Consider the following 72,089-nt stretch of genomic DNA (forward strand, 5'->3'; position numbering starts at 1 on the left):
TAGAACAGGGGGGACTAGAACTAGGGGGAGAGGGGAACTAGAACTAGGGGGAAAGGGGAACTAGAACAGGGGGGCAGCAGGGGGAACTAGAACTAGGGGGAGAGGGGAACTAGAACAGGGGGGCAGCAGGGGGGACTAGAACTAGGGGGAGAGGGGAACTAGAACAGGGGGGCAGCAGGGGGGACTAGAACTAGGGGGAGAGGGGAACTAGAACAGGGGGGACTAGAACTAGGGAGAGAGAGGAACTAGAATGGGTCCTGCAGGGGGGGTTCTAAATATGGGGGCAGGGGGGGGAATAGAACTGGGGGCAGAAGGGGAGAATAGAACTCAGGGCATGAGAGGAGGGTGGAATAAAACTGGGGGTAGAAGGGGAAATCTAGGGGCAGGAGGGGGAACTAGAACTGGGGGAAGGAGGGGGGGGGACTAGAATCAAGGATCAAGGTTTTCGGTTAATAGTGTGGCCCCCTGAAGGGTAGCAGTATGACAATGCGGCCCTCGGAACGAAAAAGGTTGTGCACCCCTGGCCTAAAGTGTGAACAGTGGGACCTAGATGGAGGACAGTGTGTCTGCCTGGAGGACAGAAGGGCCTACAGTGACCAGAGTGGGGCCTGGATCTAGGACAGAGTGGCCTGGATGTAAGACAGGGGGGGCTTGTAAGAGGAAAGAGGGGTCTGGATGTAGTCAGAGGAGCCTGGGAGAGGATGGGGGCCTAGAAGGATGACAGAGGGGCCTGGAAGGAGGACAGGGAGGCCTGGAAGAGAACAGGGGGACCTGAATGTAGGAAAGACTAGGCCTGAAAGTAGGAAAGAAGGGGCCTGGAAGGGTGGAAGTGATGATGGAGAGGCCTAAAGAATGACAGAGGAGCCTGGAAAGGAAAAGAGGGGCCTGGAGTGAGGACAGAGGAGTTTGGGGGAGGAGGACAGAGGAGTCTGGAGGAGGAGGACAGAAGAGTATGGGGAAGGAGGACAGAGGAGTTTGGGAGAGGAGGACAGAGGAGTCTGGAGGGAGGAGGAAAGAGGAGTCTGGAGGGAGGAGGAAAGAGGAGTCTGGAGGGAGGAGGACAGAGGAGTCTGGAGGGAGGAGGGCAGAGGAGTCTGGAAGGAGGAGGGCAGAGGAGTCTGGAGGAGGAGGAGGGCAGAGGGGTCTGGAGGGAGGAGGACAGAGGGGTCTGGAGGGAGGAGGACAGAGGAGTCTGGAGGGAGGAGGACAGAGGAGTCTGGAGGAGGAGGAGGACAGAGGAGTCTGGAGGAGGAGGAGGACAGAGGAGTCTGGAGGAGGAGGACAGAGGAGTCTGAGGGAGGAGGACAGAGGAGTCTGAGGGAGGAGGACAGAGGAGTCTGGGTGAAGAACAATGTAGTTTTGTTATTGGGGGTGTGTGCTTGATATATATGGGAGCACAATGTGGTAGGTTGTGTAGGTGGATATTATTTAGGAGCATTTTTTGGTACATTGCAGTGACATCCAGGTGATATTATACTGTAAGTGACTGTGGTTTTCCTTAGTTACACAGACATGTGCAGTTTTGGAGATGAAGACATCAAGACAATTGGTGGAAAATTCTGCAGCCATAGGTCATGATAGGGAGAAGTCATCAGCACTTCTGGACCAAAAGGATAAGACGTGTCACCTGTGAGGTAACAGATCCAATTGGAGCTGACACTTACACCCCTGAACACAGCCCGGCCCCTAGCAGGAAGCCCACAAAATCAGGGGTAACTCTTATAACATACCCAACATTAATTCCATGACATATGGCCACTGCCTCAGTTTATAAACAGAAGCCAAGCGAGAGAGGGAAGGAGAACTTCTGTATCAGCTATTCCATTGCCTCCCAACCAGTACCTAAATATTTCCTGATCTCAGACTCTTACAATGTAGGTAATGTTTCTATGTAGCAAGAGAGGGGGCCCCCACCATCAATTCCTCTGGTGGGCCCCAGACACCCCAGTCCGACCCTGTACCTTAGAAACCGTGAGACTGTCTGTACAAGTAAAAAAAATGTAATCAAAAATAGTGTTATAAGAAACCATGAGTAGTGTTTTATCTTTAGATTTTTTATAAGCATCCATTACCTGCATATAGTGAAAAACAAACCTATTTCCCATAGGATATCTATTTTGTAACTCATGCAAAGAGATCAGTGCTCCATTTACAAATAATTGGTCTATTTTAGTGATACCCAGTGACCCCCATATCTGTGTATCAAGTTAGGTTTAAAATTACTGTAGGACAAAGTGACACTTTGATTGGTTTAGTAACATGGTATCATATGTAATTTACGTTTTATATTACTGGATGACATAAATTGCGGACAGCCTTCATTGTGTGACTGCATTTAGTCATCCAAATTAGGCTAAAAGCACACTTTTTTTTTACACTTGTTCATGGTATACGCCAGGTAATTGTCCATAGACTTTTACTGCTAGTATAGGAAAAAGTGCAGTCTGCTTTTTCATCCAGTATTTACTGATGGATGCGATATTTAACACGAAAAGCTGGATTAAAAAGTCTAGCAGATTGCGTTTTTCATTCTGCTTTCTGCTGGGAAAAGCAGTACAGGCAGTCCCCGGGTTACATACAAGATAGGTTCTTTAGGTTTGTTCTTAAGTTGAATTTGAATGTAAGTCGGAACTGTATATTTTATAATTGTAACTCCAGACAAAATTTTTTGGTCTCTATTACAGCATTTATTATTATTATTTTAAAAATATTGGATCGTCATAAGAACTAGGATAAACGATAAATCTTAATTACAGATACCTTTGATAACTGTTACAGCTTTTTAATGTGGCCTAAGACTAAAGTACAGTATTTTATCAACATCCAGAGGCTCTTTTGTAAACTAGGGGTCGTCTGTAAGTCCGATGTTAAGTAGGGGACCACCTGTATTTTATATCTAAAATATCATTTTTGCAGGCGTATGGAGACATAAGTAGCATGCTTGTTTCACTAAGCATTTTGGGAAAGGAATTTTATAAATAGGTCTCCCTGGGTGGAAAAACTTTACCTTCAATGACAGCACCCTATAAAACAATGCAAAACTTTTAAGAAGCTTTATGACATGATTTACATACAGTCGTCGATTCTAAGTACTTTCTCCTCATCAGTGCAGAGTAGGAGAAAGTTTGGCTAGGTAAGAGGCCACTAACTCAGGGAGGGGATCTGTCTCCCTATGCAGACATAGGACAGTTTCTTTTTTCGCATCTTTGCAAAGATGTTGTAAGGTCTCTTGAAAGTCAGGCACTGATTTATAAGGAACTGTCTTCTAAAATTTGGCCAGGGAGAAAAAGTTTCCTTATTTGCATTGCATATCTCTTTCCCCACAATGCTTGATTATAACAACAGGTGTCAGATGTTGGCTCTGTGCTGTGTGTAGTTGGCTTTGTGCTGTGTGTAGTTGGATCTTTGCTGTGTGTAGTTGGCTCTGTGCTGTGTGTAGTTGGCTCTGTGCTGTGTGTAGTTGGCTCTGTGCTGTGTTTAGTTGGATCTGTGCTGGGTATAGTTGGCTCTTTGCTGTGTATAGTTGGCTCTGTGCTGGGTGTAGTTGGCTCTGTGCTGTGTGTAGTTGGATCTTTGCTGTGTGTAGTTGGCTCTGTGCTGTGTGTAGTTGGCTCTGTGCTGTGTGTAGTTGGCTCTTTGCTGTGTATAGTTGGCTCTGTGCTGGGTGTAGTTGGCTCTTTGCTGTGTATAGTTGGCTCTGTGCTGGGTGTAGTTGGCCCTTTGCTGTGTGTAGTTGGCTCTGTGCTGGGTGTAGTGGCTCTTTGCTGTGTGTAGTTGGCTCTGTGCTGGGTGTAGTTGGCTCTGTGCTGGGTGTAGTTGGCTCTGTGCTGTGTGTAGTTGGCTCTGTGCTGTGTGTAGTTGGCTCTGTGCTGTGTGTAGTTGGCTCTGTGCTGGTTGTAGTTGGATCTTTGCTGTGTGTAGTTGGCTCTGTGCTGTGTGTAGTTGGCTCTGTGCTGTGTGTAGTTGGCTCTTGTCTATGTGTAGTTGGCTCTGTGCCGGGTGTAGTTGGCTCTGTGCGGGGTGTAGTTGGTTCTGTGCTGTTTGTAGTTGGCTCTGTGCTGTGTGTAGTTGGCTCTTTGCTGTGTGTAGTTGGCTCTGTGCTGTGTGTAGATGGCCCTGTGCTGTGTGTAGTTGTTAGTAAACATAACTCCAGCTGCTGCTCCAATTAGTTTCCTGAGCACAAAGCCAACTTCTACTAACATAATATAAAACAATATTTTATTTTTTTTATTTTTCCATGTTAAGAACAACTACAACTTTTCAACTAAACAGTGTTTTAGGTAAAATCTTCTATCTTGAAGTCAGTGATATATCTGGCTGCAAGTCACTTCCTGCATGTGATGTTTGTGCGTTACCCCTTCTTGTCCTATTGCTGTGTACCAAAAGTATCTGTCTATGGCTGATGTGTGTAAAGGTCTGTCAGGAAACCGGCCTGCTGTCTCTGCTATTATTAACTATTCCCCATACTGTTGATGGCCCGAATTGCTGCAGAAGCCCTGACACTGAGGAGTATACTGGCAGTATTCAGGGATCTGGTGGATTATATTCACAACTTCTGCTGTCTGCTTGATGCCTGTGTCGACCATGAGGGTACAGAAGGCTGGCATACTTATTTTGGATCACCCTACAAAACCTGTGGAAACCTGTCATCAACTCTTCAAGCGACCAGATGAAAAGGAGGAGGATTTGTCACTTTTTACAATGTGCTGTGCGGCTAAGGAGGGAGGATGTGGGTATTTTGTAGACTAGTAGTGGGGCAAGGTATGGTTCTGCTGGTTCACTTGTGCCTGTCAAAGATGCTGTTGGTGCACAGGGTGGAAATCTGCCATGTTGTGTTGAGAAGCGTCAAAGAGGTGCTGTAAGTTGGGCTGGGACCATGTGCCCAGGTGCTGGTGCCTATGCCTCAGTTGCAACTACTGTGTGCTCTGGTAAGGGACATGGGGAAGCAGCACACCGGTCCCTGATGATGGATGGCTTGGTCTGGTTCAGCAACCTCTGGGGTTACCTAGCAGCGTCCCTCTGATCTAATATCCTCTCTTCTGGTTTGCAGGTACTCCGAACATTAAGAGTATCCTTGCCAATGAGATAGAGCAACTCGGCTTTGCAGCTTACCTACCCTCTGCCCCTTTTATGTTTGAAGGTGGGAATGTTAAGCCATTAATACCTGTCACCTCTGCTTTTGAACACGGGGACATTAAAGTGGACCATAATTGTTTGACAACAACTGTAATCAGACTATGGTACACAGTCTACCTAAAGTCATTTTGGTTGAGTGTGGGGAGGATTATAAACTTACATCACAGACTTGGACCAATTACATTTCTGTAATATAGCCGAGAGACTCTTTGTTGTTTATAAGACTTATCATGTATTGGCATCAAACTATACATGTATTAGTCCCAAAAGACATCAGGAGATCGTGTCCTGGTTGAATGATGATGTTACTGATTCAGTCATCCCTCTCCCAGGATTTTGTCTAGTGAGATCAGATAGGAAGAAAATGAGTGGTAAGATAAAAAGGGTAGGCATGTAGGTGTATGTTAATCGGGCTCACTTTCCTCGAGGACAACTGTATGACTCGAATGCAGATATTGATGGTGATGAGGCCTCATTACCTCCCTAGAGAGTTTCTAGCCGCTGTTGTGGTAGTGACATATATTCCATCTTCAGCAAGTAATGTGGTGGCTACTGAGATATTACAGAATGTGGTCTGCTCCTTGCAAAACAAATATCCTGAGTAGAGATGAGCGAGTATACTTGTCCGAGCTTGATGCTCGTTCGAGTATTAGAGTACTCGGAACGGCTTGTTGCTCAGACGAGTATTTCCCCTGATCGAGATCGAGCATTTAATTAAGAATACACAATGAAGAACAGTGAAGAATACAATTAAAACAGTGAACACAGTAAACACAGGATCATTTAAGTGAAGAACACAGCGAAAGAACATCTGCTAACTTAGCCGAAGACACGAGCGCCAACACTGGATCAGGCATGCAGGAGCGGAGGCTGAAGTGGAGCATGGAGGAGTGGAGCGGGGCTGGAGTGGGCATGGAGGAGCGGAGCGGGCATCACGGAGCGGGCATCACGGAGCAGAGCTGGTGCAGGCATGGAGGAGTGGAGCGGGCATCACTGAGCGGGCATGGAGGAGAGAAGCGGGGGATGAAGTGGAGGCTGGAGTGGAGCGGGCTGGAGCAGGACCAACAGTCCGACCCAGTGAAGAACACATTGCAGATGTTCCGAACAACTGCTAACTTAACGGAAAACGCGCGCCGAACGGTGTTCTTCACAATAGTGTGTGAAGAACACATTGCAGATGTATGGAAACATCTGCAATGTATTCTTCACACATATTGTTCTTCATATACTATTGTGAAGAACACCGTTCGGCGCGCGTGTCTTCCGATAAGTTAGCAAATCTTCGGAACATCTGCAATGTGTTCTTCACTGTGTTCTTTCAATGTGTTCTTTCAGTGAAGACATCAGCAAACATCTGCAATGTGTTCTTCTTTAGTGTTCTTTCAATGTGTTCTTTCAGTGAAAAATGCTCGAGACTCCCATTGACTTCAATGGGGTACGTTATTCGATACGAACACTCGAGCATCGGGAAAAGTTCGACCCAAGTAACGAGCACTCGACCATTTTAGTGCTCGCTCATCTCTAATCCTGAGGCATTGAGTATTGTAACAGGAGATTCTAATCATACAGAACTCTCTTTACCCAAACACTGTCAATATGTAACGTGTCCCACTATAGGGAATAGTACTCTCGATCTACTATTTGCAAATGTTAACAAATGCATATGATGCGGTGAAGTCGGAAAGTCGGACCACAATTTTGTCTTTCTAAGGCCGAAATATTGCCCAGTAAGGTTAAGGTCCTCAGTGTGTGTGCATTTGGTATGCCAGTGGTCTGCAGAAATGGAAGAGGAATTAAAATCATGCTTCAAGACCACTGATTGGGATGTGCTTCTTGATGTTGCAGGGGTGATGAATATTGACAGGAACATAGAGAATAACTAGCGAGTAGAGAAATCGTAAAGTAATTTGTGAGTAGACTCCGTAGACTCTGACAAGAAAATATTCCCCAACAATAAACCCTGGGTAGCTAGGGATCTTAAAGGCCTAATAAGGAAAAAACATAGGGATTTTAGGAAGAATGATGTAGAAAGGTACCGTGGAAAATTAACAAGAAGGCTAGAGTGTGTAAGGAGAGGTATAAGGCTAAGAAAGAAAAGAAACTTGAGGATCATTGTGCTCAGGAAGCAGTGGCGTAACTACCGCCGTAGCAGCCGTAGCAGCTGCTACGGGGCCCATGAGGTTCAGGGCCCCGGGGATGCACGGACCCTGTGGTCAGTGCTTTGCCAAGTGGTCCGGCAGTGCACTGCCAGGTGCCTGGCACATCGTGTCCCCGGGCCCCTCCCTCTGAGTTCCGGCTACCGCCCACCTCTCTCCTGGCCCACCCTCCACTCCTGGATCGCCCAGTCCCTTCCCCGTCCGCCGGCACAGGTAACCGCGGCCCGCCTACCCCCTGCATAGCGAGGCACAGTTGATGACCACGCCCCCCGCCCCAGCGAACGCACCCCCCTCTCCCTCCCGCTCCAGCCAACGCATCGCCCTCTCCCTCCCGCCCCAGCGAACGCATCCCCCTCTCCCTCCCGCCCCAGCGAACGCATCCCCCTCTCCTTCCCGCCCGGCGAACGCACCCCCTCCCCCGCCCGAGCGCACAACCATAACCCCCCCCCCCTCCTGCCCGAACACCCGCCGGAACAACCGCCTGACGCCACGGCCGGGTGGTCACCTACACATCCTAAAAGGTAAGTAAATACATATGTATTTATCGGTCTGTATATGTATAAATATATATGTATATACTGTGTATATTGTATATATATATATATGTATATACTGTGTATATTGTATATATATATATATATATATGTATATACTGTGTATATTGTATTTATGTATATACTGTGTATATTGTATTTATGTATATACTGTGTATATTGTATTTATGTATATACTGTGTATATTGTATATATGTATATACTGTGTATATATGTATATACTCTGTATATTGTATATATGTATATACTCTGTATATTGTGTATATACTGTGTATATTGTGTGTGTGTATATATATATATATATATATATATATATATATATATATATATATGTGTATACTGTGTATATTGTGTATATTGTATATTTGTGTATACTGTGTATATTGTATATATGTATATACTGTGTATATTGTGTATACTGTGTATATTGTGTATATTGTATATTTGTGTATACTGTGTATATTGTATATATGTACATACTGTGTATATTGTATATATGTACATACTGTGTATATTGTATATATGTGTATACTGTGTATATTGTATATATGTACATACTGTGTATATTGTATATATGTGTATATTGTGTATATATATATGTATATACTGTGTATATTGTATATATGTACATACTGTGTATATTGTATATATGTGTATATTGTATATTTGTGTATACTGTGTATATTGTATATATGTACATACTGTGTATATTGTATATATGTGTATACTGTGTATATTGTATATATGTATATACTGTGTATATTGTATATATGTACATACTGTGTATATTGTATATATGTATATACTGTGTATATTGTATATATGTACATACTGTGTATATTGTATATATGTACATACTGTGTATATTGTATATATGTATATAGCGTGTATATTGTATATATGTATATAGCGTGTATATATGCATAGATGCAAATGCTGTATTTATTGTGTGTATATATATAAATATATGTATATGTATGTGTGTTTTTGTATATGCTGTGCATATAGTATGTATGTATATGCTGTGTATACTGAATGTGTGTGTATTTGTTGTATGTGTGTATATTCTGTATGTATATGCAGTATGTGTGTATTTGGTCTTTTTATACTGCATGTGTATATATGGTCAGTGTATATACTGTGAGTTTGTATACACTCTGTATTAGTGCACAAATGTGTGTGTATACTTGTATGTATATGGGTGCAACTATACACGTGTAGAACTTTATGTGCGTGTATATAAGTATATAAAGGTGTGTATAAATTTGTGTAATTGTAGAAATATGTCTGTGTAGGGGCAATTCACAAGAACGTATGGGGGACGTATATCTGGCTGCAATTTGCTGACGGATATACATCCCTCATAGGCGACTATAGTGCCTCGGCACGGTACAGTGAGCACAACGAGTACTCACTGTTTCGAGCCGTGGCCGCAACAGAGATCTGTGGCCATAAGAATGACCATGCGGCTCTATACTCTATGGAGAGGGGAGGGGTGAGCCGCGATCACCTCCCCAGCGCGTCTGATGTGTGCCTGCCAGGCTTTAGCCTGGCGTGTACACGTTTATGTGAATGCAGCCTACATATGTCTATTTTTTTGGGGGGGAAGGGGGGGCCCCATGCAGAAATCTGCTATGGGGCCCAGCCTCTCCTAGTTACGCCACTGTCAGGAAGTGTGGGAGGGACACAGTGTCACTGGGAAAATTGCTGTCAACAGAAGGACATAAGGAGCAGGGAAACAGGTTAAACGATTGGTGAATGAGCTAGGGGTGGAACTCAGTAGCAATCCCAAGCTAGCTGATAATAATAACTGCTATGGCCGGTTAGGTATCTCAAGGATTCATGTGGACAGGGAGTTTGGCTGGATCAAGATGAGGAAGGCTGCTGGGCTGGGTGGATTGAGTCCGAGGGTACTCCACATGTGCAGGGATGGAGGTTAAGGGAATGCATTGAGAGTACAAAGTTACAAGTACTTAGGGGTCTCGGGTGATTAACTGAGCTAGTTTACAACAGTTGATTTTGTTTATTACAAATCTATGGGCAAGCTGTGCTTTTTATGCTCAACTCTGCATCAACTGTTATGAGTATCTTATTCTATGTGGCTGTGTCATGGGGTAGCTGTGCCAAAGACTCAAACCGCAGTAGGAAGGTGATTAAAAATGCTGGTAATGTAATCTGTGTAGAGCTAGAAGAATGGGAATCTGTCCTTTATTTACCAATTTTGCGAAAACCTCATATGATCTGTGCTAACCACTTTCATGGTACAGCGAGTAAACTCAGGAACAATTTCATCCAGCTACAGTGTGGGACTGGGAGATTCTTGAAGTCTTATGTACCTAATGTATAATAGCTCTGATCTTTCTTTATGCATACCTTGTATTTTATATTATTGTATTTTAATGTTTTTATGTCTTTGTGTCTGTATTTATGTTTTTTTTACTGTCTACTTGTGACAAAATCAGTTTTCCTTAGTTTATTATTCCCTAACTATGGGTGATTCTATTAGAGTTTTGTCTATGGTTTCCTTTCATCTCCCTCCCCATATTGTGGGACCCTCATCTTTCGTTTATATTATAGCCTCCTCTAAAAAAAAAATAATTATAGGGTACTCACCTTTACTCATTCCCCGTAGCAGTCCTCTCCTCTTAACTTCCTCTTATATGCTGTGACACTGGCAGAAATAATGACGTAATCACATTGCGGCTGCACAAAGCAGAAAAGGCACAGTGATGATATGAAGAGATGACAACTCTCCGCATCATTATTTTATTTAAGTCTGTCAGTGTCTGGAGAATGCAGATAGAGTTTAGTTCCTAGGATGAAGAGGAGGTAGTATCTTCAGGTATCAGGCCGCACTGGTGGGTCATCATTACAGGCGGTCCCCTACTTAAGGACACCCGACTTACAGACAACCCATAGTTACAGACGGACCCCTCTGCCCACTGTGACCTCTGGTGAAGCTCTCTGGATGCTTTACTATAGTCTCAGACTGCAATGACCAGCTGTAAGATGTCTGTAATTAAGCTTTATTGATAATTCTTGGTCCAATTAAAGCAAAAATTTTGAAACTCCAAATGTCACTGGGGCAAAAGAAAAAAAATTGTCTAGAACTTCCATTATAAAATATACAGTTTCGACTTACATACAAATTCAACTTAAGAACAAACCTCCAGACCCTATCTTGTATGTAACCCGGGGACTGCCTGTACTGTGGTGGGCCAGTTCGAGTCTGGATGCTATGATAAGACATTGGGGCAGATTTAGCAATTTCACCAGAATTCTGGAGAAATTCGCACCTGAAATTCGTTGTACCACATTTATTATGATTTCCGACTTGTCAAAAAAAGGGGGATAGCCTAGTTGGTGCACAAAAAAATTCAGAGTGTGTGCCACAAAATTTTATTTTTAAACTAGACCAACTAAATGCTTGTCTAAAGTTTTAATCCAGCATGATCTGTCTGGTGCAGACTGGTAAGACTGTGAAGTGTAACTCTCTACTGGTCTATTCCCCAAAATCTCCCTTACTGAATGCTAAACACACTCAAACTAATCACATTAGTGTTATGACTATAAGTCAAATGCTTCTCGTAAAGCATTGTGATCAATATAATAAACCTATGGCCATTACATGTATGCTAAACAACCAAGACCTTTGTTTTTAAAGGAAACCTACCATTTGATTTGATGCTTTATGAAGCAAACCTACCTTGAGAATGCTGTGGCTACACTGATGCAGGAACATATCTTGTTTAATCCCTGTGCTGAGTGGTTTTGCTGATAAAACAGATATAACATTATGATAAGGAAGCGCTGTCGCTTCTATGGCTGCTTCAGCACTTGGTTCAGTGCTTCTCCTAGCACGTGAGTTATTCTCTGCAGGAGAGAATGATGTAATCCTTGGGTTGTGTCTGAAGGCAGAATAATCAATTGCTGCACCATCCCCCAGCTGCTGTATATGAGTGATCCAGCTCAGGTTGATTAGTCATGCTTGACTAACTGCCATTTGTAATTCCAAGCTCAGTGTCTCATGTGTTGATCTAGGCAGCGAGCCTGACCCAGCTTTCCCAATGTCCTGAATGTTATCATTGTTTTTTCAGCAAAACCACTCAGCTCAGGGATTAACCAAGATATGAACCTGCATCATGTAGCTACAGCAGCTTCAAGGTATGTTTGCTTCATAATGCATCAAATCAAATGGTAGGTTTCATTTAGTTCTATAACAATGAAATAGTTTTACAAAAAAGATCTTTGACAGTAAAGACAAAGAGCTTACAAACAACAAAAAATGTATTTGCTGTAATTTTAGGTTGAAACCATGTGATTGTGTTTGGATGGAAGGAACAATTTAATAGTCTCGAGATGTCTCAAATGCACACAGCTTTATTTTGAGATTTTCCATTGTCCCATTTTAAGAAAAAAAATAAAAAAGAACAAAGCTAACCTTAAAAGCATTTGACTGCCAAATAAGTCTAATGAGAACATATATGTCTTATTAAAGCAAACACTAAAACACATGTAGATAACACTTACATAAGGAAAAATATAAGCTAATAAATGTTTACTGTTCCCATCTAGGAAATCCATGGCTAAATCCCTGTTGTCAAGAACCTGTCAAAAGCCAAAAAACAGATTCTGGATCGATATTAGACACAGATTTTCTGATAGCAAAAAAATCTGTGTTGTATACCGCCATGTGAACATAGTAGTTAAACAGATGAATCTCCTTGTTGCTGATCACTTGCCACAGTTTTTTTATCTAAGGAAGAGCAGGAAAACAAATGGGTTCCAAGATTTTTGAAAGCGAATCGAAAATACATTATATGACCCATGGCAACAAATGACACTGAAATAAGAACAAGCAAGCCAAAAGCTTCTGGGTTGGGCCCCAAGATCACCATAATGAAATGCAGAAGATCAAGAAGATAATTCATGGAGTTCTGGACACCATTTATAATGCCTCTTTCAGATTCAATCACATTTTCTTGAAGAAGCTGTGTTACCGTCAGATCAAAAGACCAAAGACCTACAAAAAACATGGATACACATTATTTAGATACTTATCATCAAAAACTAATTAAACCAAACTTGCTTAAAATGTTCTAGATCATGTGTGAAGCAACATATCTTGAAAAATTTAGCTTAGACAATTGTTAATTAATATTATGATAATAGCAATATATGTATTTTATCATTTTGACTTGAAGGCTACTAGAGCTGCGCTCATTCATGCAAAATAAAAACCGAGAAGGTATCATGCAACAAGTGCTATCTCTGAATGTAGCAAAGGCTACAGTGAGAGAATGCAAAAAATCATATTGAAAACCTCTTTACATCTTAGTCGAGCAAAGAAATGGGGTTAGTTTTTTAGGGTATAGGTACCATTTTATAGTGTACATGTCTGTGGTAATAATTCTTGCAGGGTATATCTGAAGACTCCTAGAGAAAGCTGAAAAAGTATACCATTGTACAAATACTTTTTCCAACATGAGGCATTAAACTGTTTATGTCGTAACTAATACTTCATTTGTATAATAAATTGACAGTGTAACATTTAAAATGATATCATTTAAAGTAGGATTTAAAACAAAAAAATAACATACTTTGAAACACAATACATTATACTATGTCATCTTCGAAATCTCGTTATATTGGGGCTAATTTACTAACGGTCACTGATCGCACTTTTGTTGGATTGTGCCACGTTTTCGGGATTTGCACTGGCTTCCATGCGACACAAATTGGGGACGTGCCGTTGAACGATCCGACTGATTCGGACTGAGTGCTGGATGTAACTTTCAAATTGTGTTGCAAGACAAAGCACTTAAACATGCACAAAATCTTATTGAATCGCGGCAGAGTGCATTCTCGCCGGCCGTTGCACTTTCTGTCAACTTTGTTGGACAGGTAAGTAAATGTGCCCCAATGACTGAGTGGGGCAGAGGGCTGAGTGAAAATGATGATATATTGTTTGAAAGCATGAATAGCCAGTTGATTGTACTTACCAATTCTAGCTGCAATAACTCCAGCAAAAAGTAAACTGACCGAGGTCAATGGAATTAAAACGTCTGGTTCACTGGTTGTTAAGCTGGAATTACTTAAAAGATTTTGTATGCTAATTGTGGAGAACTCTTGAGGAACAGCAGCTGGAGATAATGTAGGTAAAGGTTCTCCCTCAAGAAAGCGGGTGGTAATGTCCTGGAAAGGAGAAACTGTAAGATCTAATGGACTACCAGGCATAAAAACCGAGACAACACACAGAACGAGGCTTCCAAGTTGAGTAACTCCTGCAATGAATCCAGTACGGACCAGACCACATTTTTTCCTGAGCCAGGTGAATGCCACAGTTCCCATGATTCCAGAAATAGCAGATGCTCCCATAAGGATACTGAGAACAGAGCCACTTAAACCTTGAGTGTAAGCATATCCAGTGGTGATACAGTCAAAGCCAAGCACAGTCATGTAGAGGAAAGCAAGGCCCATTCCAGCCCAAAACACTGATTGATTGTAGTATGCGACCCACCCATCACGGAAAGTGCGAAATGGCTCTGTAATTCTTTCACCACACGTTTCCTTTTTTGAGGTTTCAGCTGACACCATATTATTTTCTCCCATAAGTTGGACATCTTCCGAAGGTTTTTCATTGTTATTTGAATTTGCATCTATAACTTTAAAAATAAAACAACATTCCTTCTGTAAGTAGATGTACAAGAAAAACTGTAAAACAGATATTTGAAAAAAAGAATTTCCATTACAAAAATGCCTTAGGATATTCAATTAAAGGGTTTATCCGGTTGTTGTGGGCTGGGGTGGGCTATTTAAAAATAATAAACATCTGGTCACCTCGCCCGGTGCTGCTGATGTCCCGCGCCGCAGTCTGTCTCCTCTGTGCTCCGGTTTGATTATAAGGGACACCATCTCCCACAATATCTCACTTACAACGCTGAGAGATCGGGACGGATGGGAGGAGCCGACCACATTGCGGACTGGAAGTTCCCTGTGCGCGGCTTATGTGCCCCTGTAAACAAACGGGCACAGATATAACGGACCGCGGTGGGGGACATCGGCGGCGCCGTAGGAGGTAAGTACATGTTTATTATTTTTAAATAGCCCACCCCAGCCCGGCCCTAAGTAATTTTCAACACCCGGATAACCCTTTTAACAAACTTTGTGTAGCATAAAGTATAGTATACAGCAAACGTGGTGGGCGGTCACAGGAGCTAGTCAAAAATATGCAGGGAGAAGTAGGCATAAAGTATAGTATACAGCAAACGTGGTGGGCGGTCACAGGAGCTAGTAAAAAATATGCAGGGAGAAGTAGGCAACGTAGTGCATGAGCCAGATGCAGGACATCAGTTGTGTTTCTAGCTCATGTGCTGCTGCAGCTGATTACTCCTGCTGTGGTAGAGCTGGGAGTAAACCCCCACCCCCTGCCACTATCGCTCCAGCGCCCAGGGCAGAAGATGTGACCCAAGAGACCAGAGGAAAGGTGAGGTTTTATTTTTGTTTGGCTTTTTTTAAACTTGTACTTCCATATAAAGGGGAGGATGGAATGGGGGATAAAGGAGAGGGGGCAATATACATGGGGGAATAATGGGGGAAGCATTATAAAAGGGGGCAATATAGCTGAGGCACTGAGGAACCCTAATTATGAGACTTGCTTTTAGGCATATACAGCATTGACACTTTTTTGAAATCATGAAATAAATACTGTATGAATTCAATACCTTTTATGTTTAATTGTTTTAATTCTTGGTCATCTTCTTTTTTGCATGATTTAATGGCCAAGGCTGGTGTTTTTTTGTAAACCTTCCAAAGTAGGAAATATTCCGCACACATGGACAATAAATTCCAACCAGCAATAAATCCACAGCTGATAACTGCTGAGCCAAAGGTCATTATTTGCCCAACAGCCAATGGAGCCAATATGTTTGTCAATAGGTCGATTCTTCTCACCGTTGCGTTCATGTCTGTCATTAAAATAGAAGCCTTAAAAATTAGTTCACTGCAATTATTTATGAAATAGGGGGAATTTGGGGGAAATGTAGAAAAATTAGAAATGCTCTGGCTTGCAAACAAATAGTCTTAGTACTCATATTAATTACTAATTACTTATGCAATAGCCATATCTTTGATTTGTGTTGGCACAATTTTTAATGGTTCTTTGTTTTATTATGATGCTAGAAAAATTACAAATCAAATAGCAATCAAATTTTCAAGAACATTTCAGAATCAATTATTTAAAGTGGACCTGTCACCTGAGTGCTATTTTTTTTATCAGGGGACAGGTTGCTATAGACAAAGTACTGTATAAGCCAAATATGTTTTTAAAAAATGTCAGTGTTATATGGTGTTTAAAATAAATTATGTGAAAACATTTCGAATGACAACTTCCATCTGCTCTGTAATATATTCACTGCTCTCCTGGCTCCTTCCCCCTCTTCCCCATGATAACATGTCAGCTCACAGCTCACACTCTCCCATCGGCATCTTGGAACAAAGAGAGGATAAAAAAAGAGTATGTGGGACAAGCAGGAGCCAGGAGTGACCAGGAGAACAGTGAATATATTATAGAGCAGATGGATATTGTCATTTGAAATAAAGTATGTGAAACTTTACCTGTCTCCCTGCCAAATGTTTTAACTTCAGTCCCACAGAGGAAAATTTCAAACATCATATAACACCATTAAGACCATTTTAAAAACATATTTGGCATATACAGTACAGCACAGGTATTGCATTGCAGTGTTTTTCCATTCATTATTAGCTCCCCACCTTTTTCATTTTTTTTGTGTACACAGCTGTGTGAGGGTTTATTTTCTCTGTAACATATTTTACTTCTCAATGACTTTAATTATGATTCCATGCTGTGTACTGTGAAGCTTGGAAAAAATTCCAAATGTGGTGAAATTGGCAAAAAAAAACGCATTTATGTCCCATTCTAGTGGGCTCCAAATGCTTATTTTTTGGTTTGGTCCTATCACGGTAATACCAAATTTATATTCTTTGGTTTGGTAATACAAAATTTATATAGTTTTTATTATGTTTAAATACATTTTAAAAAATTTAAAACAATGCGAACGGATGTGCACCCTTTTAACATTTTCATACTTCAATATGGAGCTGTGTGAGATTTTTTGTGAGATGAGCTGACGTTTTCATTGCAAGCATTCTGAGGACTGTGCAACTTTTTAATCACTTTTTATAACATTTTTTATGCTATGTGAAGTAGTGTAAAAGTTGCGTTTCGGACATTTGGGGGCTATTTTCCGTTATGTGGTTCACTGCCTGCAAAAACTGTTTTCATATTTTGATAGATCGGGCATTTTGGGATGCGGCCATACCTGACATTTGTGATTTTTACAGTTTTTATTGTAGTTTATATCAGTTTTAGGGAAAAGGGGGGTGATTTGAATTAGAATTTTATTTTATTTATTCATTTTTACATAGGATTCATTACAATGTGCCAATGGCACCTTGTGATGAATCTGCAGAAATCATACACCCCATAAGCCCTCTTCATACATCCTTAACAGCTCCCTGACAGATATATCCGTCAGTGAGCATTAAGGAGTTTAGGGACCTATTAATTAATAGAAATCACCACAAATGACATTTGTAAATGTTAACAAGTCAAACAATAGATGTAGAAAGCTTACTAACCCTTTAATTTTTTACAGAAATGAAAGCAAACTTTTATTTTGGAATTTCTAAATTGTGTCATTAATATCTATAAAAGAGAAAATGCATATAAGGATTATATAGCATATTTAACCACCTGATACATGTGAATAATAGTATACCATTCTGTAGGGGCTGCTACACAAATTCAATTTGCACAGATATCAGCCCCAGTATCTGACCATTATAGCTTCTTAAAAACATTATTTCAGTACACTAACTGTAGAAGCTACTGGGGCGTGTACTAGCCTGGCCAAGGACTGGGAGGTTAAGTATAAAAGTTGTTTTTTATAAATTTCAGTATAAGCCGAGTGGGAATTTTTCAGCACAAAATTTGTACTTAAGTATATATGGTACTTCATGGACGAATACCAATTTCTCTTTCGGGAGTGTTTGGTTTTAATGAAAAATAATATTGGGTAGGGGGTGGGGGTTGCAGGAGGTGTGGCTATGATAATTTTATGATGATTATTATTACTATCCCTTTATTATGCAAGTGCCGGAGTATCAACCTTCTTTTCATTTACAAAATCCCTTTATTATGCCTGCTCTCCTTTTTGAGTGTATCTTACAGTTTTCAGCTATGTAAACCATAGGCAGCTATAAAATATATCTTACCTGCTAATTTGCTCCTATCTTCTCCGGCAACAACAACAATCCAGTCCCTCTGAATAGTAATAGATGTAGCTGTGCTGGCCAGATTAGCAATGTTTGCTATGGTAATAACCAGGATGTAACAGAGAGTCTGTATCAGAATCACAACATAAATTATTTTAATACAGCTCACAGAGAAACATCCCAGAAAACAATTTTGTCACCCAAAGGCTGTATCTTCTGAAGGGGGTGGATGGATGCTACTAAGTCCATACCATCCTACCACTTAATATTTGCTGCATGATGGGTATTGCACCTTGAAAATATTTACAGAAATCAACCATTTTTCACAATGGAAGCCTCTGTAACTTTCTAGACTACTGTAATGGTCTTACACCAAACTCTACTACTGTAAAAGTCTTACTCGTGTACTGTAAAAGTCTTACTTAATTTGAGCCTCCCACTAACAACTCCAGGACTTCACCTGAGCTGCACAGATTCTCTAGAATGGCCTGCCACTGACTAATACTCTACCACAAAAGCTTCAAACATGCTCTTTAAACCCATCTCTTTAGGAAAGAAATGTCCAGAAAAATATGTGCTACTTCTGATGTCATTTATAAAAAGAACTACAACAGGTAAAAAACAACAGCATGGTATAAAAGGCAAGATAAATATATGCTGTATATATACACCTTATATATTACAGTACAGACCAAATGTTTGGACACACTTTCTCATTCAAAGAGTTTTCTGTGTTTTCACACTGAAGGCATCAACACTATGAATTAACAAATGTGGTATTATATACTTAAAAAATTGGTTTGAAACAACTGAAAATATGTCTTATATTCTAGGTTCTTCAAAGTAGAATGATGGGGTGCTACTCCAGATAACCGGGCCTCCACAGTCACCAGACCTGAACCCAATCGCGATGGTTTGGGGTGAGCTGGACCGCAGAGTATAGCCAAAAGGGCCAACATGTGCTAAGCATCTCTGGGAACTCCTTCAAGACTGTTGGAAGACCATTTCAGGTGACTACCTCTTGAAGCTCAACAAGAGAATGCCAAGAGTGTGCAAAGCAGTAATCAAGCAAAAGGTGCCTACTTTGAAGAAACTAGAATATAAGACATATTATTAGTTGTTTCACACTTTTTTGTTAAGTATATATTTCCACATGTGTTAATACATAGTTTTGGTGCCCTCGCCATAAATCTACAATTTTTATAGACATGAAAATACAGAAAACTCTTTAAATGAGGAGGTTATTTTAATCTGTACTGTATATACCCTGTTTCCCTGAAAATAAGACAGTGTCTTATATTAATTCTTGCTCCTGAAGTGGCACTAGGTCTTATTTTCAGGGGATGTCTTATTTTTCGATGAACAAGAATTTACATTTATCATTGAACAAAAAATCAACTTCTCTAACCTCCTTATGGCTCTCCAAACTCTGAATGTCATGCTGTATTTCTTGTGATTCCTTTTCTATTAAAATCATTGGCCCCAATCTCGTATGTTTAGTAAAAGCACTTTCCATAAATGACCCTTCTTATCCTGGGAGCTGCTGGGATCACATTTGCAGCACACAACATCCAGTGATTTACTTCCATGAATTCTTCCCCATGTCACAACCTTCTGCAGCATCTAAAAGATTTCCTAATACTAATGTATGGCGTGGGGGGAGCTGCTGCAATGGCTGCCGCTAGGTCTTATTTTTAGGGGAGGCCTTATATCTCTAAGCCTGAACAAAATTGTAATAGGTCTTATTTTTCGGGGGATGTCCTATTTTAAGGGAAACAGGGTAGTAGTTGTTTATATTTTAATAAACACCATCAGAAGTAGGTACTGTTTTCTTGCACTGGCGAAGAACCTAGCTTTTCTCTTCTCTGGACAACCAGGCTGCACTTTCTACCTTCCTATATTCCCTTATTCTTGTCTTTAATCATCTTATGGTCAGTGAAATCTACACTTGAATCCTTTGTTGTGTTTGTTCCTCCCTTATGCTCCCTTCTCCAAGTGGTAAAGGATCCAACAAGAATTTACCACTCCACTCCAGCTATTCCATGTCTTCAGGCAGGCATATCAAATTCCCTTACTGCAAATAACTTCCATTCTTTTTTCAGTAACTTGTGTACTCCTCAAGTATATATTATTCCGCAAGCACTAGTTACCAACCTACAGGCTGCACGCCTATTCACCTTTGACTCTGTTTATTATTTGGCCCCTTATGACTGGTTCATGCAGTAGCATTTTTTATTAATTTATAAATTATTTTATTTATTTATTTATTCTGATCCCTTGTAAAGAATGAACGGACCATTATACAAACACTGTCATCTCCTGTGTCACCATGAGCTCCTCACAGATTGTAAGCTCTTGCAAGCATATTATTATTTATACCCTTTAAGACCCTTAATTCCATGGTGCAAGTGGAAAGAGGACCATGCTAGTGAGGGCTCATAATATATTTACTTATATAACCAGTATTACTATATTTACTTATATATTCAGGTGTTATCAGGTTACAATAGCCTATGCTAAGCTGATTTTAAAAGTGCCTATGTTAACATTCTGAATCATTTCAGCATTTTATATAAGTTTAATTCACATTACATGGCTCCTGTCAGTCCATGTGGCAGCTGCAGCCTGTGTGTGCCTGTGTCTCCTCATGAATTCTTCCTCTCCTCCACACCATTCCCCTCCCTCCTCTGCCTGCTCAATGCACATGACAGGAAGTGGGGAGGAGTGAGGGAGCTGCATGAGTATGGAGGAGAGGAGACTGGCACAGACAAACACATGCTGCAGCTGCCCCTCACATGGAACTCTCCACATGCTGCTGGCTGGGAGCCAGGTAATGTAAATTTAAGGACATCTACCATCACTTTACTGATGGTAGATGTGTCCTACTAAGAAGTTCCTGAGGAATGATGTTCCTCAGGACTTCTTTAATTATAACTCTATACGCTGCGATATAATAATATACAGTCATAAAAACTATTCTAATTAGCCATGGGGGCTCCGGCTACATTACCAGAGAGTCTCAGAGCACCTCCTATTTTAATTTATTCACTCCCCCCATTGCGCTAGCACCCATCACCTACAAGTGTGCTGTATGAAGTTATAATAAAAGAAGCCTCAGGAGCTTCTTAGTAGGACACGTCTACCAACAGTAAAACTGATGGCAGATGTCTTTTAAACTTATTCAAACTACTTAAAAGATTCAGAATGCTGACAAAGACATTTTTTTAAATCAGCATAGCATAGGCTTTTAGAACATGCCACCAGATAAAATTGATATTCCTGGTATTGCAGGTTTGCTTTATATTTGCAGGGCATCCCAATAAACACATTGGCCAGATTTATCAATAGTGATGCAAATGTGCAGAGTGCACCAGATTATTGAATACTGGCGCACAGTCTTCATGAATCTGGCACCCCCTCGGGAAGTGTGCAACAACTTTTTTTTGGTGCACCTTTAACATAGGACGTGTGACACAATCCTGTCTAGGTGCTGTAAGAAATGAGGGGCATGGTCCGAATCGGCTTGGGAAAGCCACAGTAGGTGCAGAATTTTGCGGCGCGCTGGACACAGTGCAGCCGCGCCACAAAACTCGCTAAGACACTTTATAAATACATGTTCAGGCAGTTTGAAAGTTCTTTTCAGTGCAAAGTCAGACAAAAAATAGCTAAAACATTTAGGCTATTGTATATAATGAGGTATGTAATAATGTAACAAACAAGATACGTTATGTTTATTCGTTATAAAATGTTAATGGTGTCAATATAAGAACTGACCAAGAGCCATCCTTGATACATTGACAAAAGTTTTGTCTTGTACAAGAAAACCACCATCAGTATTATGCCGCAGATTATAACAGAAACATTTTGCACAATTAAGGAAGTCTGTGCCACTGTAAAAGAAAAGAGAAAATTTATGTTAGAAGAAGTCTTAGAGTATTAAATGATTTGAGCTCTCCTTGTTATTTTAAACAGGTCATGAAATCATGTCAGAACATGTCAGAATTTACTCTTAAGCAATGACAGATTTACTGCAATAAAATGGCAAGAGACTTTTAATTACAGCCTTTTTTTATTTAAAGGCTAGATACCTACTAATTCCACCCACAATGGGCTTTAACAACAGCATTAAAGGATACATAATAAAATGTAAATGCTGTTTATCTGGCACCGGGTGCTAAATTCCTTAATTATCTGACAAGCCCTATTTAACTGGCAGCCTAACTTTCCACTTTGATCTGACTTTGCAAAAATTGTCAGCCGTTACAAATTGACTGAAACGCTTGACTAGTAGATGACCTTATCAACCATAGAAAGAACAGTTGCATCTTTACAACATAACAAACTCAAGTCCCTCAAAGCTGGTCAAAACAAAATGCAAGAGAGGACAGGATAATGTTGATAACCTCTATGGGTAATTGTTTCAACACTGCAGCTAGAATTGTTCGCCTGTTCAACACTGAACAGGTTCTTTCTTGAATAACACTATAAGAGTATGTGGACTGAAAGCCCACTCTGCAGTGACCAAACCTATCATAAACAGAAAGAATCAAAAGGATAGACTCACCTTTGCTGAGGAGCATGTTGTGTGGACAGAGGAAAAGTAGTCCACAGTTTGTTTTAGTGATGAATGTAAGTTTAATTTATTTGGGTCGATAGGACACATTATGTTTGTTGTCAAAATGGAGAAAGACTGAACCCAAAGTGTATAAGGAATTCAGTGAAAGGTTATAGAGGAAGTGTTATGATTTGGGGAATGTTTTCTGCAGCAGGAGTTGGACATACAACTACATCGCAGAGTGAATGCAAGTATGTATCAGAACCTTCTTCAACAATGCATGTTTTTTCGCATTTTTAAAATCTTCATTGCCATAATATGTACATTTTCTAAAGAGGCTACAGGGGAGTGGAGTAGCTGGAGCTGAGGCTACACGTCGCGGCTACTCCACGCCCCAGGAGCCTCTTTGTTCCTCCTACTCTGACATCTTCAGCCCTCGTCCGAGAACCCAGCGTTCTGCGCATGTGCAGAACGCAGACCCACGGCTGCGCGGCCACTGCTCCGAAGCTGGAGCTACTGCGCATGCGCAGGACTCCGGCTTCTCGGACAAGGGCGCGCAGCTACGAGGAGCTGCACGCCGAAGATGTCGGGGTAGGAGGAACACACAGGCTACTGGGGCGTGGAGTAGCCATGACGTGTAGCCTCATGTCTGGCTACTCCACTCCCCAGTAGCGGAGACGTGAGGATTAGCTCTAAAAAGGGCTATCCTCACGTCCTATAGATCCACCTACCACCCGACGATCTACCTTTATAGGTAGATTCGTGGTGGTAGGTTCCCTTTGATGCCAGATACAGCGTTGATTATAATGGGTGATTTTAGTGCAGTACTGGATGAGAGTATTGGGTCAGTTTTACATGGGTTTCATCTGTAGCAGGTTACAAAGCAAGGTAGCCCCTTGTACCAGCTGCACTTTGTGTGGGCCATAGAGTCTTTGGCTTGTATGGCTGGACAACAATCGAGCTTAAAGGGGTTTAGATACTCTGGAAGGATCGTATAGAACTATATGTTGATGACTTGCTTTTGTTCCTCTCTAAGATTGATCAGTCTATTCTGGTAGTTATCGGCTATGCATAAACTGGATGAATTCAGCAATGCTAACATTAGTGTCTCAAGCTCACAGCATCTACAGGAGTGGCATATTCCAATAGTGGAGGTTTACAATCTATACTGACTATATAGAGCTGAACTTGGCTTCCATGTTGGAAGTAATATGTTAACAAGTGTTGGTGTGGAATAAGTTGTCTTGTCTACCCTGGGTCATCCAAATCTGCTCTGCAGACTCAATTTGGTCCCAAGACCGTGACTTGTTTTTTGCAGGGAGTTATGGGAGAAGTGCAACCTAAAACTATGTAGGGACTACATCTGTGCTGTGCAGTGCAGTTGTAGATAAGGTGCTAGAGATGCGATGGCTGAGGTATCGTATAACCAGCCCCTGCCCCAATATATAGCCTGCCAACCGATGCCCTAGTATGTAGCCAATAGCCCATGCAATATATAGTCATTCAGCTCACAGTATATAGCCTGCCTCTAGTATATAGCCTGCCAGCCCATAATTTATAGCCATCCAGCCCCATAGTACATAGCCTACGTAGATTGTTACCAGACCTGACATTTTTTATGCTCTAAAAGTGACATTTCTCTGCAACATTTCCTGTATGCTTGAAAATAAAAATCTATATGACTAAATGCACCTTTATTTTTAAACCTACAAAAACCCTTGTTTATTCAATATATTACCTTTCAGTCGTGGATTTTTATCAACCCAGTCTCCAATTATAGCTCCAAGGAAAAGGACGGAGCCTGCAACCACAAGCCCGTAAACAGCTGTCAGAAGTAGGCTGTTTCCATACAGTTCGACCAAGAACAGAGACACGGCAAAGTGCCACATGCGATCTCCCTATAAGAAACAGGAAATATTATTACAACTTGCAGCTGTCTTTTTTCATTAAAGGAATATAATAAAAGTATTGATGTAGGAATTCTTATGTACCAAATCATTTTATAGCAACTTAAAAAAAAAAATAACAACAAATTGTAGTATAAAAAAGACAAACCATACCAATAGGTTTTACAATTGCATGACATGTTAAAGGACACCTATCACCAGATCAAGGATAGTAAACCAAGCACACTGACATGCTGATGCGTGCCCCTCTGGCAGGATCTGCTCTTCTTTTAGCTTCTTAAGCCTTTGTTTTTAAGAAAAAAAAGGCTTAAAAAAATATGCAAATGAGCCTGATGGGTTCCAAACTCCTTATTTGCATAATTTTAAAAGCCTTTTTTTCTTTAAAATCAGGGCATAAGAAGCTAAAAGAAGAGCAGATCCTGCCAGAGGGGCACGCATCAGCTTGGTTTACTATCCTTGATCTGGTGATAGATATCCTTTAGGCAATATGATCTCAAAAAGACTGTGTGTGATAGCCCATGATGTGTAGTAACCTTTACTGTAAGTCTATTGACCCGCACAGAGATTTATCAAAAGTGTATGAGAGCAAAACAGTTCTAGTTGCTCAGGGAAACCAATCAGAGCTCAGCTTTCATTTTTCCAAAGCAGTTTCTAAAATGAAAGGTTTCCATGAGAAAGTAGAACAGTTTTGCTCCTAGACACTTTTGATAAATCTCCTTGCTAATCAGAATTAGTAAATGATCAATAATGGGCAGAATGCAATGCTATTTAACCACTTTACAACTATGTCTGTTTACAGTGGTAGGCATTTAACTGTGAGCCTACTATCATGGGGACATTGCCAATGTCAGGTAGGGCTCCCCCTGACACAAGGTTATTTTTGCATCACACTTACTCAATTTGTCCTGTACAGGATTCAAACCCTCCAGTCTGGACCATATTTTTTAAATCTTACAATTAATACATTAAAATGTAATCAATAAGTACAAATCAATAAAGATATCTATAGTAATTAACATAAAATGAACTTGTGAAAAACTTCTTGCAAAACATCACACACATACCTATATATTGCATTCAGAGTTGCCGCGCATAAAATTTGCAGCTTAATACAGTAACATTTTAGTGACAGACATTACATACAGCCATTGCAGAATTGCAAAATTGCAAAAAGTTATTACATAGATTATGCATTTTGGAGGTGACCTATCTCCTTCATCAGATCTTTAAAAACAATATTCATATATCCAATCTACAAAGCTTATAAAATCAATTGAAAGATACAATAATGGTAAAAAGGTGAAAAAAGATTGAATGTACAATGCTAGAGGTATGATAATAATAAAAATAAATCGGATTCACATGATTTTTTCATGATGGTAAGAAGTAATACAGGAACTATAGAAAAGATGGATCCAACATTCAGAATTTTGGAACTCCAATGTTAAAACCATAAAGTTATCTTCTGGAGGGATTTGTGTTGCACGAACATGAATTCCTTGCCGGCAGAGGCAGTTAGATACAGGAACTATAGAACAGATGGATCCAGAACTCAGAATTGACCGACGTATTTCTGACATTGCTTCATGTCCTTACTCTTGGTCTCCCATGGACACAAAGCAATGTCCAAAACATGTGAGTCCTTGATAGGATATAGCAACATGTATTTTTAACTATTATGAATAAAGAATGAAGTTTTAACATTGGAGTTCCAAGATTATGAGTGCTGGATCCATCTGTTCTACGGTTCCTCTATCTAAGTGCCTCTACCGGAAAAGTCTTCTTGTCCGTGCACCCTGACTTACTTTTTTTTCCCCTTTCCCCTGTCTATATTTTTTTAGTAAGAAATGGTAATAATAAAAAAACTAATAAAATAAAAAAAACTTTTATATAAAGTATCCTAGTCAAAGTACAAGAACAATATCACAATTAATATATAGTATATATATCGTAAAAATACATTGGGGCTGTGATACATAGATACGGACCAGTGAGAAAAACTTTAATAATAATATTTTATAAAGCGTCATTATATTTCACAGCACTGTACAAATCATGGGGTACATCTACAAATAAAACAAGACATAACAGAGTAATAACACAATCAGATGAAACAACTGGAATGAGGACCCTGCTCGCAAGAGCTCACAGTCTATGAAAGTACATTGAATAACATTGAAACCTGAGACTGCTGTATGAAATGAGGATGAAGCACATCCATGAAACAAAGTGGTGTGCATGTGGCCTTACTCTCCCATGTATCTGCCTTGGAACTGGTTGCTAAGAGATCATCTGGATACATACTAAAGATTTATTCACAAGAGACTTCCAACCTAAATTAACCCTTCCTTCCCTGAAGACTGAGGCTGAAACTGTCCTGTTGAAGCCAGCCACTATAAAAGACCTCCTCAAGGAGGTTCTTCTTCTCTAAATGGGAGATTGGTGGAATAAACTGCTACACCCCATGTACTCTATGTCAATACAGCGGTCCATACCAGGCAAGAATCAAGAAGATTGAGGGATACATCATCCAATTTCACTTTTAAATGTGGCCATTGAAATCTGGGCTAAGTTCCTGGTGAAAAGGCTGATCTTCTGAAGTGCTGTATTACCGGCTTCATGAAGCTCTATGAAAAGCCTTCCTAACATCAGTGCCAAGAAGGACTAGAGGGAATTTCTTTTCAGTAGCATAATGAATAGTCTGGTGTAGCCGGGTTGAGTTGTGGTTGCCTTCTCTGCCAACCACAAATCTGGTATATTCCTTATCTTTTAAGATAAGGAACAAACAGGATTAGTGACCATGCAAGTTTTCTGTCACCTGGATGATGTCAATAAATCAAACTTTTTATAGTATTTCTCCTGGTGTTACCCAAGTGAGGTATTTGTCAAGAAGAATATATATTACAGGACACTAGGGCACGCTAGCAAGCTAGGGCACCTTTCTGGAAAGAGGTGGGGAAAAACATTTTATTATTCCTCTCAACTCCATGGCAAAGAGTAAGATATAGGGGCACATTTACTAAGGGCCTTGCGCCAATTTTCTGCCGGACTTTGCATGTTCTTTTCAGTACAAACTGCTTGCACAGGTATGTAAGCAGTGTCTGCACCACATTTATGTTGCACGTGACCATTTTGTGTGCCCGCACTATTATTCATGGGACACATATTTCTGCACTAAAAAGGACGTTCCGGTGCTCAGTCGGACCCTTCGCCAGATTTATCATGCAAAGTCCAACAGAATTGTGTTGCATGTCCCATGTCAAAGGTGCACCAAAAAAAGTGTTACCTCTCTACTTTGTGCATCTTTAATAGTGAGACATAAGCCGGTGAGCGCTCCGGATAATGATTTACCTGCTTTACCTGACGTCTGCATTTTTTGAGTGTGGCTTTTGCCCTACTTTACAATAAATTCTTAACATGTTCTCTTAACAAAGTCAATTGAGCTAAACCTGACACTGGCTGAGAGTGTTTATAGGCTGCTTCAGCAATTTAGTAATAAATGTAAAGTTAATTAAAAATAAAGTTAATTCTTTCTTAATTTCTTCCACCACCTCAGTATCATGAAGAAGGCTTTCTCTAATAGCCATAATCTTGGGCTAACACTAGGGGGATAAAATTGTAAAGTAACTGACACAAAAGAGCGATCCAAAAATACAATATTACCAAAGTTTTCCCACAAAGCAAAGTGGGAATAGGGCCTAACTTGCTGAGACCCCCATAGATTGCGAAAACGAGGGGTCTGTCAGATTAATGGAGCAGACTGCCTCGCATGACCGTTCTTCTCCATTAAGCTCTATGGAGCTGCTGGAGATCGGTGAGCGCTGCCCTCGGTAATTTCCGTCAGCTCCATAGAGATTAATGGAGCAGAACGGTCATGCAAGGTCGTCTGCTCCATTAATCTGATGGAGCCACTTTTGTCTTTGTGATCTGCGGGGGTCTCAGCACAGAGACCCCCACTGATCAGCAAGTTAGGCCCTATCCCATGGAATAAACCCTGTGAGGATGAGAATAAAAAGTGTAGTCGTTATCTGTCTGGTGTACAGATCTCCATGTATCTTTTAATTGAAAAGCGTATAATAATAATCTTTATTTATATAGCGCCATCATATTCTGTAGTGCTTTACAAATCATAGGGGACATATACAAATATATTACATTACAAATATATGGTAACCTTACGAAGTGTAGCTTGTGAGATACTAGAAAAACTTGAAGTATCCAGAACAAGGTTTAAAGGCATTTTGAGATCTATTCCTACAAATATATTACCCTCCAAGAAATCCTCCATTTCCTCCATAATTTTAGAGAGGAAAGGTCCCTGACCTAAATTTGGTAAAAATACTGAACCCAGTGTAAATAAGGGGTAGCTAATCTTACCCTTTACAACAAAATCCTCAAGTTCCCAAGAAGTCTCTCAAGCAATCAATATAGCAGCCCCTTTGTATCCGGGGAATGACAATAGTAAACAGGGAAATATCTGCTTGAAAGATTAGGGGTGTAATTTAATCTGAAATGGATCTCTTGTAGCAGGGCCACCGATGCCCTTTTTTTTTTGCTAATTTATTCCTAGCCCTCCCACATTATATCAGCTCCTAACCCTCCCTCTGTGACAAAATCTCAATAACAGCACCAGGCATCAGACACAGCTTTCTCTAAGACACGAGGCACGAAGATCCGGCAAGGGTAACAGGAAGAGGCATGGTTAAATAGTTAACCTAGGAAAGGCCAGCGCCAATTAGTGGCGCGCCGGCCCTTTAAATCTGCTGAAGCCGTCGTGCGTGCCCTAGGAGTCGGGGACGCGAGCGCACAGCCAAGGAGGACGGAGCAGCAGCAGTCGGGGCCGGACGGGACAGATCAGGAGCCGGGACCCGTGAGTTGCGCTTGCGAGGCGCTGGTGGGGGACCAGAGTCATGGGTGAGCCTTAACACACACATAGTCATAACGGCAAAAAAACTTGATAACTAACATTAACTGAATGTCTGCTTTATGTCTCCATGGTTTTTTATGCATTCTCTCATTTTTGTAGGATGTTACGGGGCTTTGAACTTTATGAAGTTCATGAAGTTTGTTAACCTTTTAATTGTTTTACAGGGGATAAAACAAAATTGGTTGCAATTTAAAAATTTTCATTATTTTGGCTAATCGAATGTGTTTTTCAAAAAATGTACACATTCTTAGTTGATAAAATACCAAATCACTCCACAAAGTTTCATACCCAATTTCTCCTGAGTACGCCAATGCCCCATGTGAGGTGGTAACCCGCAGTATGGGCACACGCCAGGAGATTGAAGGGAAGCTGCGCCATTCAGAGGAGATTATGCATTGTCACTTTATATTGGCTATACAATCTTTATTTTTTTTTTGGCAATTTAGACATATAAGGGTTTATTTTCTGCGACCTGAGATGCACTTTACAAATACTTCATTTTAGTTGGTCATTAGCTCATTGATGAGATTTTATTAACGTATTAACGTAAAATGTATGTAGGAAAAGAAAATCGTAAACTTTAGTTTCCTTTCTTCTTGTATTTTTTGGGGGGCGTACACCGTACCATAAAAATACTATATTTTCTTTATTCTATAGATCACTATGATAACAGTGATACTGAAGAAAAACTAATACAGAGAAAAATCTCATTTATTTTCCTATTGCCATATTTCTAGAGACATAAATGTAATATTTTTTGGTTGACAGAGCTTGTTTAGGGCTTATTTTGTAGATGTTTAGTTGTCCTTTTCAGTGGTACCATTTTGGCGCAGATAACTTTTTTTGATCACTTTTTAGAACATTTTTGTGAAGAGATTTTATGAAAAATTTACATATTTGGCAAGTTTTGGGGGGTTTGTTTTTAAGGCGCTCATCAAGCGGGTCCAATAATGTTTCTGGTTTATTGTACAGATTGTTACGGACGCGGCGAAACTAAATATGTGGGGGGGGGGGGGGTTGGTGATTTTGTGTCTTTTTACTTTATTAGATGTATAGGGAATGCTTGTATTTAATTAATTCTTTTTATTAAAAAGTGTTTTTATTAAGTGTTTTTAACTTTTTTCTTTTACAGGTTGGCTTGAACAAGAGATCATATGATCGCTTGTTCAAGCTCTTTTTTAACCTAACACAGTATAATACAGATGTATTACACTGTGTTATGTAACACACTCCGCATTCTGCTCATGCTCAGTGTGTTACAGCCAGGTCCTGCAAGAAATTGTGAAATTGTGCCTTCTGGTGACAGGTTCCCTGTGAAAAGCAAACCAGACCCAAACTGCCTAGTGACATGTGGGTTTTTCACAATGGAGGCTTCAATTTGGTAACATATGTAAACACAATTATTAAAACTGAACATCCAGCATGCAACTTGATAGCCTTGAATTTAACAATGATTACCTCCCCACCAGTTGGGAGGCTGACAACATGTGAGAGTATTGTTGCTCCATTACTGGCATCCAAAAGGTGATGTCCAGAGGTTAAATTTCAAGTAGGTCCCACACTCAATAGGGCACTTGATTGTGCATCTTTTCCCATCTTTAGAGGAAGTCAACCCAAAGGGGAAGAGCCAACGAAACTGAGGGTGGCGGGATCAACGTCTTCGTAGAACGTTAGAGTTGCTCCGTCTAGCTAGCTCCTTTCTCAAGATGCTTTCAAGATGCCTGCAGTGTCACAATATCTTAATAGTCTGCACACAACATCCCTACGCGGCACCTCTGCTTTCGGCAGAGGTTTTAGAGAGCGATGGTTTTATAGAGCGATGGATTCTCTCAATGGTGATCTGTTTCGCCCTATCTCCAGACAGCAGATTAGCAAATAGCTCCATGGCCTACCTGTCCTACCGTGCGTCGCCACACTGTCCTACCACGCGTCGCCACACTCTTAAAGCGACACTGGTACAATTGATCGCCGGCACTGGCCTGCGCCAGGCCGGCGGAAGTCCTTTAATTCTGATATTTTTCCGCCTACTGCGGTTTTCTTGATCTTCTATTAAAAGTAGGGCAGAGTCCTTCAGCCTATGTTCTTGTGGGCCACTGCTGAGCTATGTTCCTCTATTGCCACCTGGTTGTTTTCAAGTGTCTCCAACCACTGCCCAATATCCTCATGGATAGCTGAAAGATGCTGCATTACATAAGCAATTGCTTGAGCTAGTACTGTCCTCAGAAAGGATATCATAAGCGGTGCCACGAAATCCATCACTCCTTGTGTCTCTGAGTCCACTAAACTATCGGCATCTAAGTCCTCTAGAAAATCTGACTTGCAAACGTGCCAGAGGAGTCGGACAGTTTCTTCCTCAGGTTTCTGTCTAAATCCCCTTGGAGTTTCTGGTGGGTCATGAAGCCTATCTTTGCTGGATTTACCAATATTATGCTGATAAAGCAGATAAGGGCTTGCTGAACGGAGCTGCAGCACTATGCGTCCGCCATGTATTGTGGCCAGGCCACGACCCTGCAACATTAACTTTTAAAGAAAGAGAACACTACTATGCTGTTGTTTTTGGATTACGTTGCTGAATTGATAAGGAAGCAAAAAGCCACTGTTCAGAACTCAGAATCATATATTCGACTATTGGTTATACCTACAAGCTGGCAGTTCCCCTCATATTTGAGACAAGATGGACCCTTCTAGGGGGCTAGAATATTGAATTTGAATTTCATAACCGTCCATACCTCATAATCTGCCGGTCTTCTGGGAGGCGGAAAAAACATTAGTGAAAAGAAGCGTAATGGCGTATGTTGCAGTGATGAAAAAAACAAGCTTTAGGATTAGCAATGATATTAGGACATTTAGGATCAGCAGTGAGACAGGCATCTATCAAGTATCTTTTATCTCACAAACCTAGAAGTATGGAAAACTTCATAAGACCCTCCTTGAGTGGCATGTGCACCACAGATGGTCAAGATTTGAAGACAAACTGTTAAACTATCAATAGGGCAACAAATCAGTCCTTTAATTCTGATATTTTTCCGCCTACTACGGTTTTCTTGATCTTCTATTAAAAGTAGGGCAGAGTCCTTCAGCCTATGTTCTTGTGGGCCACTGCTGAGCTATGTTCTTCTATTGCCACCTGGTTGTTTTCAAGTGTCTCCAACCACTGCCCAATATCCTCATGGATAGCTGAAAGATGCTGCATTACATAAGCAATTGCTTGAGCTAGTACTGTCCTCAGAAAGGATATTATAAGCCAAACCATGAAGACAAACTGTTAAACTATCAATAGGGCAACAAATCAGGCCCCATTCTAGCCAATTTGGCTAGATTGAAGAGCTCCACAGGTATTTTATATGAAGACCACAGGGATGCCTACTAATCTGTGCTTCGGTGGCTTGCAATTCTCTCACTCATCTAGATCTAGTAACAGATAGGTAGTGTGTATCCAGGTGATATCTCACGGTGCCAGGTCCTCAAATTAGCGAAACCTCTTAGTGTAATTTTATGGTTTCTTTATTGGTTAGAAGGTGCGTTTCGGGTCCGTACCGGGCCCTTCATCAGTTCAATACATGTACTGTATTCCACTAATCTACATGTATTGAACTGATGAAGGGCCCGGTACGGACCCGAAACGCCCCTTCCAGTACCCCGGGGCCCCGGCACTTGCCCGGGTTAGCCGGGTGCTGGCGCCGGGCCTGATGGGAGACATTAACATTCCTATTAACACCACCATCTCTCGTCCTCTCAACTTTTGTCACTAACTTCCTCTTTAGGACTCTCACAACTCCTACTCCCCAGAAGGGAAACATCCTAGACTTGGTCATTGCTCAACTCTCTTAAGTCTCTTCACTGATACTGCATTTCCACTATCAGAGCATAACCTTCTTTTTTTTTACCTTATAATAGTTTCTCTCCTTTAAAGAACTGTCCCACCTATCACACTTACTGGAACCCACATGCCATTGTTACTCACCGTCTCACAGAAACTATGCGGTTATCACTGTCCACCATCTCCTCTCTCTCCCGTACTAATCATGCTACTAACCATCACAACCTCAAAAGTGCCCTGGATAAGGTTGCTTCTCCCTCACTATCTACATTTCAACACAGACGTCGGCAACCTTGGCACATGCCCCAAGCTCGTTTCCTTCGCAGTGCACCAGGAGTGAAAAACGTCTGTAGAGAAAATCATGCACATCAGCAGACTTTTTTGTACTTCAAATTTATGCTTAGAATCTATAACACAGCCCTACATCTCGCCAAACAGGTGTATTCCACTAATCTTATATCCTCTCTAACAATCCTAAGATGCTCTTCGACACTCTTCATACCTTACTAACACCAAAGGTTCAGCCACTTGTTACAAACCTTGGGGCTGAAGATCTGGTCACCTACTTTAATGATATAATTAACTGCATTCGCCAGGAAATAATTTCCCAATCCACTAACTCCATTAATCCCTCTACTCCCGCTACTTTACCCTGTTCACTCTCTTCCTTTGAGCCAGTCACTGAGGATGAAGGCTCCACTCCTCTGCTCGCCCCACTACCTGTAACAGTGCCTCACACAGTCCCTCACACCTTGTACAGTCCCCTACAATATGGTTCCTATGCACTCTACTGAAACACTTTAACTGCTGTTTCTAAAGTTTCCAATGATCTCCTTATTGCTAAATCTAAAGGGCACTATTCTCTCCTCATTCTTCTAGATCTCTCAGCAGTCTTCTCAGGATTCTTTGCTCCACTGGCCTGAAAGACACTACACTCTCTTGGTTTTCTTCCCACCTCTCTGACCGCACCTTCCGTGTCTCCTTCACTGGATCTCTCTCTTCGCCTCTTCCTCTCACTGCCGGGGTTCCTCAGGGCTCAGTCCTAGGTCCTCTTCCCTTTTCCCTCCATTCTGCCCCCATTGGACAAACCATCAGCATATTTGATTTTCATTATCATCTTTATGCTGATGATACCCAGTTATATAAGTCTGAACTTAATATCAATACCGCCTTACTGCGGGACCGACCTAACCCTGATCTTTCCATTTCCGTCTGTGATGTCAACATAACGTCTGAGGCAACAGGTCCACTGTCTTTGGCTTGTGCTAGACTCCGACCTCTCCTCTCCACATATTCAATCTGTTGCTTCTTGCCAAATGCACCTTAAAACATTTCTAGAATCTGACCATTTGTTACAAATGAAACCTCTAAAAAACTAATTTTCGCTCTGATTTACTCTCATCTAGACTACTGTAACTGCCCACATACTAAACTTTCTCATCTACAATCCATTCTTAACACAGCTGCCAGGCTTCTCTTTCAAACCAAACACTACACAGATTCACTGTGCCAGTCACTGCACTGGTTGCCTGTCTCCTTCCAAATATAGTTTAAATTAATCACCCTCATCCTCAAAGCTCTTCATAATGCTGTCTCCTCTCTAATCTCAGTCTATCGCTCAACCTCTTCGATCCACCAGTGATCTTAGATTATTCTCTTCTTTAATTCAAACCTCCGACTCACGTCTCCAGGACTTCTCCCAAGCTGCATCATTTCTCTGAAATTCCCTAGCTGGTCTATCAGAATAATACCCAACCTCCAAAGCATCAAAGGTACTCTTAACCCCTTAAGGACGGAGGGTTTTTCGACTCATTTCTCGCTCTCCAACTTCAAAAATCCATAACTTTTTCATTTTTACGTGTACAGACCTGTGTGAGGGCTTATTTTGTGCGTAACAAATTTTACCTTCCCGTAATGTTATTTATTTTAACATGCCGTGTACTGCGAAGCTGAAAAAATGTGGAAAAATTGCTCTTGTTCTTGTGGGCTCAGTTTTTACGACTTTCACTCTTCACTCCAAATAACACGCCTACTTTATTCTTTGGTTTGGTGCAATCGCGGTGATACCAAATTTATGTAGGTTTTATTGTGTTTTAATACATTTTCAAAAATTAAACAAATGTGTACAAAAAAGAAAATAACATTTTTGCCATCTTCTGACGCTAATAACTTTTTCATACTTTGGTGCACGGAAATGTGTGAGGGGTCATTTTTTGCGAAATGAGGCGACGTTTTCATTGCTACCATTTTGAGGTCTGTGCGACATTTTGATAATTTATTATTTCATTTTTTATGTTATGTAAAAAGGTGTAAAAGTCGCATATCGGACATTTGGCCGCCATTTCCCGCCTTGGAGGTCACCGCCGGCCGTAACCGGTTTTATATTTTGATTGATCGGGCATTTTGGGACGCGGCGATACCTAATATGTTTGTGATTTTTACTGTTTATTATGTTTTATATCCGTTCTAGGGAAAGGGGGGTGATTTGAATTTTTAATATTTTATTAATTTTTTTATTTTTTAAACTTTTTTTTTTCTTTTTTTTTTCACTATTTTTTAGACCATCTAGGGTACATTAACCCTAGATGGTCAGATCGCTGCTACCATATACTGCAATACTTCTGTATTGCAATATATGGCATTTTTGCAGCACATTCCTTACAATGAGCCACTGGCAGATGCCAGATAGTCTCGGGTCAAACGAAGACCTGAGGCTACCATGGCAACTGATCGTCGCCCCCCGATGACGTTCGGGGGCGCGGCAATCGCAACAAATGCCGCAACAAATGCCGCCGGTGACTTTGCCGGCGGCAACGGAGGGGTTAATAGCCGCGATCAGTGCAAGCACCTTTGTATGAAGAGGACACAGCCCGTGAGCCCTCTTCATACACTCCTTATACCGTAGGGCTACGGCGCAGATCGTTAAGGGGTTAAAACCTATTTCGCTAACTGCATGTAACTTTAACTCTCTCTTTATTACCCAATATCTGGAAAATGCCAGGTACCAAGCTACATGCTTCTCTGCAGTCCTATTGACTTTGGATTTTGTATATAAATATGGCGGCTGATGACTGGTCCAAGCAGCTGCATTTTTATTAAATAAATTATTTTTATTCCATTCCAATATAAAAAATGGTTGGACCATTATACAAGCTCTTATGCCTCTTGAGTCATCCCCTCATCCTCATACACCATAAGCTCTTGTGAGTATTATTGTTTGATATGACTGTTATTACTATGTAATGTCTTATTTTATTTGTATATGTTCCTCACAATCTGTAAAGCGCTCTATAACAGATAGAGTCAGGTCCCTTCTCTAGCCTTATGTACAGTGCAGCCGTTACTCTTCCAGTTCTTTCTGAGAGCAGGTGATGTCAGAGACCAGGTGGGACTGGAAGAGCAATGGGGGAGTTAAGCAATTGTAAGATAAGGCAGTCTGTTGATGCACCCCAGACTGATTTGCATAATTTTGTTAACTCTTTATTGCTAAAAATTTTTAGGACCTTAGTAGGACATGTCTACCATCAGTAAAACAGTTTTACAGATTTTTTTTATTTATTATTTTAAAACGTTTTTATTTTTTTTTACAACCATGAAAATAAGGTCAACATACATTCTTATCTCTTTGGGCCTGATACACAAATTTTTAAAAAATGATTACAATAATATGCATTATTGTGATGTATGTTCATTATGTGTTTGCGTGGGTTTCCTCCGGGTCCTCCGGTTTCCTCCCACACTCAAAAACATACTGGTAGGTTGATTAGACTGTGAGCCCCATGGGGACAGGGACTGATTTGGCAAGCTCTCTGCAGCACTGCGTAAAAAAGGAATTATTATTTATAATGTGTGTCCCTTTAACTTTACTGCCGAATGTCCAGCCAGGAGTTTCAACAGTGACCAGATGCTACTACACAGATATAGGGAGCCAGAGCAGAAGCCCTGCTGTTTTTAAACCCTTAATGAACATCATGTTTTTACGGCAGCCATTAAGGGTACTTCTTTTGACAAGCTGCTTTTCTAGGGCGGCACATCAGAAGTAGATTGCAGTAGATTGTGTCCTGCAAGTGCCGATGTTTCCAGGCTGTTTCACCTGGGATCGGAAAACCTCTGATCTGGGGTCTTAAGCCCCTTGTACACCGTGGTCAAGCAGGTCCACAGCGTGTAAGGGTATTTCCCTTGGATCGGACTTCTCCCCGGTAAACTGACCAAGTAACCCAATCCATCCTGCAGCAGCCCTGGGGCCTTTCTTGTGACCCCAGGTGCCGGGTTCTCGGATCGCCATTCTCATTCTCTGGCAGGACCCGGCTGTAACTAACTGAACATGTGTCAACATGCTCAGTTAGTTACATTACACACTGCAATACGAGTGTATTGCAGTGTGTAATGGCTTGAACAAGCAATCGGACAAACGCTTGGCCAAGCCCAAGTCTAGAAAAAAAAGGTAACATTTTTATTAATAAAATATATTAATAAAAAAATGTTTTTTAAAAATAAATAAAAGTTCCCTAACCACCACACTTATATATAAAAACCAAATAAAGTATATAAAACACAAAAAAAACCCTACATATTTGGTATCAACGCATTCGTATCAATCTGTACTATACATCTAAAGCCATATTTACTCACTGGGTGAACAGCGAAAAAAAACATGAAAAACTTCCCGTAATACAGGCAGTCCCCGACTTAAGAATACCTGACAGAGGACCGCAAGTTACCCTTAGTAATTTAGCCCTAGGCTAAAATGATCAGCTGTAACAGTTATCAAAAGTGTCTGCAATTAAGCTTTATTGTTAATCCTTTATTGTTAATCCTCATGACAACCCAACATTTTTAAAATCCAATCGTCACAGAGACCAAAAAATTTTTGGTTGGGATTACAATTATAAAATATACAGTTCCCACTTACATAATAATTCAACTTAAGAACAAAGCTACAGAACCTATCTTGTACGTAACCCCGGGACTGCCTGTATATAATTTTTCATCATTATCCTCACAACATTTTTTCTAAAAAGTGATCAAAAAAAGTTATGTGCTGGAAAATGATACTACTGAAAAGAACAACTCTTTTCACAAAAATAAGCTCTTAACCAGCTAAGACAAAAAAAAAATATACAAGTCAGCCTCTAAAAAGTTGTTGATACGAAAACAAATGTGGTTTTCTCCAATATTGGTTTTGCTCAGATAACAAAAACTATATAAATGTTGATAAATGTCACTGTAATCGTAGAGAATAAAGGTAAAATATTATTTTTATGTTACAGTGAAAAATAAGTGCTAAAAATCTGAAACAAAAATTGATAATTTTATTTGTGTCCAATAGGCTATAGAACCCCAAAATGAATTATCTATACAGTGAATCTCATCCTGCAAATAATAAGACCTTGTATGTTCGCAGTACCAAGAAAATACAAATGTTATAGCCTGTACAATGTGACAATCCAAATCTGCTCTGAATGGCACTCCTACCCTTCAATGCCGACCATGTGCCCACACAGCAGGTTACGCTCTCATGTGGGGTATTGGCATGTTCAGGAGCAATTGGGTATCAAACTTTGTAGAGCATTTCATCATTTAATTCATTGTGAAAGTATTATTTTTGGCCTAAATAAATGTATTTCTCCCACCAAAAATTACAAAGTTTCTAAATCTCACTTCCAAATTGTTTTCACCCCGTGAAACAGACTTGGTAAAAGTTGTTTTGCATATGTAGAAGTGTGTGGTTTCTATAGTGGTGTTGTATTGTTATTTGGACCTCTCGAATTTATGTGAAAACTGAGTTGTCCCTCTAAACGTTACTTTTGGCAATTTTTATGAAAATGAGAACAAGCGCACCTAAATTTCTAAGCCTAATAACATCCTAGAAAAATGAGAGAACGCATAAAAAACCATGTCAGCATAAAGCAGACATTCCGGAAATGTCAAGTTATTTGGGTGGTTTAACTAAATACCTAGAAAGCAGAACATTTCAAACTTTGAGAATGAAGAATTTTTCAGAATTTTGGCCAAACACTACATTTTTAAACTAACACAACATACAATATGTCACAAGAAAACATTCTCAAAATCACATTTTTTTCCGAACGAAACAAAGCCTACCACTTACATTATTCAACATATACGACATCCAATGTGTCACAAGTAAACATTCTAAAAACCACCTGGATACGTTAAAGCGTTCCGAAGCTATACCCAATTATTGTGACACATGTCAGATTCTAAAAATAGCATCTGGTCATTAAGCTGGAAACAAGCGTTGGTGATAAGGGGTTAAAAGCCAGCAAAAAGCGCTAAAAATGTATAGATATACATTTTCTTATAATGGCAGTTTGCATAAAAAAGACTTGGAAAAATTTTACGATTTGTGCGTGAAACCATTGCATTTTTATCACCAATAAAACAGCAGATCCAGTCCTTAGTAAAAATCTGCAGGCACCAATATTAGGGCAGAGCAGAACACTAAAATAACTAAAATATCTAAAAAATGAGCACAACATTCCTGTCTTTTCAAAACTTGGAAAGTTGTTCCTCAATTTTGTTGATTTCTGCTAAACTTGCTGACAGCAGCAGGAATGACAGAACCGGCTGTCACCACTACTGTCATGTAGAATGAAAGAGAAGAGAAACTGGAGGACCCAAATCTTATGGAACATCAATATTTGCAGAAATGTTTCATGTTATATACTGATAGAAGGAAGATTCTACTTACCCAAGAAGACAGAGAGTGACCAAGGTACATGAGAAATTTTGCTGAGGTAAAATAGCTGACACATGATCCTGCAAGAGAATAATAGTAGTAGGTCACAGGCAAGTTACAGCGCCCCATTCCCAAATGTCTCCATCCAGGGGCACTCACCACAGCGTCCTGCAGACTCCGCACCCCGAGTTTTTGACATGATGCTTTATGATTGATACAGGTTTGTCCTTATTAAATATACAAAACGCAAGAATCGACTTCCCTTCTTTTTTCTTTCTAATCTTAGCTAGCACTGTAGCTGAAGTTAGAAAGCGATAGCCTTATAGAGAATCTGGAAGGAAAGGGAGCAGGAGAACTGGACCCCCTTCTCCGGGTTCCGTTTCCAGAACCTTAGGATCCGATCTTCGCTGCTATGTTTACGGCTTCCTCGCCCACTCTTTTATAGAGTCGGTCAGGCAGCTTGCACACGGCGACAGCCTCCACCAATCAGGTTGTCCTGATCTGCATAGAACCGCCTCTTCAGTGCAGTGTAAAACCGTATTTGTGTGCAAAGCAAAGGTCACGTGACTGAGTGGCCGTGAGCTGCGAGCTGTGCATTCTTCTGCCTTACCCCTTTATTATACTATGGCTGCACAGGGAAGACATGTCATCCGTGTCCAATGCAAAGCAATGGCAGCACTTACTATGTGACCCCATGCACATTTCTTCCTATACACATTACAGATGCCACCTCTGTCGCCACAGTTTATATTGTTTGAGCTATGAAACTATAAATTGGGTTTATTGTGTGACAATGAGCTAGTGTAATGTACTTCATGTACTTCTGAAATGCACAAGGTAAATGTTTGGTTGCTTTAGCACTAGATTTGCTGTGTTCTCTCTTCACCCTCATAATTCTGCCTGCCCCCTCTATTATCACCCTCATAATTCTGCCTGCCCCCTATATTATTGCGCTCATAATTCTACCTGCCCCCTCTATTATCACCCTCATAATTCTACCTGCCCCCTATATTATCACCCTCATAATTCTGCCTGCCCCTTATATTATCGCGCTCATAATTCTCCCTGCCCCCTCTATTATTACCCTTATAATTCTGCCTGCCCCCTATATTATCACGCTCATAATTCTGCCTGCCCCCTATATTATCGCCCTCATAATTCTGCCTGCCCCCTCTATTATTGTGCTCATAATTCTGCCTGCCCCTATATTATTGCCCTCATAATTCTGCCTGCCCCCTCTATTATCACCCTTATAATTCTGCCTGCCCCTATATTATCGTGCTCATAATACTGCCTGCCCCCTCTATTATCACCCTCATAATTCTGCCTGCCCCCTCTATTATAACAGACAATGTTCACACACTCTACATGCTCTCCCTTCACATCTCAACCACAAACCATACCCTATGCCCCCTGCCATGGTCCCACCACACACGAATCAAACCATTCCTCGTGGTACCCTGTGTTGTGTAGACTTCTCTACTTGGTCACATGGTCCCCTTTCACACAGTTTCACAAAGTTCCCTATGTTCCTATTTCATACTTTCTTTTACTGAAAGTTGCTGAAGATTTTCTTATTTCCGCTATGCACTCATCATAGATATGTGAGCGCAGCACACAGCACACAGCAGTATAGGAGTTGTCTGGCCAGTATGCTAAGTTTTCTTTCACATGAATAGATATTTACGGCTTTATGCTACCCACACCGTACCATTTCGTTACGGGTAGCATCAGGCATGTAACTAGGAGAGACAGGGCAGATTTCTGAATTCCCCCTCCCCCTTCTTGTAGGTCATGCTTGGTGTTAGGGGGGGGGGGCTGCCTTTCAAGGTTGCAAAAGGAGGCATTGTTTTCCATTTCCCACCATGGAAAATGTATTTGCATATTTCCCAGAATCCCCAGAAGCGTAACTGTAAAGTTATAGTGATGTTACCTACTTTGTGCTGCTCACTCTTTTCTTTCCAAAGTTATGGTGTTTTCTGTTCTGAAAGTGTTTGACAAAAATCTTTCTCACCAGAGGTGAAGTGGATGGAGACTAATGTCTGTCAGTCTACGCCCTCAAACTGAGGCCAGTTAGCTAGCCCACAGATCCCATGATGCCTTGTGTTCTCTCTCAAAGTAATTTAGCATTAAATCCATTTAGTTTCCCACAAGTAAATCCAGTGAACACTGCACAGTGCACATACAGGATGTAAATGGTGACCAGCCTGGCAGCTTCCATCACATGGAGGAGAAGGGAACATGTGCAGTATATACAGGATGTATATGGTGGCAGCCTCGCAGCTTCCATTACATGGAGGAGAAGGGAAGATGTGCAGTATATACAGGATATATATAGTGCGTGGCAGCTCTAATCACATGGAAGAGCAGGGAACATGAAATAAGTGCAATAAATCCAAGTAAACCGGTTACATGAAGTCTACAGCCTGTCCTGTGTGAGCACTAAGGGTTAATAGCTTATCTGCTCAGAGCTGATACTGCCAATGACAAGGTGGGGGAGGGGAGCAGCATGAGGATCAGGGACAGACAGAGAGAGTTCTGTAGAATCACAGACTGGGATGGAGGGACTGATAGGGAACAGGGAAGATATTGTACCTCACTATTCTGTGCAGAAGACATCTGTATTCACAGTCCTGAACACATCCTTCTCTACTACATATAGAGAGAGAACTCTGAAACATGACCTTCTCCTCTGTGAGCAGGGAGCAGCAGCTCCTTCCCTCCCATGAAAAAGACTGATAAACTATAAAGTACAGATTCACGGCTTGTCAGCACATGAAGATTGCAGCTCTGAGGTAATCTGAGGGGTATAGCAAGGAAACTGCTGCATATAGGCAACAAAGATAATAGGCAACGTTGTTTTGCATCCCAAGAGCTATTGATTTGTTGAAAAAAAAAACCTTTACAGTTACTCTTTAAGTCTCCACACGCCTATAAGGCATCCTTACTTCCTGACCCTATACTCAGACATGTAAGTTACAGTCACACACAGTATATACACACAATATATGCATACACACAGCATATACACACAGTACAATAATTATTATTATAATTATTACCATATACACGCATGCATCATATACACTGTCCACTTGTGCGGCTTTCTTTGTGCCAAAGACATTTTCCCGAATTTTACTTTTTGCCATCATCTAATTTTTTGTAGTGTACCGAGTTTTCTTCTGATTAGAGCTGTATGAAACTTCTTATTAACTCGATGTCAACCACCCACTAAGTTAAGATGTCAGCTAGTGTTCATTTTTTCCATCTTTCAGTCTTGCTGCAGTTTCTGAGCAGGATCAGGATCAGGGTAGAAGGTGAAAGTAGTTTATTAACGCTTCTGCCTTCTTTTTTCCGCATTGCAAAGTAGCACTATGCAGGGATTATAGGAGCCGGCAGTGGCAGGTCTAAAGGAGTCAAAGCAGATCTACCATCAGGTTTACTGATGGTAGACTAGTCCAACTTACAAGATCATGCGGAATCTTCTTAGGGTTATAATAAAAGAACTTATAAGAAAAATGATTCATCAGGAGCTTGTAATAGGACTAGTCTACCATCATGAATGTCATTTAAGCAGAACTGCTGAGCCTGATCAGACACAGGGGCAAAATTTATTAAAAAAAAAGTTGTGAAAATAAAAGTTGCAAATTCACTACAGACCTTTGGCCGTATTAACTACTAGGCACTACAAACACGGTACCTAGGATGGCCATCAAAAGGTGACGACCAGGCAGAGGGGAAAATATTTACATTTTAAAAAACATGCAGGAACTGATCAACCCCTCCACCACCCTCTGGAGACATTTTATGAACTTTCTGCAGGATAATTTTATGGTGCAGCTTGTAGAAGATTCCACAAGAGGTGATGCGTTGTTGGACCTTGGGATTTCTAACAATGCGGAGATTGTCCAGGAACCCCTTGGGAACAGCAATCATAACATAAAACAATTATTTTCCTCTTAAACTGTAAACTGCAAAAACAGGTGGAAAAATTGAAAACTTTGAATTTTAAGAGAGCTAATTTTCAGAAATTCAGGGCTGCACTACAGGATATAGACTGGCATCAAATACTGCCATGTGATGATAGTAATGTTAAATGGGAGAAATTAAAATCTATCCTGGGTCATTATACTTGTAAACTTATTCCAATAAGTATAGATGGGCTAGATTACACCCTGCGTGGCTTACAGCTACAGTAAAAGGGCAATTAATGATAAAAAGAGAGCATTCCAAAAATATAAATCTGAATATAAGCTAAAAATATAAGCTTAACTTCCATTGTGGGGAACATATTGGAAGGTTTGGTAAAAGACTATATACTGGAGCATGTGACATCAAATAGTATAATGGAGCGTGCTGAGGAGTTGCATCATTAGCAACCACAAATCCAGCTTCCACATCTACCTCACTTGGTTCCGGTTTCCCAAAGGCCTCTTCAGCCTCCGGCCACACAGTCTGCAATGGAGCCAATGCAAGTCGACAGAGCCGACTCACTGTCAAGGAACGTTCCAGACGTTTTCAGGAAAACCTCTGATTGTACTATGCCAGTCCCAAGGACTTCATTGGGGCTTGTCCTGTACGTCCCCCAACATCTGGGAGACGCCAGCACCTAGGGCTCCTGGCAGAAGCATCCCTAGGTGTGCATACAGCTTCTCCACACCTGACAGTTCCTATGCTTCTCAGTGTCGGTACCCGCACTCCTGTGCAAGTATCAGCATTTTTTGAACTCTGGTTCTGCGGGGAACTCTGGTTCTGCCACTCTGGTTTAACAGCATCACTTTCCGGTGGTTCCTCTACAACAGCCTCTAGTCATTTCCTCGGTCAGCAGTCAACTTCTCTACAATACGGTGAGGTACCGCACTGAACCTGTCAGTCTTCAGGTGGGAGTTCTTCACAAAGAAAAACTGTCCTTCTATGTGTTGCTACGCTCCATCTCATCTGTCCTCCTGGGTCTTCCATGGCTGCAACTGGAAGATAGGGGAGATCCTGCGTTGGGGTCCAGATTGCCAATCATGCTGCTTGATGACATTTCTACCAGTCCTGTCTTCTTCTGTGTCTCCCAAGTCTCTAGAGGGTCTGCCAGCTTGCTACCGGGACATTGCGGATGTTTTTCAAAAAAACAAGCAGAGACTTTGCCACCGCATCATCCCCAGGGGTGGACTGGCCATTGTACCCACCGGGCAGGTTGGTCCTGGGCTTGTCTGGGGCCGGTCCAGAGCTTTTCCGGGCCGGTCCGCACGCCCTACAACTTTTAACATAATCTATAGTACCGGCATCTTACGATGCCGGTACTATTGATTAGCACACAGACACAGCGCAGCACCGCTGCTTCTGCGTCTGTGTATAACGGGCGGCTACACAGGTCACGCAATCGACATCATTGTGCGACCTGTGTAGCGTGGAGGAGGCTGACACTTACCACGTCAGCTGTCCGGCCCTCCCTGCAGCTCCGCGGCTTGGTGTAAGAGGCGCGGAGCAGTGACGTCACTATCCCGCGCCTCTACACCAAGCCACCGAAGACCGAGGGAAAGGAAGAAACCTGCGCCAAGAGGTGTGTATTATGTTTTTTTTTTTAAATTATAGAATGGGGGGGGGGGGGCATCATTCTATCTATCTGTGGCTGGCAGGGGGAATCATTCTATCTATCTGGGGCTGGCAGGGGGCGTTATTCTATCTATCTGGGGCTGGCAGGGGGCATCATTCTATCTATCTGGGGCTGGCAGGGGGCATTATTCTATCTATCGGGGGATGGCAGGGGGCATTATTCTATCTATCTGGGGCTGGCAGGGGGCATTATTCTATCTATCTGGGGCTGGCAGGGGGCATTATTCTTTATATCTGGGGCTGGCAGGGGGCATCATTCTATCTATCTGGGGCTGGCAGGGGGCATTATTCTATCTATCTGGGGCTGGCAGGGGGCATTATTCTATCTATCTGGGGCTGGCAGGGGGCATTATTCTATCCATCTGGGGCTGGCAGGGGGCATTAATTATATGTCTGCGGCGGGGGCATTATTCTTTATCTGGGGCTGGCAGGGGGCATTAATTGTATGCCTGGGGCAGGCAGGGGGTATTAATTATATATCTTGGGAGGGGGGGGGCATTATTCTATATCTGGGGCTGGCAGGGGGCATTAATTATATACAATATAACCCAAAATACGTCCTTAACCAGAGTTAGGATGACTTTCCCCTAACTTAAATCAAACACCCTACAAAAAGGGGAACTCATAAATCTTATATTAAAAAAAATTACTTTTTATTGCATAAATATTAAAACCGAGAACATACATTGACAAAAAAATTTTTGTCAATGTATGTTCTCTGTTTTAATATTTATGCAATAAAAAGTAATTTTTTTAAATATAAGATTTATGAGTTCGCCTTTTTGTCAATGTATGTTCTCTGTTTTAATATTTATGCAATAAAAAGTAATTTTTTTTTTAATATAAGATTTATGAGTTCCCCTTTGTAGGGTGTTTGGCATTAATTCTATGTCTGGGCTGGGCAGGGGGCTTTAATTATATGTCCTGGGTAGGCTGGGGGCATAAATGCTATGTTTGAGGTAGGCTGGGGCCATTAATTCTATGTCTGGGGCAGGCGGGGGCATTAATTTTATGTCTGGGGCAGGCTGGGGCCATTAATTCTATGTCTGTGGTAGGTTGGGGGCATAAATTCTATGTCTGGGGCAGGCTGTGGGAATAAATTCTATATCTGGGGCAGGCTGGGGCCATTAATTCTATGTCTGGGGTAGGCTGGGGCCATTAATTCTATGTCTGGGGTAGGCTGGGGCATTAATTCTATGTCTGGGGTAGTCTGGGGCCATTAATTATATGTCTGGGGTAGGCTGGGGCCATTAATTCTATGATTGGGGTAGGCTGGGACCATTCATTCTATGTCTGGGGTAGGCTGGGGCCATTAATTATATGTCTGGGGTAGGCTGGGGCCATTCATTCTATGTCTGGGGTAGGCTGGGGGCATTAATTTTATGATTAGGGAAGGCTGGGGGCATTATTATTACGCCTGGGTCATAGTAGGAGCTCTATCAATACTGGGGTTGGGGGGGGGGGTGTTAAGGGGGTTAAAGGAGAGAAAGAACAAATAAAATATCCTTCCCATTACAATATGTTACATTATGGGGCACTATTTGTGTGGTACTAATATTTCAGTACTTGGGGCACAGTATTGGTGGTAGCAGAAGAAGGGACAGTTAAGGGACAATGGGAAAGTGCAGAACATAAGGAAGAGGAGGAAGAGACACCTGGAGGAAGAGACAAGGTGATGGTGGAACTAATGGAGAAGATGAGGAACGCGTACAATCCGAGGATACGTCACTTGATGTCACTGGATGTCACAGGTATGGATCTCTCATGTGTTTTCTGTAGCTGTACAGTATATGATAAATACTGATTTTTTTGCATGTTCGCTTCTGTGTATATATGTAGTATTATAGTAATTATATTCTTGTACATAGGGGGCAGTATTATAGTAGTTATATTATTGTACATAGGGGGGAGTATCATAGTAGTTATATTCTTGAACATAGGGGACAGTATTATAGTAGTTATATTCCTGTACATAGGGGCAGCATTATAGTAGTTATATTCTTGTACATAAGGGGCAGTATCATAGTAGTTATATTCTTGTACTTAGGAGCAGTATTATAGTAGTTATATCCCTGTACATAGGTGGCAGTATTATAGTAGTTATATTCTTGTACTTAGGAGCAGTATTATAGTAGTTATATCCCTGTACATAGGGGGCAGTATTATAGTAGTTAGATTCTTGTACATGGGGGGCAGTATTATAGTAGTTATATCCCTGTACATAGGGGCAGTATTAAAGTAGTTATATTGTTGTACATAGGGGGCAGTATTATAGTAGTTATATTCTTGTACATAGGGGGCTGTATTATAGTAGTTATATTCTTGTACATAGGGGGCAGTATTATAGTAGTTGTACATAGGTGGCAGTATTATAGTAGTTATATTCCTGTACATAGGGGACAGTATTATAGTAGTTATATTCTTGTACAAAAGGGGCAGTATTATAGTAGTTATATTCTTGTACATAGGGGGCAGTATTATAGTAGTTATATTCTTGTACCTAAGGGGCAGTATTATAGTAGTTATATTCTTGTACATAAGGGGCAGTATTATAGTAGTTATATTCTTGTACATAGGGGGCAGTATTGTAGTACGGTAGTTATATCCTTGTACATAGGGGGCAATATTATAGTAGTTGGCTTGTATAGGGGAGAAGGTATTGTAGTAGTTCTATTTTGTACATAGAAGGCAGGATTGAATGTGTTATTCTAAATGTGTTATTGTAGCATTATTCCTGTACATAGGAGGCAGTATCAATATATTCTTTCTCTGAATTGTACATGTATGGCACAGGGGAAAGGTATATAAGGCTTACCGGGTCATGTGTTTGCATAATTTACTGATCGACAGGTCACATTCTTTGCACATTAAATTCACTTAATGCAAAACAAGAACATCTTTTGCCAGTAAGGCCATCTACCAACAATTTGTCTGTTATAACCCCACCCACATTATCTGACCACCCCCACTTGTTTTGACTCCGCCCATAAAATGGGGCCACTTTTATAGTTTTTTCCAGGGCCATTTTAAATTCCCAGTCCGCCCCTGATCATCCCTATGATTGCCCTTTGGATCTCCTGCCAGGTGCTTTTCCTCCTAGAGGCCGTGTGTACCCTCTTTCTGTTCCTGAGACAGCTGCCATGTCCGAGTACATCAAAGAGATCCTGCAGAGAGGTTTCATATGCAAGTCTTGCTCTCCAGGGTATAGGGTTCTTTTTTGTAACCAAGAAGGACAGCTTCTTGCAACCCTGTGTAGACTATAGCAGGCTGAACAAGGTTACGGTTAAAACCCGCTTCCCCCTGTCGTTGATTACTGAATTCTTTGATTGGCTGCTTGGTTCCACGGTGTTCTCCAAGCTGAATCTTCGCGGTGCCTACAATCTCATCAGCATCCGCAATGGTGTCTGAATGGAGACAGCATTTAACACCTGTTACGGGCACTTCAAGTACCTAGTGATGCCCTTTGGGCTATGTAAAGTTCTTACTGTCTTCCAGGAATTTGTGAATGACATCTTCAAGGATCTGCTGTACACTTGTTTCGTGGCCTACCTTGACGACATCCTGGTCTTCTCCCCAGACCTCAAGACCCATCAGTTCTTGGCGGCAAGTTCTTGGCCGGCTCCGGGCTAACCGTCTCTACGCCAAGCTGGAGAAATGTCAGTTTCATTAAAGCAGCCTTCCATTCCTTGGCTACATAATCTGAGACAGAGGTTTTCAGATGGATCCTGATAAGCTGTCTTCAGTTCTACAGTGGCCACGCCCAGAAGGCATACGAGCCATACAGAGGTTCCTGCGTTTCGCAAACTATTATCAGCAGTTTATTCCGATTTTTCCACTCTGGTGTCTCCCATCTTGGGAGTGCCAATCCCCGTGCCTGGCCCCCTGCGGCTGCAGAAGCCTTTTCCAGGTTGAAGTCTGCTTTTGTCTCAGCTCCTGTTCTCACTAGGCCTGAAACAGAGAACGCCTTTCATCTTGAGGTGGATGCATCCTCCGTAGGAGCTGGAGCTGTGTTCACCCAGTAAGGGCCCAAGGGCCGAACTCTCATATACAGCTTCTTTTCTAGGACTTTTTCTCCCAAAGAGAGAAATTATTCTATTGGTGACAGAGAACAGCTGGCCATCAAACTGCTCTGGAGGAGTGGCAGTATCTACTGGAGGGAACTCTTCATCCTGTTGTGTGTACACTGACCACAAGAACTTTCCCAGGCAAGCCCGTTGGTCGTTGTTTTTTTCTCGTTTCAATCTGCTGATCGATTTCTGTCCTGTGGATAAGAATATCAAGACTGATGCACTGTCCCGTGCTTCATATGTAATTGGAGAAGAGCCTGTTCCTCGGCATATCGTCTCTCCTGAACAACCTGTTGTTGCAGCTTTGGTGGATCTCCTGGCATGACGGCAGATATGTACTATGGAAGAGAATTCTGTCTTGGGGTGATTCTTTGCGAGTGGCTGGGCATTTAGGGGTGCAACGTTCCGTGGCCCTCATCTCACGCTACTACTGGTGGCCAGGCCTGGTCAAAGATGTCCAGGATTTTGTGGGATCCTGCTCTTCCTGTGCCCACAACAAAGCCTCTCGTCTCAAACCGGCTGGACTGTCACTTCCGTTGCCGATACCCAGTCGCCCCATGGTCTCATGTGGCAATGGACTTTGTCACTGATCTTCCTCTCTCCTCTGACAATACTGTCATCTGGGTGTTGACGGACCTGTTTTCCAAGATGTCCCATTTTGATCCCCTTCTAGGTCTTCCATCTTCTCCACGGCTTGCCAGTATGTTCTTCAAGCATATCTTCTGGCTGTATGGACTTCCAATGCACATCATGTCTGACCGAGGGTCCATTTCGTGTCCAAGTTCTGGCATTCCTTGTGTAACCAGCTGCAAGTTAATCTGGACTTTTCTTCTGCTTACCACCCTCAGTCGAATGGTCAAGTAGAAAGGGTGAATCAGACTTTGGCCTCTTACCTCCGCCACTTTGTCTCTGCCTGTCAAGATAGGTCAAGGAGTTGTCAGACATGAAGACCGTGAGGGGTAAGTGGTTCTTTCTTGTAGACTGGAAGGGGTTCGGGCCCGAGGAGATATCCTGGGAGCCTGAAGAGAATATCCTGGACAGAAGACTCCTCCAAAAACTTCTTCAGGCCAAGAAGAGGGGGAGGCTGAAGGGGGAGGGGCACTGTCACAGTGCCCCTCTCTCCGTGGCAGCGCTGCCCCATCCCCTGGCTCACCTCACTCACCTTTCCACACTCCTGCTCCCATCCTGGCTAGGCCACGCATCCCTCCTCCCTAGGGCGCGTGCATGTTAGCACTCGGAGATTTAAAGGGCCAGCGCGCTGCTGATTGCCGTTGGCCACTTCCGTGTTTTCTATTCAATCCGGCAGCTACCATTACTCCCCGCCGGATCTTTGAGCTACCTAGCCATGGGCAAAGCTTCCTGTGCTCCCTGTGTTGTTCCTTGTACGTTGCTCTGCTGAATTCCTGTTGTGGCCTCGGACCCGACCTCTGACCTCTGCATCCCTGCTGCCTGCCCTGACTGTCTGAGCCTGACCACGAACCTAACTGCTGATTGCTGGCTGCCACCAGGGGCTAGTCGCACCTGTGGAATGACATGGTGGCACCCTGCCTCAGCAAATCCATCCCGATTTGCGGCAGGCTCTGGTGAAGACTAGGTAACACTTAGACTCCAGTCCCAGGTGTCGGTTAGTACCATCTCCCCCGGTGGTCCAGAGGGTCCATTGACCCTGAACCCTGACACATGTTAGGTATCGACATGTCATAAAATGTTTGATCTATCCAAATATAATAACGGTTTTCCCCGGCATTTAACTTCATTATGGAAAATAGCACTTTTTTTTACCATTTTGAAAAATATAAAAAATTCTATAAAATGTGGTCAAAAGGCTGTAAAATCCTTAAATAGCCACAAAAATGACACACCCCACATTACTTTTCAGTATACAAACAATAACTTTGCTGAAATGGGAACACCCTGTAACTTGATCCCAACCATTCACTAGGGCTTATTTACTAAGGGTAATTTTTGTAATTTTCTGTGTTGCGTCACATTTAACAGGGGTTTTGGCACACACGACTGGATTTTGGCGCATCGGCGCCGGTTTTCATGTGACACAAATCGGGGGGGGGGGGGGTGCATCTTACAGGATTTAACATTGCAAATTGTGTCGTAAGACATGCTCTCACATACACCAGGAAGAAGAAAGTGAACTCCGGCAGACCTCAGCAGTAAAGCGACGCATGCAGGATCTCAGGCGCACAATGTTGGTGAATCGCGCTGGACTTCATCTTCGTCAGACCGTCCGGATCGGGGACCAGGTAAGCAAATGTACCCCAATGTCTTTTGACATCGGGCGGTGCAGGTCCTGAGTCTGCAGTGACGTCAGACAGAAACCGTAGGTAACTTTATTTATTAGTTCCTGTTATCCAGCAGTTGCCTTGGATGCTTTGCTTCATTTGTGCTTTCTAGCAAATTGAATTAATCAATTAGGGTCTTTCCTCCAAGAGCTTGAAATTTTCAGATATTTCAGTACTATACATCTTACATCTAGAAGATGCCAAGTCTCTTCTTCGGAATTTCTAAGATGATTACAACATTATGGAAGAACATATCAGAGTAGCCACCAAAAGCTACAAGTGATGTCCTCCTTAGAAATACCAGCCAGGTCATCTGGAACACAGTTTCTTAAGATACACTAGTATTTATCGGAAAATCTTATCAGTTGTTAGTGTATCAGAATCATCTATTAAGACGTGTCACAAGCAGGTAACTGTCTTGTTGGCATATTTTAAAAATACCCATTTAAATGTAACATATTGTAACATCCCCCTTAAAAATACAGAAAGGTTAAATTTGGATATTAAAGTAGAGTATCATCTTTCCTAAGAACACAGAAAGTTACTTTCCGGTATCCAGAACTGCAGTTTATAGGAAAGGAATTTCAGCTCAAACTGATACTTTTTACTGTTTTTACTTGACACATATGCAAAATTAATGAGGAATATTTCAACTACTTATAAGTAAAAGATGAATATATAATAAAATATGAAAATAGCTCCAATAAGGGACTTAAACGTCGCACCTGCACTTTGGATGAATAAACACCGTTTTTCCTCAACGAACGCGCTGCCTCAATTTCTTTACTTTGGACTATATGCCTCTCCTGAGAGTCATGGGAGCTGAGGCTTGCACTCCACCTTTTGGTTACAAACCACATTACTTCTGTGCTGCTCCACCTACACATGTTTTTGGATAGTAAAATATGATATTTTCTTAAAGCAGATTAACCCTTTCAGGACTCTTTAGGATTTTTGTTGTTTACTCCTCTCATTCAAAAAGCTATAACTCAGAGATGTGTGAATGCTTGTTATCTGGAAGAAAAATGGTACTATTTAATTGTGGCGTTTAATGCATGTAATGTACAGGAAAGGTGGAAAAAAAATTCCAAGTGCTGGAAAATTGACAAAAGGACACATTTGCGGCATGCTCTTGTGGGCTATGTTTTACGGCTTTCTTTGTGCAATCCATATGACACCTTGCTGGGTATGGAAAGAGCTCAGCCAGTGAGATCTCTCCATACACCCCCCCCACTTCCCGCTCCACCACAAAAGCATAGAACATCATTATGCGCAAAGGGGTTAAATATGATAGTTTTAAAAAACAGTACAATATACTTAAAAGCCTGAGTATCAGTATAATATAATTAAGATTTAAAAGACATTTCATTTACTTTACATTTCCCCACTCTTAATTTTTAAATGTGTCCTGGTTGGTTCACACAACTGTCTCAGGTATATTTCCTCTCCGGAAACTGAGGGTTGGGTTAGTGCCATTCACTTGCCGCTGCCAGCTGTCATAGGGCTTCCATAATTGGATGGTGTTAGGCTGCTCCATGGAACATTTGGGAAATCTGGCTGTTGAGAATATATCTTGTCATCAGGGGTTAGCTCCCACCATTAGTTCTCGTCTACCAAAAGCAAAGCACTGTGTAAGTATCTATAGTATATAATTAATAAGCAGCTCAATTACAGTAAAACAGACTAAAACTATAATCAAAACTTGAGGAAATAACTGTATGAATTCAGTCAGGGTTGGACTGAAGTACCTTAAGCCCACCAAAGGAAATTATTTTAGGGGCCCACCCTATCTTGGGTGGGTTCTGTGTAATAAATCTTAACCAGTATAAGACTGACTAGTCTAGATTTATCCATCTAATAGTTGGTTTAGTTTGTGGCAGAAAATATGGCAGATTTTGGAGCAAACACTAGAGAAACTGCAAGCCTCAGTCAGGGAACTTAAATGTGGCCACAAACCCTAAGGCTACATTCACTAGATAGCCTAACGTATGTAGCTGTAGCTGTAGTTTGGTCAGCATACGGGATGCGTGCTGGAGAGGAAGGGGGATGACTGCTGATCACCCCTCCCCCTCCTTAGGAAATTTTGCCTCACGGATGTTCTTAAGGCCAAAGATAGAGAATGCTCTAACTTTTTTGGTACGGCATGGAACAACTACTCCACTAAGCTTAACCCCTAGGCGCACCAGGACGTTATAGTACGTCCCGGTGGCTAGATACTTAGCGCACCAGGACGCACTATAACGTCTTGCTTCTGGCACCGGCTCACGAACTGAGCCGGTACCAGAAGCAGCGGCTGTCAGCTGTCTAGTACAGCTCACACCGCGCTGTAACACCCGCAATCGGAGCCGACTTAAACCAGCAATCAGAGCATCGCTGGTTTAAGTTCAAGTATGTATAAGTAAAAACATGCAAAAACACTTAACAATACACATTATAATAAATAAAAAATAAATACATAAAAATATAAGCCCCTAAAATGTCACTTTCCCATAAAAACACTTAATAAAGTATATAGAAAAACATAAAAACACAAACCCCCCCCCCGCATATTTGGTGTTGCCGCGTCCGTAACAATCTATATAATAAAACAGAATTGTTACTGGACCCGCACAGTAAACGCTGGAGGAAAAAAACGTAAAAAACGTTCTGAAAAAAGATAATTTTTAATTAATACCCTACAAAAAATGCTCTAAAAAGTGATTTAAAAAATGTTATGCACTCTAAAATAAGCCCACTAAAAAGAACAACTGTTCTCGCAAAAAATAAGCCCCTAACCAGATTTGTCAGCCAAAAAATTAAAAAGTTATGCATATGAAAAGATGGTGATGCAAAAATGAATAAGATTTTCTCCAAATTAGTTTTTATTCAGTACAATTGAATAAAATACACAAAACCCGCACATATTTGGTATCCCTGCGTCCGTAACAATCTGCATAATAAAACAGAATCATTATTAGATCAGCATAGTGAACCCCGTAAAAAACAACCTCAAAAAACTCTCTGAAAAAAAGATGATTTTTTATTAATGCCCTTTAAAAAATGCTCTAAAAAGTGATTTAAAAAAGTTACGCAATCTAAAATAAGACCACTAAAAAGAACAATCATTCTTGCAAAAAATAAGCCCTTAAACAGATTTGTGAGGTGAAAAATAAAAAAGTTATGCATATGAAAGACGGTGATGCTAAAATTAACAACAATTTTGCCAAATTACTTTTATTCAGTAAAAATGGGCAAAATTTAAAAAAAATATATAACTGAAGTATTTTCGTAATCGTGGCGACCCATAGAATAAAAATAATATGCTATTTTTATGGTATGGTTAACGGCCAAAAAAAAACACATAAAAATTTTCCTAAAAATTTATGATTTTCATTTCCTCCACAAAACACAAAGCATGTATTATTATGGCCCAAAATCAAGGACGTTTTTGCCTCTGGTTCACTCAATATTCAAAATTTATCAGCATGGCTGTGAACTAAAACTTATATTTTTATTAGATATACCTTAAAATATACATAGGTCACAGGTTGTGAATTCTAAAAACAACAACAACAATCCGTGCTACAGACGCCGACCTAGGTGACTATACTGATCACCACAACCCCCAACGGTTGTGGATCAAACAATGGGGATACCACGTACCTGTAAATCACGGTGCCATGCACCATACCATCCAATAAATACCTTGCAAAGAGGAAATAAAAGATGGTTCTTACCACAACTGGTAATGGTCTGTAGTTGTGTCCAGTGGTCAGCTGTGCTGTTTCCAAAGTACGTGTATTGACGGGAGCATTAAGATGGTAAGGACATACCTGTATATGTTGGAACCAAAAACGTCATGAACTGTAACAAGGCTACAACTGTACCTGTCCCCAGGTGTGATTAGCTCCCGCCCTGACAAGGGCAGTCCCAATAGCTTGCCCTAGTTTAGAAAAAAACACCCTTCATTCCCCTTCCCTGACGCGTTTCTTCCTGCTGTAGGTTCTTCAGAGGGATTGCGGTGGAATCAATAAAACATGGGGTTTCCAATGTAGAGGAGCATCCCTTGGGGTGTAGTAAATAGTCTGATAAACCCAAGTGTAGGGTCATCTACTGGGTCCCTGGTGTGGAGCCCCAGGCGTTGATCCCTACACCATCAGATAGGGATCCGCCAATAACCCAGGGTCAATTCAGCGCTAAACAGAAATGCGGCGTTCGGAACCTTAGTAAATGTGCGGCTTCCCGCCGCAACAAGACCATCCCGCTTGGCTCTGCTGAAGGGCTCTGCTGAAGACCAGGATTCCACTTAGACTCCACTCCCGGCTTGGGGCTAGCATCGTTATCCCCCGCAGAGGTCCAGGGAGTCCACAGACTCAGCCCATAGACTTTCAGACGGTTCGCCCCTATGAACCGTGACAGTTCGATCCGGCCATGGACTCCGCCACAGTCTTGTATCCTGCTAAAGCCCTGGACTGTGCCAAGGACCCACGCCAGCTACTGAGTGATCTTCCCAGCCGTATTGCCCAGCAGTCTCAAGAGATTGCTACCCAAATAGAACTTCTGGACAAACTCGCTGCCACCCTTCGCTGGATGATTGCCTCCCAGCTGCAGGCTCCCGCGACTCTACCTCCTGTTGCTCCAGTCACCCCGCCATGTTTTCCGGCAGTAGAGTCTGGACTCAAAAATTTTTTGCCTGACAAATTTGATGGCAACCCCAAATTGTGCAGGATATTCATTTCCCAGTGCTCGCAGCACCTTGAACTGATGTCCTGCCAGTTCCCCACCGAATGCTCTAAGGTGGCGTTTGTCTACTGTTTGCTCTCCGGAGAGGCCCTGACCTGAGCTATTCCTCTATGGGATAGTGGTAACCTGGACATAGTTACCCCTACCAAGTTCTTGGCAAAAATCCGGTCCAGGTTTGAACCACCTCAAGCTCGGCTACCTCGCCTGTCCTGCTTTGTCCCGGTGTCCCCAGTGTCTCCACAGCCTTCCAGAGTTGCTCCGGCCTTCCCACAGGCCGCTCCAGTGTGCCGATAGCCGCTCCAGTCTCTGGTGGGCCAAGAGCCGCTCCAGTCTCTGGTGTGCCAAGAGCCGCTCCAGTCTCTGGTATGCCAAGAGCCGCGGACCACCTCCCAGAGCTGCTCCAGCGGCACGCCGGCCTCCACAGCTTCCCAGAGCTGCTCCAGCAGTGCCCCTACCTCCGCAGCTTCCCAGAGCTGCTCCACCGGCGCTCCTGCCTCCGCAGATTCCCACTGCTGCTCCAGCGGCGCCCCAGCCTCCGCAGCTTCCCAGAGCTTCTCCAGCGGCGCCCTAGTCTCTGCAGCTTCCCAGAGCTTCTCCAGGGCGCCCAAGCCTCCGCAGCTTCCCAGAACTGCTCCAGCTGCGCCTCATCGTCCGCAGCTTCTCAGAGCTGCTCCAGCAGTGCCTCAGCCTCCACAGCTTCCCAGAGCTGCTCCGGGTTCCCCACAAGCCGCTCCAATGTCTCTGCAGCTTCCCAGAGCTGCTCCAACTTCCCCACAACCCACTCCAGTGTCTCTGCAGCTTCCCAGAGCTGCTCCGGCTTTCCCACAAGCTGTTACAGTGTCTCCTCAGATTCCCAGAGCTGCTCCGGCTTTCCCACAAGCCGCTCATGTACCTCCACAGCTCAAGAGTCACTCCAGCCTGCAGCTTCCCAAGAGTCGCTCCAGCCTGCGGCTTCCCAAGAGTCGCTCCAGCCTGCGGCTTTCCAAGAGTCGCTCCAGCCTGCGGTTTTCCAAGAGTCGCTCCAGCCTGCAGCTTCACCAGAGTTGCTCCAGCCTGCGGCTTCCCAAGAGTCACTCCAGCCTGCAGCTTCCCAGCCTGCGGCTTCCCAAGGTAAGGAACCAAAAGAGGTTCAAAACATCCTCAAGATGCCCTTTTCTTGTTCCATGCCAGGTCCAAGTGCCACGTGGTTTGTCCATTCTTCTCGGTGCCTGCTGTATTCCTAAGGTGTCTCATCATCAAGAAGAATTGGAGGAGGTGAAGGAAGAAGAGCAGCAGGCTGAAGAAGAAGAGAAGAGAGGCCCTAAGGGGGGGGGGCACTGTCACGGGTGATCCTGCGTGCCATGTATACGATCGTGGGTGCACCCATGTTCCCTCCTGTGGTTCCAGGGTCCTGCCATCCTGAGGTCATTCCTTCCTGTGGTCCTGCCCTCCGGTGGTCCTGCCTTACCGTGGTCCTGCCTACCCGTGCCCCTACCTTGTCTGACACCGTGGGCCTATTCGCACCCGCGGAGCGACCTGGTGGCTATGGCGAAGACCAGGAGTCCACTTAGACTCCACTCCCGGGTTTCAGCTAACATCGTTATCCTCTGCGGTGGTCCAGGGAGTCCACAGACTCAGCCCATAGACTCTCAGACAGTTTGTCCTTACGAACCGTGACAGGTATAATATAGTGGTGTCCAATACACCAATTACTGTTTGGTGAGTCCATGTGAATGTAAGGGAAGTATCTGCTATTAGCACTGCCATAATCTTCAATATTTATACTTTTATTTTCCAACATATATGCACCTCTCTATACTGTGCTGTCTCTCCCAGAGGGCATAGGTAAGCTTTATCCCAAGAAGTGTTGTGTATAGCTAAGGCTGGATTCACAGGACTGGTGCCCGCGGTACCATAGCACGGCGGGCACACGGGAGCACGCGGGGAGAGGAGGAGGGGGAGAGCGCTGCTCACCCCGCCCCTCTCCATAGGGATACATGGCGCATGGAGCCGTATGCCTTAAAAAATAGGACAATGGGCACACGGCCGTAGGGCGCCGTGTGCCCATTGCTGTCTATGGGGGACGTATATCAGCCGTATATACGTCGGCCGTATATACGTCCCCCTTGCGGTAGTGTGAATGCAGCCTAAGTGTGAAAGTTGGATATTCACAAAATATGTTGTTGTCTGATTTGGGATCACAAAAACTGATTTGTAACCCTTTCTCAAGTATAATGCCTCTATTCTCATTTTTTATACTTTTCTTTTTCCATGTTTCATCAATTTCAGCCCAAAACCATGTTCTTCCTGTTCCTGCACTCAAATGTTATCATGGTATTTTACCCATGCCTCTATTGTTTGTTTATATCCATCTTCAGGTATCCAAGTATCACTCCAACAGCTAGGAATGAATAATTACTTCCTGAGAACTTGGCACTCGGCCACCCGGAAAACAAATCCACACACACTGATGAGTAATGGTGACTAGCATATGAGGCATCTAAATGAAATCAATCTGCAATTGCTGAAACAGATATGATGGCCGCTGGGTTGCTTTCGGTGGGGTTTTAACGATTTGGATGCACAAATGGTACAAGCAGATACATATGAAGTGGCTGATTAAACCCTGGAGATAATCAATGTCTCTCAACTAAGCCTGGGTGATTGTGGACTGAGTATATAGGTAATAGCACTTTTCTTAGTGTCACAATTTAAATAGATTTTTTTTTCCTTTCTTTGCCTGGTCTGCTAATTGGGAGGAGGGATTAGTGTTCACACCTGATAAGTTAAGGTCTAGCAACTCACTTTTGAGCTCGCTCAGTTTTGAGTTGTGATTTCAAGTGGCTAGTGAACTTAAGTGAGTTGAAAAAAGCGGAGTTTGAAAAAGAGAAGTCCGCAGAACTGTAAGTAACCTACATTTTATACATTTTATATCTCTTGATTTATATACTTATCACTGTTTTGTTACTAGGATATGGCTAGCAAGATTGGTGGTATGCTCCAGTGCACACTCTGCCGCATGTATACACTGCTGGAGCAAGAGTTCGAGGGTGAATACCGCTGTGACAGATGTGCCCATATTTTTCTACTGGAAGCTCGTGTTAGAGATCTGGAGGAAGATATTGCACGGCTGCGAGCAATTGACAATCTTGAGAGGAGTATGCTGCTCACTGAGCAAGCAATAAGTGGGGTAGAAGTGGAGGGTGGAGAGGAAAGCCAGCAGGACCAGGTGGGTAGCTGGGTTACTGTAACTAGAGGGGGTAGGAAGGGGTCAAAGAAAAGGAAGGCCAACTCTGACTCTGAACATCCAAGCAAAATTGTGCAATGATGTAAGGTCGTCAGTGTCAGAAATGGCAGCCCTAGCGGATCCTGCTCTCCCTCACAGCCGGGGGAGCAGACCAGCTAGTAGTAGGGTGGATGGGAGTGCAGGTAAGCCAAGGCAGCTAGTGGTTGTAGGGGACTCTATAATCAGGAAGACGGATAGAATAATTTGTCGCCAAGACCGCCTCAACCGAATGGTTTGCTGTCTCCCTGGCGCCAGGGTTCGGCATGTGGTGGAAAGGGTGGATAAATTACTGGGAGGGGCTGGGGATGACCCAGCTGTCGTGGTCCATGTTGGTACCAATGACAGAATAGATGGTAGGTGGAGGAGCCTGAAGAATAATTTTAAAGAACTAGGTTCAAAGCTTAAGGAAAGGACCTCCAAGGTAGTATTCTCCGGAATCCTACCTGTGCCATGCGCTACACAGAGCAGACAGCGGGAGCTCAGGGAGTTAAATGCATGGCTCAGATCCTGGTGTAGAGCAGAGGGATTTGGGTTCCTAGAGCATTGGGCTGACTTTTCACTGGGGTACAAGCTGTTTTCTGCAGATAACTTGCACCTAAGTGGAAGGGGGGCTGCTGTGCTGGGGGAGAAGATCCTAGCAGGGGTGGCGGAGTATTTAAACTAGGCTCGGGGGAGGAGGAAAAGGAAGACACTGAAGGGGTAGACAGGTCAGAGAGGGGGCAGGTTATGTTGGTGGGTGGTGATGTGGGCTGTGTATGGGGGTCTAAGGCAGTGGATAAGGAGATCCACAAGTTACAGAATGGTGGTGAGGATATATGTGCCAGTAAAATTACTTTAAATCAGATAAATAACTGTGGAAAATTAAATTGTATGTTCACAAATGCCAGAAGTATCTCAGGCAAAATGGGCGAGCTTGAGGCTCTGATATTAGAGGAACAGTTAGATGTTGTTGGTGTAGCAGAGACATGGCTTGATGCATTGCATGATTGGTGTGTTAATATTCAAGGTTTTACACTCTTTCGGAAAGACAGGGCAAATAGGAGGGGAGGTGGTGTATGTCTGTATGTCAGAAGAGACTTAAAAGCGATTGTGAATGAGTCAGTGGTCTCAGAGTGTGAGGAGGCTTTGAGAAAATTATTTTTGGTGTAATCTATAGACCCCCTAACATCTCTGAGGAAATAGAGGGTCACCTATATAAACAGATGGAGCGGGCTGCACAGGAGGGGACCGTAGTGATAATGGGAGACTTTAACTTTCCAAATATAAATTGGGGTCAGGGCTCGTCTTCATCTATGAAGGGGAGACATTTTATCAACTTTCTGCAGGATAATTTTATGGTGCAGCTTGTAGAAGATCCCACAAGAGGTGAAGCATTGTTGGACCTTGTGATTTCTAACAATGAGGAGATTGTCCAAAATGTCAGTATCCGGGAACCCCTTGGGAACAGCGATCATAATGTAATTATTTTCCTCTTAAACTTTAAAAAGCAGAAACAGGTGGGAAAATCGAAAACTTTGAATTTTAAGAGGGCTAATTTCCAAAAATTCAGGGCTGCAATACAGGATATAGACTGGGATCAGATACTGTCACATGGTGATACTAATGTTAAATGGGAGAAATTCAAATCTATCCTGGGTTTTTATACTTCTAAATTTATTCCAATAGGTAACAAGTATAGACGGGCTAGGTTACACCCCGCGTGGCTTACAGCTACAGTTAAAAGGGCAATTAATGAGAAAAAGAGGGCATTTAAAAAATATAAATCTGACGGTTCACCTGAGGCTTTCAATACTTACAAAAAACTTACCAAAATCTGTAAAAAGGAAATCAAATCAGCCAAAATACAAAATGAAAGACAGGTGGCTAAAGATAGCAAAACAAATCCCAAGAAATTTTTTAGGTATATCAATGCAAAAAAAAATGGGTCACAACAGGTTGGACCCCTTTATTCTGAAAATGGGGCATCGGTGACTGGAGACCAGGAGAAGGCGGAGATACTTAATAGGTTTTTTAGCTCCGTTTATACAATAGAAGAGAGAACTTCTGACTTGGGTGGTGCCAGTGCGGGTCATGGATCCTGTGATATACTAGGCTGGCTAAATGTAGACATTATCCAATCTAAGCTCAATAAAATCAATGTGTACAAAGCTCCTGGACCAGATGGGTTACACCCCAGAGTTCTTAAAGAACTCAGTTCTGTTATTGCTGTACCGCTGGCTAAAATCTTCAGGGATTCTGTAATGTCTGGTGTGGTGCCAAGTGACTGGCACAAGGCAAATGTGGTGCCAATATATAAAAAGGGCTCTAGAACCTCGCCTGGCAATTACTGTAAGCTTAACTTCCATTGTGGGGAAAGTATTGGAAGGGTTAGTAAAAGACTACATACTGGAGTATGTGACATCAAATAGTATAATAAGTGACAGCCAGCATGGGTTTACTAAGAATAGAAGTTGTCAAACTAACCTTATCTGCTTTTATGAAGAGGTGAGCAGATGCCTGGATGCAGGAGCAGCTGTGGATATTGTGTTCTTGGACTTTGCAAAGGCATTTGACACTGTCCCTCATAGACGCCTGATGGGTAAAATTAGGGCTATTGGTATGGCAGAAATCATTTGCAATTGGATTGAAAACTGGCTGAAGGATCGTATCCAGAGAGTTGTGGTCAATGATTCCTACTCGGAATGGTCACCAGTTATGAGTGGTGTACCCCAGGGTTCTGTGCTTGGCCCACTACTATTTAATATATTTATTAATGATATAGAGGTAGGAATTAATAGCACTGTGTCTATTTTTGCAGATGACACCAAACTGTGTAGTGTAATACAGTCTATGGAGGATGTTCATAGGCTGCAGGGTGACTTGGACAAACTGAATGTTTGGTCATCCACTTGGCAAATGAGGTTTAATGTGGATAAATGTAAGGTTATGCACCTGGGGGCCAATAATCCAAAGGCAAAATATGTCCTTGGGGGAGTAAATCTGGGAGAGTCCCTTGTTGAGAAGGACCTGGGGGTACTAGTAGATCATAAATTGAATAACAGCATGCAATGTCAATCAGCTGCCTCTAAAGCCAGTAGGATCTTGTCATGTATCAAAAGGGGTATGGACTCTCGTGATAGGGATGTAATATTACCACTATACAAGGCACTGGTTCGGCCACACCTGGAATATGCTGTCCAGTTCTGGGCACCGGTCCATAAAAAGGATGCCCTGGAGCTGGAGAGGGTTCAACGTAGAGCAACAAAAATTATAAGGGGTATGGAGGGTCTCAGTTATGAGGAAAGATTAAAACAACTAGATTTATTTAGTCTGGAAAAGAGACGACTACGAGGGGACATGATTAATTTATTTAAATATATGAATGGTCCATACAAAAAATATGGTGGTAAGTTGTTTCAGATTAGATCAAATCAAAAGACGAGGGGGCACTGTCTCCGTTTGGAGAAATCAAGGTTTAATCACCGGAGGCAACAGGGCTTTTTTACTATGAGAACGGTCAATCTGTGGAATAGACTGCCTCAGGCGCTGGTCACAGCAGGGACAGCAGAGAGCTTCAAGAAGGGTCTAGATGCCTTTTTACACCTAAATAACATTGATGGTTATGTTATATAGAATTGTTTCCCCTAAATCCCTTCCTCATCCAATCCCTTCCCTTCCTTGGTTGAACTTGATGGACAAGTGTCTTTTTTCAACCGTAGAAACTATGAAAGCCTACCATTGTTTCCTTTGAGATGTGGGTCGGCCCCTGAGTCAACTGTGTCATCATCAGGAATCGTATACGAGGGAGGCAACATCTTTTATACATTATTTTTTTAGTTGTATTTTACTTAATATACTCCACACATTGCTCCCTTTTTATCCATTTCTCTTTTTCATCCTGGATGGCCTGGTCCTGCAATTTTTGAAAAATTTCTAAATCTACAGGCACATCTATACCTGGGAGAACATAGGGTTCATTTACTAAGGGCCCGAATCGCGTTTTTCCGACGTGTTTCCCGAATATTACCGTTTTTCCCTGAATTGTCCCAGGTTTATGGCGCACACAATCGGATTCTGGCGCATTAGCGCCGGCATGCACGCGATGGAAATCGGGGGCGTGGCTGTGGGAAAACCGGACGGATTCGGAAAAATCGCCGTATTTTTTTTAAAAAAATGTGTCGCCTGACACTTACCTGCACCCAGCCTAGTTGGTGAACTCCGGCGGACCTCGGCGGACTTCAGCGCAGCAGCGACACCTGGTGGACATCGGGCGCACTGCCTTAGTGAGTCGCCGGAATACACGAATCAGCGTCAGAGAACCCGCCGCTGGATCGCGAATGGACCGGGTAAGTAAATCTGCCCCATAATGTTCATAGGGAGTGGCCTGAGAGCAGCTGCTTTTGCTGCAACATCAGCCATAGCATTTCCCTGTGCTTTTTGGTTTTCTCTTTTGTGTGTGCTAGGACCTTTATTACAGTCATCAGTCTGAGGATCCTACAAAATCCCTGCTCCTCATCCAAATTGGGCCTTTATCATGAGGCATTCCTAATGTATATCTAGAATCTGTGTAAATGTTTGCAGTTTTTTCCTCGGCAATAATACAAGCCTCATCGAGAGCCTTTAGCTCTCTCAGAGGAGAATGGTTCATACCACGATCTCATTCTCTCACCGCATAGCCTGTGTGTGGACTTTCATCACAATAGTATCTAAAGCCATCAACAAACATTTCAGCTTTGACATTTTCAAGCTCTTTGAACTCAGTTTTCATGAGTTTAATACAGTGATGATATTCCTCAGGATTCCATGAAAAGGGAAAAATATTCTGTATAATTTATTGGCTCAAACCATACGCTCTCACTGTATGTTTTTGCAAATTTTTATCTTTTGCCCCCTCTAGTGCCTCCTCATGTGCTCTCTCTTTTACTCATAATTCTACATGTCCCTCTGAAAGGCAGAAAAGTAGGAAAGGATTATTAAAGCTAGCACAGGTGCAGACAAAATATCCTACTTGACATGTCTAAATACTATCAGTTATTCTGCTGTGAGCTCAATTCACCTTATATTTATTTAGTTGTATTTTACTTAATAACTATTCATTTTATCAATTGCATAGAATATATAGCTATTCTGGTATCAGAGAGAAGCTTTGCAGTTAAGTTAACACTTCCACATGATTACAATGCAGGAATCACCTTGAATTCAGCTCCTCCTCCCATCTCGACTCAAATAAAGCTGTATGCTTTATTCCCCTCATAACACGGCTTTAGAACTATAAATCCCATCAGAACAAGATAGAACAATAGTAAAAAAGATAAGAAAAAGACATCAGTCTGTCAACTCCAAAATTGGGGCTCATTTACTAAGGGTCCGCGAACCGCAGTATCGTCGGAATAACCAACGATTTCCGACGTGCGCCGCATTTAGAAGGGCTTTTTCTCACACGTGGTCAGATTTTGGCACATCGGCGCCGGCTTTCACGCGACACACATCGGGGGCGGCCCGTCTTACAATCCGACAGATATTGACAACGCTTGGGATTTAACATTCAAAATTGTGTTGCAAGTTATGCACTTACATGCACAGGGAAGAAGATGGTGAACTCCGGCGGACCTGATCAGGGAAGCAACACATGTAGGAAATTGGACGCACATTCTTAGAGAATCATGGCAGCTCCGAATCCTCGTTGGACAGCGCACCTTGGGGATCACGACGGGACGGGTAAGTAAATGTGCCCCATTATATTGCATTAATCCAGATAAAGGCAAAAAACCTGTAAGGTTGATGCCAATTGGCCCAAAGCAGGGCAAAATTCCTTTCCGACCCCTAATATGGCGGTCAGAATAACTCAATGGATCAACAGAAACTACTAACAAAAAATGTTATTCCCATATGCTGTGATAGTATTGTCCTCCAGAAAGGCACCCAGACCCCTCTTGAACATGTTCAAATGATCAGCCTTTACAACATCTTGTGGCAGTGAGTTCCACAGTCTCACTGCTCTTATAGTAAAGACCATTTGTCTATGGCAATGGTAGAACCGCCTCTCCTCTAGGTATAGGTATAAAAATATTTTTCGATAGATCGTTGTACTGCCAATTCAGGTTTTTGTACATTGAAATGAGGTCTCCGCTCCACCGTCTTATTTCTAAACTGAATAATCCCAAATTATGTAATATGTCATATAATATGTCCCTCCCCATTCCCTTAATAATTTTGGTTGCTCTCCTCTAGTTCTACTGTTTCCTTTGTATACACTAGTGCCCAACAGTGTACACTATGGGGCAGATTTATCAAGTGTGAACGTCAGAATATTTCTAGTTGCCCATGGCAACCAAGCATAGCTCCCCTTTAAAATATTCATGAGCACTGGTAAAATGAAAGCTGAGCTGTGATTGAATGCTTTACTATAGTCCCAGGCTGCAATGATCAGCTGTAAGATGTCTGTAATGGAGCTTTATTGATAATCCGTGGTCCCATTACAGCAAAAAATGTTTAAACTCCAATTGTCACTGGGGCCAAAATTTTTTTTGTCTGGATCTACAATTATAAAATATACAGTTTCGACTTACATACAAATTCAACTTAAGAACAAACCTCCGGACCCTATCTTGTACGTAACTCGGGGACTGCCTGTATTCCCTGAATAAATGTATTAAGTTTTCTGGTCCCCTCCAAATGATGAGGATGCCGTCTATGAATCTGCCATACCATAGTATTTCAACTATAAAAGGGCTGGCAGAGTCATAGACGACACCCTCCTCCCACCCACCTTGACATATATAGATTGGCTATGGAGGGACTAAATTTAGTAGCAAATTTAGTAACCACTATACTTGTATAGGTGATGTTTAATGGTGAGGGATGCAGGAGTATGATGCTGTGACATCGCATGTCACCCACCTGGTCCCCTCATCCCAAGAAAGGTTGCGCATAGTCCGTAATACAGATGTTGTGTCCTGTATATATCCAGGGCTTCTCTGGATGGGGACATGAAGATGTAAATCTACCCAATTGCTCAGAAACAATACCTGTGATGATTGGCCTTAAAGGTGGTGGAAAAATAAATGGATTTTTGGAAATCTGTGTAATACTGGTGTAGTGAGATTTTTATTAAACAAAACAACAAATCATATAATATAGACTCATTCATAAATTGTAATATGGATTGTCACGGTTACACCCGCGATCCTCGGTACAGATCCCATGCCTGCTGCTGCGGTCCCCGCTCCCCCTGCTCCCACTTACTTCTCCTGGCTCCGGTCTGTACTCTGGCTCTGTAGGCCGCATGCTTCTTCCCTGCAGTTGCACGCTCCCGCCACTAGGGGGTTGTGCACGGACTTCTCCCAGCCTTAAAGGGCCAGCGCCCTCCTTAATGGCTCTGGCATTCCTATAGCCTGGCGACTCCCAGCATCCTGTGGCGTTCCTGTAATCCTGTGGCGGTCCGGTATCCTAGTGGTCTTCCGAGGTCCTGCCAGGCGTTCTTCCGAGGTCCTGCCAGCTGTCCTTCCGAGGACCTGCCAGCCGTCCTCCCGAGGTCCTGCCATCACGAGGTCCTGCCTGCCCCGTGTCCCTACCTTGGCTGCCACTGCGGGCCTAGTCGTACCCGTGGAGCGGCGGACCCTGGCGAAGAGCGGGAGTCCACTTAGACTCCGCTCCCGGGTTGCGGCTGCCATAGTTATCTCCCGCGGTGGTCCAGGGAGTCCACAGACTTTAGTCCCAAGGGACTATTTCCCATAGACTGTGATATGGATTATGCAATCTATCTCATTGAATGTATGGCGTACCCCATTAACCCCTAGGGGACACAGCCTATTTTGGCCTTAAGGACGCGGCCCCATTCTTCAAATCTGACCTGTGTCACTATAAGTGGTTATAGTTTTGGAACGCTATGAGATTGTTTTCTCGTGACACATTGTACTTCAAATTAGTTTAAAAATTTGGATGATATCTTTTGTGTTTAGTTATGAAAAAAAACAAAATTTGGAAAAAATTTGGAAAAATTCTTTATTTTCAACGTTCTAAATTCTCTACTTTTGATGCAGATAGTCATAGCACCCAAATAAATTCATAACTTACATTTCCCAAATGTCTGCTTTATGTTGGCATGGTTTTTTAAGATTCCACATATTTTACTAGAATGTTATGAGGCTCAGAATTTAGGTATCATTTTTCACATTTTTTGTAAAATCACCAAAACCAGTATTAGATGGACCTGCTCAACTTCTAATTGACACTGAGAGGCCTAAATAATAGCGAGACTCGTAAATTACCCCATTGTGGAAACTACACACCTCAACGTATGAAAAACCACTTTTAAGAAGTTTGTTAACGCTTTACGTGTTTTATAGGGGTTAAAACAAAATGGAGGTGCAGTCTGCAAATTGTAATATTTTTTCACAATACACCCATTTTGGGTGGAAAATTAAACATTTACAATGGATTAAATAAAAAAAGGCTCCACAAAGTTTGATACCCAATTCCTCCCGAATGCACCGATACCCCATATGTGGTGGTAACCTGTTGTATGGGCGCACGGCCGGGCATAGAAGGGAAGGAGGCGCCATCCAGATCAGATTTTCTATGTCACATTGTACAGGCTATAATTTTTTTCTTTTTTTTAATGTGGACCTATAGGGGCTTATTTCTTTTGCCACATGAGATGCACTTTTCTGGTACGTAATTTAGGGGAATCTATAGGCTAATTGGTGAGATTTTATTAACTCTTTGTTGGTGGAGGAAATGAAAATCATCACTTTTCAGGAAGATTTTTATGGGTTTTTTTTTTGCCCGTTTACCATACCATAAAAATAGTATATTATTTTTATTCTATGAGTCGCCACGATTACAAAAAGACCTCATTTATATAGATTTTTTATTTTTTTCCCATTTTTACTGCATAAAAAGTAATTTGGCAAAAATGTTGTTAATTTTAGCATCACCGTCTTTCATATGCATAACTTTTTTATTTTTTGCCTCACAAATCTGTTTAAGGGCTTATTTTTTGCGAGAAGGATTGTTCTTTTTAGTGGTCTTATTTTAGAGTGCATAACATTTTTTAAATCCCTTTTTAGAGCATTTTTATAGGGTATTAATTGAAAATGATCTTTTTTATGGAGCTTTTTTTTTTTTGTTTTTTACGGGGTTCACTTTGCGGAACTAATAACGATTCTGTTTTATTATGCAGATTGTTACGGACGCAGGGATACCAAATATGTGGGGGTTTTGTGTATTTTATTCAATTGTACTGAATAAAAACCAATTTGGAGAAAATCTTGTTCATTTTAGCATCACCATCTTTTCATATGCATAACTTTTTTATTTTTCGGCTGACAAATCTGGTTAGGGGCTTATTTTTTGCGAGAAGAGTTGTTCTTTTTAGTGGGCTTATTTTGGAGTGCATAACATTTTTTAAATTACTTTTTAGAGCATTTTTTGATAAGGTATTAATTAAAAATTATCTTTTTTCGGAACGTTTTTGCGTTTTTTTTCTACGGCGTGTACCGTGCGGGTCCAGTAACAATTCTGTTTTATTATACAGATTGTTACGGACGCGGCAATACCAAATATGCGGGGTTTTTTATACTTTATTAAGTGTTTTTATGGGAAAGTGACATTTTAGGGGCTTATATTTTTATGTATTTATTTTTTATTTATTATAATGTGTAGTGTTAAGTGTTTTTGCATATTTTTACTTATACATACTTGAACTTGAACCAGTGATGCTCTGATCACTGGTTTAAGTTCAATACACTGCTCTACAATACTATTTTATTGTAGAGCAGTGTAAACTGTCTGAGCAAGCTTGCGCATGCTCAGACAGTTTACAGCCAGACCCGGAAGGGGTCTGGCTGCCATGGAGACTGGGCAGCTCCGGGGCACATGCCAGTCCTCGGAGCTGCCCAGAAGTGGATCGGATCCCCCGGTAAGCGGCACGGGGGATCCGATCCACAGCGCAAACACCCTTACACGCCGCGGTCATGTTTGACCGCGGCGAGTAAGGGGTTAACACCCGCGATCGGAGCCGGCTCCGATCGCGGGTGTTAGCGCAGGCTGTCAGCTGTACTAGACAGCTGACAGCCGCTGCTTCTGGTACCGGCTCCGTTCGTGAGCCGGTGCCAGAAGCAGGACGTTATAGAACGTCCCCGTGCGCTAAGCATCTAGCGCCGGGGACGTACTATAACGTCCTGGTGCGCCTAGGGGTTAAACATTTAGTAGAAAAACACAACAGAACAACAAATTTTTTAACATTTTTCGGTGTGGAAAGGGTTAATAGACCAGAAAGAGGTGGAGATTGGTTGAAGGCATAATGGAAACAGGAGGCTTTTTGGATAATGAATTTAAATACAAGAACATCTTTGGGGAATGAACTTTATGAAAGACCTGATGATGATTTTTTGATGAAATGTCTGAATTGGTTGAAATGAATTACATGAAGTATTTGTATCTGCTAAGTGAGGAAATGACTTCCAGAATCAGGTGTTCACGCCCATGTAGTCCTTTTTTTTTGTTTTACATGAGGTTGTGTATTGAGCAAAATGTAACAATGGTTAAGGAAGACTGAACTCCTGAAACATGTTGGTGTTTGCTATGGGCTTTTTAAATTGATGGAATAAAGAAAAGTGGATCCGAAACGGGAAAGGTGAGTTGCGCTGGCACCACACGATATGGGTCGCGGGACCTCCCGTGACAACAAAATACATAAATCAACACATAAATACAGAAATACTTTGGCATCAAAATAGATCAAAGTTCACTTACCATAAATCATACTTGTTTACAAAGAAAATAATTTGTAATAACTGTAATTTAACCCCTAGGCGCACCAGGACGTTATAGTACGTCCCCGGGGCTAGAGACTTAGTGCACGGGGACGTTCTATAATGTCCTTCTTCTGGCACCGGCTCACGAACGGAGCCGGTACCAGAAGCAGCGACTTTCAGCTGTCTAGTACAGCTGACAGCCTGCGCTAACACCAGCAGGCTCCGATCGCGGGTGTTAACCCCTTACACGCCGCGGTCAAGCATGACCGCGGCGTGTAAGGGTGTTTGAGCTGTGGATCGGATCCCCCGTGCCGCTTACCGGGGAATCCGATCCTCTTCTGGGCAGCTCCGAGGACTGGCATGTGCCCCGGAGCTGCCCGGTCTCCCTGGCAGTCAGACCCCTTCCGGGGATCCAGCATGCGCAAGCTTGCTCAGACAGTTTACACTGCTCTACAATAAAATAGTATTGTAGAGCAGTGTATTGAACTTGAACCAGTGATCAGAGCATCACTGATTCAAGTTCAAGTATGTATAATTTAAAAAAGTCCAAAACACTAAAGTTAATACATTAGAATAAATAAAAAATAAATGCTTTAAAATATAAGCACCTAAAATGTCACTTTCCTATAAAAACACTTAATAAAGTATAAAAAACACACAATCTGTATAATAAAACAGAATCGTTACTGGACCCACACAGTACACGCCGTAGAAAAAAAACGCAAAAACATTCCGAAAAAAGATCATTTTTAATTAATACCCTATAAAAAAATGCTCTAAAAAGTAATTTAAAAAATGTTATGCACTCCAAAATTAGCCCACTAAAAAGAACAACTCTTCTCGCAAAGAATAAGCCCCTAACTAGATTTGTCAGCCGAAAAATAAAAAGGTTATGCATATGAAAAGATGGTGATGCTAAAATGAACAAGATTTTCTCCAAATTGGTTTTTATTCAGTACAATTGAATAAAATACACAAAACCCCCACATATTTGGTATCCCTGCGTCCGTAACAATCTGCATAAAAAACAAAATCGTTATTAGATCCGCAAAGTGAACCCCGTAAAAAAAACCCAAAAAAAAAGCTCCAGAAAAAAGATCATTTTCAATTAATACCCTATAAAAATGCTCTAAAAAGTGATTTAAAAAATGTTATTCACTCTAAAATAAGACCACTAAAAAGAACAATCCTTCTCGCAAAAAATAAACCATTAAACAGATTTGTGAGGCGAAAAATAAAAAAGTTATGCACATGAAAGACAACATTTTTGCCAAGTTACTTTTTATTCAGTAAAAATGGGAAAAAATAAAAAATCTATATAAATGAGGTCTTTTTGTAATC

At 42.0% G+C, this 72,089-nt stretch overlaps 1 protein-coding gene across 1 annotated transcript; it reads right to left on the reverse strand.

The window, feature by feature from the left end:
* Window positions 1-12,206: 12,206 nt before the first annotated feature.
* SLC40A1 (solute carrier family 40 member 1) lies at window positions 12,207-40,503 on the reverse strand. The gene is made up of 8 exons (XM_072117090.1): window positions 40,214-40,503; window positions 40,067-40,134; window positions 24,436-24,595; window positions 21,917-22,032; window positions 18,143-18,269; window positions 15,571-15,813; window positions 13,849-14,511; window positions 12,207-12,869 (listed from the first exon to the last, which is right to left on the reverse strand). The coding sequence occupies exons 1-8, from the start codon at window positions 40,251-40,253 to the stop codon at window positions 12,553-12,555; spliced, it is 1,734 nt and encodes a 577-aa protein (XP_071973191.1). The 5' UTR covers window positions 40,254-40,503; the 3' UTR covers window positions 12,207-12,552.
* Between the last annotated feature and the right edge of the window lie 31,586 nt (window positions 40,504-72,089).

This window comes from Engystomops pustulosus, chromosome 1 (assembly GCF_040894005.1).
Source record: "Engystomops pustulosus chromosome 1, aEngPut4.maternal, whole genome shotgun sequence".
Classification (NCBI taxonomy): Eukaryota; Metazoa; Chordata; class Amphibia; order Anura; family Leptodactylidae; genus Engystomops; species Engystomops pustulosus.

Excerpts from the sequence above, each read along its gene's own strand:
- SLC40A1 (XM_072117090.1), bottom strand. The coding sequence starts at position 40,253 with ATGTCAAAAACTCGGGGTGCGGAGTCTGCAGGACGCTGTG. Across the intron at positions 18,270-21,916 it reads TGTATCAAGGATGGCTCTTG|ACTCTCTGTTACATCCTGGT; the intron begins GTCAGTTCTTAT and ends ATTCTGATACAG. Across the intron at positions 12,870-13,848 it reads AGTTATTGCAGCTAGAATTG|GTCTTTGGTCTTTTGATCTG; the intron begins GTAAGTACAATC and ends TGTTTTTTGTAG.